This window comes from Microtus oregoni, unplaced genomic scaffold (genome assembly GCF_018167655.1).
Source record: "Microtus oregoni isolate MIOR12 unplaced genomic scaffold, Mior012 000010F_ref0000083, whole genome shotgun sequence".
In the NCBI taxonomy this organism is placed as follows: Eukaryota; Metazoa; Chordata; class Mammalia; order Rodentia; family Cricetidae; genus Microtus; species Microtus oregoni.
The window spans coordinates 33290892-33362980 of NW_024543069.1; the positions used below are offsets into that span (position 1 = coordinate 33290892).

The 72089-nt window shown below is 44.0% G+C and overlaps 1 protein-coding gene across 1 annotated transcript; it reads right to left on the minus strand.

Annotated features, from left to right (window-relative positions):
* Positions 1-27072: 27072 nt before the first annotated feature.
* On the minus strand, positions 27073-38623 carry LOC121452759 (la-related protein 1B-like). Its single transcript, XM_041659017.1, is given in 7 exon segments — positions 27073-27543; positions 29185-29312; positions 30241-30350; positions 31943-32087; positions 32460-32617; positions 37946-38052; positions 38456-38623. Coding segments are annotated over 7 exon segments (990 nt in total). The 3' UTR covers positions 27073-27369.
* Between the last annotated feature and the right edge of the window lie 33466 nt (positions 38624-72089).

The following is a 72089-nucleotide window of genomic DNA, read 5'->3' on the forward strand; positions in this document are numbered from 1 at the left end:
GTGGCCGGAATAGACTGGCAGCCCTCTACTTGGGAATATATACATTTCTCTGTTGAAAGCAGAGTCGAGTACTGTTCTGCTGAGATAAGATAATAGTTCTAATGCTTCTAAGGTGGAGTGTTCCGCCGGGGTTAGCTACTGACTGGGTAAATAATACTAATCAGACCGTGACCTATTTGGCTCTGGGGAAAAGGTCAGTAATGAACAGCCACTGTTAGTCTTTATGCAGAAAACATGATCTCCAGCCAGTGTCAGGAAGGCCACCTCTTCCCAGCTGAGATACTGAGGAATGTGGGGCTAGACACAGCTCTCCATCTATTCTGCCCTCATCCGAGAGCCACGTGTGGTGCTGTGAGCACAGGCTGGACCTGCAGAGCTATCATTCGCACACAGGGCCCAGCCCACCCCTCGGAAGTTTGCAGTCCGCAGCCTGATGACTATCTGCATGTACCTTTATTGTGCTCCTGTCCGTTCCCAGGTGAAAACAACTGCAGACTGCTCTGCATATAGTGGGTCCGAATTTGGTTAAAAGAACGAAACTTAGAAGACAAATTCAAAATGTGCTTTTGCTGGTTATAGAAATATGAATTGACCAAGAGTTGTAATTTAGCAGTTAACTGTAAAACCCTTTTCTTGCCAACATCCTCCATTGTGTTTGGAATTCTAGGGCACCCTCTTAATCCAAGACTGGAGATTCCCTAAACATCTCTGCCTAATTTCCTGGGACTTCATATGTTGGTTGACAGGTGGGCCCTACACACCTGGTACTCACTGTTGGAGAACTGTGGCCCACTCCCACCCAGCTTGTCTCACCAACTTCATTAACCGCCACATGCAGCTACTTCCAACTCAATTCTGCTTTCAGAGCGTACCCCTAGACACTACCTGCTCCATTTTTCAGTTCCTGGTCACACCCTTTCACGCCCTCCCTGGCTAACTGCCCTACTAGCTCCTTAGGGAAGAACCAGACTTGGTGCCTCCACACTAAGTACTAAGTGAACTTCATGGCAAGTACATGTGTAGCTTGACGTTACTATATATTTATCTGTTCTGGTAGTCCAGCGCCCAGATTGAGGCTGCCGTTTTAGGCCTAGTATTTTTTTCCTCAGCCATTACTACACTGCTAGCTTCATGAAACTAACTTTGAGAACTGAGAAAGTAAGCAATAAAAAAACAAAAAATAGGTCACCGAGGAAGCACCGAGGGGTTTCAGAGGGTGCCTAGGAGACACAGCTCAGCGTTTCTTAGCTCTGTTTATTGGGTTTGCAATTAAAACTGGTTGCTACAAGAAGAGGAAAGGGGTAGGGAAGAGAAGAGCTGAGACTGTTGATGAAGCCAAGAGTAGACTGTGAGTGTTTAAGATCGAATGGAGTTCTATTACAGCTGGTTGCTCGCCGACCCTCCAGCTGCGCAGCCTGGACCTGAGTGAGCCCATGTGACCAGGAAAATGTCCTGCCACCCTGCTCTAGGGAAGTCATTCTCACTGTCCCCCGCAACCAGCACTGCTTACAGGGCCTAGTTGATACCAATGGGAAATTAGAAAGCAAGGTAAGAAACACTTCAGTTTGATCTACAGGGGCTGGAGAGATAGCTCACTGGTTAAGAGCACGTACTGTTCTGGCAAGAGGACTCCAAGCTGCCATGTTGGATGGGTCACAACTGCCTGGAACTCCAGCTCCAGGGGATCTGATGCCCTCTGCTGAACTCCACAGGCACCTATATGTGTGTGTACATACATATAATTCTCAAATATTTTTTAAAGGGCCAAACTACAGTGTAATTAATGGAAACTGGCCTGGACCTGATGTGGAGAAACCTCACTCACCTGTGGGAAGAGACCTTTGCTCTTACAGCAGTGAGAAACAGGGAACAGGGAAAAGATAGGGTTAAGTCATGTGTCACAGAAGAAAGTTCTTGAAGGGAGCACTTTGCTTCTATCCATGTGTTGTGTAAGCGTCGAAAGTGCCTGGGCCTGGAATGAGGGGATTTCATTTCTTGAACCTTGAGCATCTTTAAATGGCGTACAATTTACTAATAAACGGAACCATCCTTTGGTAGCTAAGCTGCTAGTCCCAGTAGGAAAACCGTTCTCTACTTTGCCCTCAGTTCACCTGGTGGTAGTCAGTGATGATTGGTAATAACATCGGATGCTAAGTATTTCAACAAATAAGTCTGAGGCACGGTTTCCACATTAATATTCTCAGAGCTGGGATAGTGAAGAGCTCGGAAGACCTACGTCCGAACCCGGCAACCCATGTAACCAGCCAGCCTAGCCTACTGAGAAAGTTCCAGGCCAGTGAGAGGCCCTGATCAAGAAAGCGGATGCCACCCGAGGAACAACACCTGCAATAGTGTTGTCAGTTGACAGAATCTAGAGTCAACTGTGGAGGATTGTCTTGATTACATACATTATTTGATTTGGGACGAATCATCTTGACTGGGTGAGGCCATCCCCTTGGCACGGGATCCTGGTCTGTGTAAAGGGGAGAGGAAGTGAACCCAGCAGTGGTATGCATTCCCAGCTGTTTTCTGATTGTGATTGTGTGAGCAGCCGCTTCAAGCTCTCGTCGCCTTGACTTCCCCACCATGATGGACTGTATGTACCCTTGAGTTGTCAGCGGAAATCAATCATTTCTCCCCTTGAGTCGCTTTTGTCTGAGCATTCATCAGAACAAAAGGAGAAGACAGAAATCGTCCTCTGGCCCGCCACACGTTCGCCCTTCTCGCTTGTAATATATTTGGTGTCTGAACACTCACAGTTGGGATTTCTAAAATTGTGTGCATAATACTGAATCGAGTTGAGATACCAGAATTGGAACCGAGAAATTAAATTGTGCGGGGAGCTCGTGGTGGATGTCTTCACTGCAGAAGAGCCCACAGTGTGTGTTAACTAATTTTACCTAGCAGCAAAACCAAACCTGCTAGATGACAGCCGAGTCTGCGGCATTTCCTGCTTACCCTCCCGGATTTGTTTGCTTTGTCTCGGTTATCTTTCAGCTGCTATGAAATAACCCAGCATTACATCACAAACCGACTTGTGTTAAGCAAAATGAGTGCTTAGAAAGACTAAATATACCACACACGTGCTGCTCAGAGATTTCCCCAACACAACGACTGTGTCTCTAAAGCCAGTGAATACTTTATCAGGCCTGGCTAAAAGAAAATCATGGAATCAAGTATCACGCACTTGAACAGCCAGAATCTAGTTCATTTTGTATGCTAATTTGCCTGGGCTGCAATGCCCAGTTGTTTGAACAGATGTTGTAAAAGCATCTGTAGATGTGATTACAGTGCGCAGTCAGCAGATTGAACACATCACCGGCTGCATGTGGGCAGACCACTGTCAAGTCCAAGACCCCTAGAACAATTCCGTCTCGAGCATTCAGCGTAGACCCAGCCTGTGTCCCACTTCCTGTAAACCTTGTAGATTTTGGACTCAAAATTGCAACATCACCTCCTACCTGAATGTCACCCAGCCAGCTCTGCAGATGTCAGAGCTCTCAACAGTGTAAGCCAAGTCTAAATCTGCATATTCTCATTCTCTCTCTCTCTCTCTCTCTCTCTCTCTCTCTTCTCTATTTCTTTCTCTCTCTCTCCTGTCCTCCCCTCCCCTTCCCTCCCCTCTCCTTCCCTCCTCTCCTTCATGGTTTCTTTCTGTGGTTGCCCCAATATAGGGATACTCCTTAGTTACTCCTTTTCTAAATGTCTGCTTCATTTTTGTAATTAGGTGCTGGCTATGTTTATGTCAATTTGACACAAACTGCAGTCAGTCGAGGGAACCGCAGCTGAGAAGATGCCTTAAGGCACGGCTGTGGGCCAGCCTGTAGAGCATTTTCTTAATTAGTGATCCACAGGAGCGGACTCAGCCCATTGTGGGCTGTGGTGCTACCCCTGGGCTGGTGGTCCTAGGTTCTATAAGAAAACAGGCTGAACAAGCCATAGGGAGAAAGGAAGCAACTCTCCTCCATGGCCTCCACTTCAGCTCCTGCCTCCAGGTTCCTGCCCTGTGTGAGTTCCTGTCCTGACTTCTTTGGTGGTGAGCAGCAGTGTGGAAGTGTAAGCCAAAGAAACCCCAAATTTTGGTTATAGTGTTTCATTACAGTAGAACCCCTAACCAAGACAGGTAAGGAATTTCTTCTTGACTTAGTTCAATACTTGATCTGCTAGGACCACCTGGGCTTCCGTTTCTGAACTCTGAAGTACATCTCAGCCTTGAGATACTACATTTGCCAATACGCCTTCTGTTTTCCAGCAAAAGCAATCATTCTCTTTTCTTCTTTGAAAGAAGTAAGTCATGCAGTGTCCAGGAGTAAAGATGGAACTGTCCTTACCTCAGTGACAACAGAGTCATCTGATGTTAACGACGAAGAGCATCATCTAGGGACTCGGTTCTGAATCACTACATTGACCCCCAACATTGATTTTTTTAAAGGCATTTAGCAATTATTTATAGATACATTTAGCTTCGTAAGTAACTTGAAACCATTCTCTTTGGGGAAGAAAGCACAAGAAACTTCAAAATTGAACCTAACATCATTGGAATTGACTGCCCCAAGTTCAAGTCTTAGTTCTCGCCCAAGACAATGGTCATTTTCGGTTTATGTGAATATATCTGACTTTATTGTGCGAGTTTGTGCTTATATAACCCAAGCCATGCTCGCAGGGCAGAGTGTGGGATACACACTAACTGCTTGGCTTAGAGTCTGGCTCCACTATTTACTATCTGGCTTTGAGCAAGACACTTAACATCTCGACCTGACTAATTCACAGGACAGATTTTAGGGTCCCAAGAGCCTATTACGCAAAGCAGCCAGCACTGTCTGGCATATAGCAAGCACTATAAAGTCCTCGCTACGATTATTTCCCCTCCTCTTTTTTTCCTAACATCAATGGCATCCTACTGGGTGCTATTTTATGTGTAAGCCCATTGACTCCATTAATGGCCTGTAGGTATCACTCCATAGTATCACTCACTGATGAAGCCATCTCTTTCCAGCCTCGTCTCATTCTCCATAAAATTTCAGTCTTACCGAGAAGAAATACATTTATCTGAAAAGCTCACCTTTTTCTTTATGATTCAATGAACTAAATCATCTGGGAAAAGAAGGGTTTGGCAAATTAAATGGTGAGGCTGGGAGATCCGGTAGAGAGAAGTCAGTATGTGGAACTGGAGGGAGTTAGTATGGATATGGTCAAAACAATCATGTATAAGATTTGCCAATAATCGCCATTTAAACATTATGAAAACGTCTGTCTGCGAGTCTCCACTGAGCACAGGTGAGAAGCTTCTGATGTTATTTGGGGTGACCTCCTCCCTCTGTGGCCTCTGCTGGTCTTTGAGTCTCGCGTATCTGAGGACAGTGGCTCGCTGAGGAGGAAGAGCCTCCTGGCAAAGTTCTCTTGCCCCACAGCTGCCTCACCATGAAGAAAACCACAAGTGTGTTTAAAAGGCAAGCGTGTGGTGCGGTCAAAGGTTATGTTTATACTATGGATTTGCCCTCTGAGGTTTCCAGTGGAGGCGGTTCCTTCTTCCCGCCCACGAAGGATTAGAAAGTGTCGGTTCCTCTGGCTACTGCTGTTGGCATACAAACCTCTACCCACACTGAACCGGAAGTGGTCCAGAAGAGAGAAGTCACCGAAGAGCAAGGGAAAGATGCCTAGAGGGAAAGTTAACAGTATGCCCTTTCTGCAGAGGACCCCCATTAGGTGACTAGTACCCATGTCTGTTGGCTCACAGCCGCCCGTAACCCCAGCTCCAAGAAATCCAATGCCTCTAGTCAACACGGGCACCTGCACACACATACAGATAAATACAATTAAAACTAATAAAAATAAATCTTAGAAAGACAACCAAAAGAAGAATGATGTGGGAAAGGTTTTTGGTTGTTTTTTTTTTCTATTTTATTTTGTGGGTTTTGTTGTTTTCTTTCATTTCAGGTGTTGAGAGGTAGAATGCACCAGAAGGAAAAGGCCCAGGGAAGGAGAGGATTTGCTGGTGGACAGTGGTGCGGCCGGAAAACAGCATGAGTTCCCAGCAACCTTGTGCCTCCTGCCGCTTCTTATAGAGCCGAGTGCGGGATCTGAGCACAAACCTAACCTAGACAGTGCGGTGGGCCCTGGAAAGGAGGGCCCAGGCTGGTGAGAGTTGGCCTAGCCAGAACCCTTTCTCACGCAGGTCGAGTGCCCCTCCTTGTCCCTCACTCTTGGAAGAACTCTCAGCCCCCACGTCCAGCTGTGTTTGCTCTACTTCGTTTTTGCTTCTTCCTCCCCACCCTCACTACAGACCCGAGCCGCAGACCCTTGCACCACAAACCCGCACTACAGACCCTCACCACAGACCTGCGCTACAGACCCGCGCCTCAGACCCGCACTACAGACCCGCACCACCTCTTCTGCTCCCATCTCTGGTCCCAGCAGCTCCTTTCACCAATCCTCCAGGGCCTCCTCTTTCCTTGTCCGGTACACTCCTGGATAATGCTCCAGACTCTCGCCATGGAGGTCCTATGGCTAGCATGTCCTGAGCACCCTCTATTGGATGACCCACAGGCTCCCCCACTCTGTTGCCTCCCCCCACACACCTGCTCACATACCAGCAACTTTGTCCTCAGCCACCCATGCCAGAGCCTAACTACCCAACCCTGCTAAGTTCTCCATCCAAAAAGGCCCCTCTTTCTCCACCTCCCATTCACTCCGCAGAATCACATCTTAAGTATGGACATTCTCTTTACAGTTTAGGATCAGGTCATCGGGAGGTCTTTTGCTGCCCTTTGGAGGCAGGCAAGCCTAGGAAACAGCTTTGTTCCCTGGAATCCTATGTGGTTTGGGGCTATGCACATTCTCTCCCATGGTGATGTACTTGGTAGCCGTTCCTTCTCCTGCACGCACTATGCACACAAACGCCACTCTAAGCAATGTGCCCAGCAACCCTCCCTAGTACAGCCCAGTACACCCAGTCCACATACTGAGCTATCGTGGGCCCATCTCCAAACAATGATATGTCTCCCTGCCCCTGGGAACAATCAGATTTAGACAATGTCTATTCAAATGTAGTCCCAATGTATCCACGTATGAAGAACCAAAGGACCAATCAAGCCTGAACTCACTCTGGGTTCTTATACAATAAGTCAAAACTGTGTCCTGTAGTAACCTTTTAGGAAGACACCCCTGTTTATCATCTTATGCCTATGCATAATTATATATGCATGTGACTGAAACTAGATGCATTATGGGAAAGGACATGCACAATTAAGAAAAATAAATGCATACCAGCTGTGATGGTGTAGACCTTAATCCCAGCACTTAATCCACAAAGGCAGGTGGATCTCTGAGTCTGAGGCTGGCCTGGTCTAAGTAGAGAGTTTGAGAACAGGCAGGGCTACATAGAGAGACACCTGTCTCAGAAAACAAGAAAGGAAGGAAAGACAAAAGGTGAATATATGACCCTTTCTATCAATCAAAAAAGAGAACCACTCAGGGCTGGAGAGATGGCTCAGTGGTTAAGAGCATTGCCTGCTCTTCCAAAGGTTCTGAGTTCAATTCCCAGCAACCACATGGTGGCTCACAACCGTCTGTAATGAGGTTTGGCGCCCTTTTCTGGCCTGCAGGCATACAAGCAGACAGAACACTGTATAATAAATAAATAAATATTTTTTTTAAAAAAAGAGAGAAAGAGAACGACCCAAATGAAAGTCCTGAGTAAGTAAGTATGCCCTCTCCTGTGGACACTATTTTAAAAACAATATCTGTAGCCTGGGGCCTTGAATACGCATGTGGCCTGACCCTACCTCACGTTCCAGACCCGAGACTGTCCTCTGGGCCCTCAGCCTTCCTCTGCCTAGCTAACTACGATGGTTTTCTCTTCTACAAAGACTTTGTTAACAGGGCTCCGGCATACGAGTGCTCTCTCTGCGGTGCGCACCCCTGTGGCACTATGGCTTACCTTGGCCTGTACCACAACAGGGTAACATCCACACTGGTGTAGGCCAGCTGCCCCTCCCTCCCCTGGGACCTTCACCTCCCTGTAGTTCCTTTCAGGACATCAGCTGGATCTTTCCTGGCCTTGTGTGTGTGGTGGTCTGAATGTTTGTGTCCCTCTGGTTAGAGCCCACCAAGCCGTAAAGACTCTGCCCATGCGATTGGGTTAGTGCTCTATAGAAGGACTTGGGGGGCGGGGCACGTTTCTATTCTCACTCTAAGGATAAGCAGGCCTATCTGCCCTCTATGAGCAAACCCCTTCACAAGCCACCAACTCGCCAGCACTTGGCTGACAACTTCAAACCTCTCGAACGTAGAAAAATAAATTTCGCCCACGTATGAATTACACCATCGCTGACGTCTCGTTGGGGCCGCACAGCCATTATCTCTCGCTCCTCAGACTGTACGTGCTCCAGATAAATAACTGAACAGAGTTAGCTCTGTCCTGAAGCCACACTCGTACTTCAGATTAACCCAGGAGGGCAGCCGCCCCTGACATTGCCCCTCAGGACAAACAACCTAGGCTCAGACCCCTCTAGCCTATGCCGGAGCAGACCCACCTTTACACGACCATGTCAGAATGCACGGGTGTGGGTGTTTTAGAAATCAGGGGTGAGGCGGAACTGCCTGAGGCACCTGGGCATGGTGCCATCCACCCCGCAGGATCATTCTTACCAGATGGTCTTCAGGCTGGTATTTCTTCCCAGTCACACAGCTGAGCTGATGCAATTGTGTTCCAGAGGTTAGAAGAGAAAAGTTGCTGGCATTTGCTGGCACTCGTATCGGCAAGAGTCCGTGCCTTGTTTCTGTTTATGTGGCAAAGGTTTTCATAACAATCAGCCATCTCTGGGAGAATGCGCACGGCTTGTCTGACCAGTACAGCGGGAGACGGCACAGTCAGGCAGGGAGCAATGAGTTCTGAAGGATACCACCACACTCAGCACTCGGCTGGGACACTCAGACAACAGCCAGCGCCCTGGAAGAAAGAAGAACAGAAATCGGGGCCTGGCGAGAGTTTCCACAGGCATCCTAAGGTCAAATGAACGGGTTTTCTTCCTTCTACCACAGTAAAGGAATATGACAGACATCCCCAGGGGACCAGGCGGTCAGATGTGGGACCTTCTCATTGTGCGCAGGTTGAAAGCTAAATACGACCAGGACACTCGTATCCCTTGCTCTCACAGAATCCTGCTAATATTTGCTAACTTAGGTGCCAGAAAGGTCACCATCAGGCAAAGGACTCCAAGCCCTCTCCTAGACCAGATCCCAGAGACCCAGAGTCCTGGGAGAGGCGGGGGTGACCGGAACTGTTTACAAAGCAGAAAGTGGGGTGCTTCCAAAAGAAAGGAATCAAGAGATTTTTATTTTTTCTCATGAAAAAAAAAAATTGAGACAAGGTATCAGTTGCCCAGGCTGTCCTTGAACTTGGAATCCTCCTGCCTCAGCCTTTCAAGCAGCTAGGTTCACAGCCCTGCCCCAGCAGGCCAAGCGTCAAAAAGCCATTCTCAAATGAACTCTTCTGTCTCCGTCTTCACCCACAGAGCAAGGTTTCTCCTTCACTGGCTGCCACCACAGGGTTGCCGCTCAGAATTGCTGAGATTTCAAGGTCAGCATTCCTCCACGCTGCCTTGTTTCTGACTATTGATTAAACTATTGTACTTCCTCAGCAATTAAGTTCAGCTTAGGCCTTGAACGTGGACCCTGAAGTCCACGCTGAACAAAACTAAGAAGTGAGAAGGGAGGACATGACTGCTCCAAGGTCCGGTGGAGGAGAAAGTTTATTGTAGATAAAAGGGCCGCAGGCAGAGACATCCCGGAGAGTCCAGAGTACATATAACTAGACTGGGCGGAGGAGAGGGGGAAGGGAGGGGAGAAAACCAGGGGAGTAAAGGGTAGAAGAAACGGGCAGGTAGCCAAAATGGCTGGGTTTTACAGGGAAGGGGAGCCCAGCCACTAGGCTGGAGAAATTTAGGGGGGGGGGCAGGGTATGCCAGCCATACCCTGTACCAGGTAGGGACTTCGGGATGCTGGGAGAACCTAGAGGCAGGGTCTGCCTTAATATGTTAATAGGTACCTCAATTAGCCATTTGCCCTAGGTTTGAGACCTAACACAAAGAAATGTTCCCACTGAGGCCTTAGATAAAGTGAGGCCCTGCCTTAGTCTGCTCTCTATTGATGGGATAAAGACCGTGACCAAAAGCAACTTAACGAGAAAAGGATTTATTTGTGTTACTGTAGTGATGAGGTGAGCAGGCCTGCTTTTTGTCCCGCCTGGCTACCACACAGCTAGCTTAACACCTAAATAACAACACACAGATTGTATCCATTTAAACACTGCCTGGCCCATTATCTCCAGTCCCTTATTGGCTAACTATCACATATAGATCTAACCCATTTCTAATATCTAATTCATTTTTCTTATTGCCACTTGACTGTGGCTTACCGGCATGAGTCTAACCAGCGTCCGTCTTGGGTAGGAGAAGCATGGCATCTGCCTGACTCTGCTTTCCTCCTCCCAGAATTCTGTTGTCTTCCCCACCTACCTATGTTCTGACCTATCAGGCCAAGCAGTTTTCTTTATTAATTAACCAATGAAAGCAACAGATAGATCAAAGATCCTCCTACATCATGTTACACTTCCACATCCCAGTCTATCATCAAGGAAAGTAAGGGCAGGAACTCAAGCAGCGACCATGGGGGAAGGTTTTGTCCGGCTTGGTCATCAAGACTTTCTTCTACAACTCAGGACCACCTGCGCAGAAGCTCACTCCCACGGTGAGCTGGGCACTCCCACATCAATAATCATAAATCAAGAAAATGCCCTACAGACTCACTCACAGGTAACCTGATGGGGGAGAATCTCAATGAGATTCTTCTTCCCCTATGATCCGGGTTTGTGCCAAGTTGACAAAAACCTAACTGGGACAGGCCCTAACCTGTTCAAAAGTTGTTGTAGGAGCTGCGGGCCTGCTTTTCGTCCCGCCTGGCTCCCGCACGGCTAGCTTTACACCAGAAACAACAACACACAAACTGTATTCTTTTAAATACTGCTTGGCCCATTAACTCTAGCCCTTACAGGCTAATTCTCATATCCTGATAAACCCATCTCTAATAATCTGTGTAGCATCAGTCTTACCAGGAAAAATTCTAACCTGCGTCCGTCCTGGGTCTGAGCTTCATCACGTGTGCCCCTGAGAGCTGAGCTATGGCGTCTGTCTGAGGCGTCTTACCTCACTTCCTCTTCCTCCCAGCATTCTGTTCTGTTTACTCCTCCCACCTATGTTTTAACCTATGAGGCCAAGCAGTTTCTTTATTACTTAACCAATGAACTTCCTCCATCATTTCCCCTTTTCCTGTTTAAACAAAAAGGAAAGGCTTTAACTTTAACATAGCAAAATTACGTATAACAAAACAGTTATCAAGTAAAAGTTACAATATTTACATCTATTTTATCTTTTTTCATAACTAAGGAAAACTATAACTATCTATATATTCTTTAACTCCATCAAAGACTCCAGAAGGATATAATATTACCTAAGCAAACAAGAAATCCAAAACTCTAGAAATGACAGAGACATCTCGCTGCCTGGACAGTCACCCAAAGTTTCTCTGTACCATTGGGGCATCCATCTTCGGCCTACAGGCCCATAGTTTCCAACAGATATTTCCATGAAGCAGGAAATTTCAAAGGCAGCTCAGTCACTATCTGTTGTGTCCTGCAGAATGTCTCACAGACTCTTTCATGAATCAGGAACCCTGAAAGACCATCTTACCTTTAGGCAAGTTCAGCCTGACAGCCTGAGTTCTATCCTGGGAGTCGGTGGTAGGAGAGAACCCAGCCCGAGGAGCTGTTCTCTGAGCTCGTATGCAAGCCATGCATGAGTAATGCTCTCGCATGGGCACTGCCCCTCCTGGCCACCCCTGCACACCATACTCTGTCTTCTCAGGCAAAGCCCTGGAGCCTGGGACCTAAATTGGATTTCTAACTAGGCATCCAACAGCCTGTTGAGATAGCCGAGAAATGACTCCCCAGAGTCCCGACAGACACTGTGTGTGCCCTGAGAATCAAGTTCATCCAGGACCGATGACTTTGTTTACTGCATACTTGGCCTATCACGCAGGTACACAAACTGTGTCCGAGACAGAGAAAATGCCCCTTCCCTGTAATTAAACATGGCTTCTATTATGAGTCTCATTTCCCTTTCAGAGGGATTAAAATGGTCCCAGACACTCTTCCCATCAAGAGGTGAAATTTGTTTCCCACCCTTTGAGCCTGACTTGGCCCAGGGCCTACTCTGATTGGCCTGCGTGATGACGTAACAAAAGGTGCACATGTCTTCTGACCTTAAGAGACAGCAAAGCTTCTAGTTCTTGGAAAGTGTCTCTCACAGTGTGAAAGATTTACAGGGAAAGAGAAGCCCATCCCATCTCAGTCACTGAGCATATAACAAGCCCTGTCTGGGCAAGCCACATGAAGGAAGAAGAAAGGAACACTGTTCTTTGGTTTACTAACTCTGGGGGAGATTTACCATGCAACAACCAGGAACAGTATGCCTGGCATTTGAAAACATGATGTTAATCCCAGGAAGTGAGTTTGTTTTAAATTAGATCCATTTAAAATTACCCATTCAAACCTTCTCCCTACATGCTCAGGTTAGAGTTATAGGATTCTATATGCACACGGCATCAGAGATACTCCGCTCACCCTTCTGTGAGCACTGGGAAAGAGGAACTCTCACTTAGAGCTTGCTCACGGTTCTTTCCCCAAATTGTGTCCTCAGTCTGGGAGCTTGGACATTAGTCACCAGCCCTGCCCTTGTTCCTTTCCTACTGATGTGACGAGAGTCCCTTTAAAGCAACTTCAGAGAAGAATGTTTCATTCCAGCTCATAGTTCGGGGGTACAGTCCATCCTCTGGAGCTTGAAGCATACATCCCATTGACTGTCAAGGGCAGAGAGCTGAGGGCTGAGAGATGTCTCAGTGTCTTAGAGCACTGGCTGCTCTTCCAGAGAACTTGGGTTCAGTTCCTAGGATTCACGAAGTGGCCCCCAGCCCTCTGTAACTCCAGTTCCAGGAGTCCCGTTGGCCCTTCTGGTCTCTGCAGGCTGTGGTACGAAGGTGGTACACAGACAGAAACACAAGCGAAACGCTCATGCACAGAATTGTGATAAGTTAAAAAGAGCAGAGAGCGATGGATGAATGGGTGTGGGCTCGCTCCATAATTATGTGGTTCTGGATCTCACGCCCAGGGAAATGGTGCACTCAGAGTAGGCTGCTCCTCATGCAGCCATTAATTCTTGCAATAATTCCCCACAGATATTCTCAGAGGCCCTTCTCCCAGGTGATTCTCGATCTCCCGAGTTGTGAATGAACACTACATCACCTTTTTATTGCTGTACCTACCACAACCAAGGCAACTTTTAAATATTTATTTATTATAATATTCTGTCTGTATGTATGTCTGCAGGCCAGAAGAGGGCATCCGATCTCATTACAGATGGTTGTGAGCCACCATGTGGTTGTCGGGAATTGAACTCAGGACCTTTGGAAGAGCAGGCAATGCTCTTAACCACTGAGCCATCTCTCCAGTCCCCCAAGGCAACTTTTAAAAGAAAGTGTTTAATTTGGTTTAGGGTTTCAGAGGGTTTGAGTCCATGATGGCGGAGAAAATCATGGGGGCAGAAACAGGTTTTGTTTGTTTGTTTTTTAATTGCTGTTCTTGAGACAGGTTCTTACACAACCCAGTCTGGTTGCATACTCGCATTGTGTGTGACTCTGGCCTTGAAATATTTTTTAAATTTTTTACTTTATGTGTATGAGTGTTTTGCCTGTGTGTATGTCTGTGCAGCATATGTGTGTCTGGAGCCCGTGGAGTCCACAAGAGGGCAAAGGGTCCCACAGAGCTGGAGTTATAGGTGGTTGTGAGGCACCATATGCGTACAGGAATGGAACCAGGGTCCTCTGAAAGAGCAGTCAGTGCTCTTAACTACTAAGCCATCTCTCTAGCTCTTGGCCTTGAACTCTGGTCTGCCTGTTGGCACCTTCCTAGTGCCGGGGTCACAGGAGTACTCTCTAATGTCAAGCCCAGTCTCAAACAACTTGTCTTTAAAATTTCAGTTTAACATAAGGTTAAACTTCTTGTAAATCACCTTGATTCCTTTATGGGATAAAGCACACAATTTCAAATAAAAATACAAATGTTGCTATTTTAGGGGGGGTCCTTGAATTAAGCTATAATCATTCCAGAATGAATCAGCGTTATCTTCGACACTGGCGCGATGGAAGTGACAAGACCATGTTCGTTCTGTTAAGTGCTTGGCTGTTTTCAGGAAAGGACGACGACTGGGAGAGTGGTCAACACCTCCACACGGGCTGTTCTTGAGACCTTGTTAACCTAAAGGTTGGGGGGACCCGAGGGAAGCTGGGAAGGACAGGCTCCCCTAAGGATCCACACTTTCCCTCCCCTCTATTATGGAAGAGGCAGCATCTGGCTGCCTCAAACTCACACTCCTGCCCCCCAAGCAGGCGCCGCCACCCTTGGCTCTCCTCCTCCACGATCACCAGACTTAGGCACACACTAATTCCTTCTTCTCGGCGCCAGGATGCTCTTAATCTTATTGCAGATCAGATCATTTTGATAACCGCCCCCCTCTAATAGGAAATGAGTTACCAAGTCTGGTGAGAGTAAAAGACAAACGGAATTAATCCTTCTAGAGAGATGCAATGCCTCATTGGGATCCAAGCACTGTACGACCAGGAAGCCTTTTAAACAATGTACGCTTAGGGTTCGGTTGGGTCTTGCTGTTATTTTGTTTTTACGAGATGGCGAATCGTTATTTTGTCAGGCTGGCCTCCAAATTTGGGTTCCTGCCTCAGCCTCGGGGTACCTGTTATTCTTTCGGTCCCTGCCCTAGTCACGCCCACTCCTTTTAACTTCTGACCTCCGCAGGCCATCTCTCTCTCTCTCTGTGTGTTCTCTCCCGGTGTACACACGGGGCTTTGCCTCTCTCCTCCTCTCTCTCCCTCCTTCTCTTTCTCCTCTCTCTCTCTCTCTCTCTCTCTCTCTCTCTCTCTCTCTCTCTCTCCCTCTCTCTCTCCCCCCCCCTCTTTTTAATAAACATTTATGGCTATTTTCTGTGTTTATATGTCTGACCCGCCGCCTGCGTGCTCTCCCGCTGATGGGAGGCTGTAGCCGCTTGCTCGGGTGCCGGACCCTAGAGCGGGCGCCTGGCACTGCTGGGACCCGCCTGAGTTTGCTGCGGGGCGGGGGGGGGGGGGGGGGGGGGGGGGGGGGGGGGGGACCCAAGGTGCCAGAGGCAAAGACCTGTATTCTGAGGTCTGTATTTTGTTTATAGCCATATTAAGTTCACAAGTTAAGATATTCACCTTTGCAGGGCAAGTTCGGGACCTAGGAAATTAACCTAGTGAGACCTGCAGTCCCCAGGCTTTAGAAGCAATTAGCATTTCCTTTGTTAGTTTACAGTCACAGACCCTCAGTGTTTCCTTATCGGCTAGAGATGTCTCCAGACCTGAATTCCAGCAGACCTGACACCCTCCCCTGCCCCACGCCTGTTTGCTATGTAACTGCTCCCGAGGGATAATAAAGTGACAATGATCAGAAAGCCAGACTTGCTGTCATTTCTCGTGTCTCTTGTCTCCTTCATTCCTCTTCCTCCTCCAGGTTTATCAGGGACTCCCATTCGTGTCCCGCTGGCTAGGACACTTAGGTACAGGCCTATGTTATCCAGCAATGCCATGCTTGGTTTTGTTGTTGGTTCTGGTTTTCAAGATGGGATCTCTCTGTCCCTGACCTGGCCCTCAGCCTCCCGGATACTGGGATTATAGGCATGAGCCATGCGTGGCTTTGCTTTGTCTTTAAACAAGTGTGAATTTGAGATTTTCTTCACTACTTTAATAAGCAAACAAACAAAGGAAAACAGGTGAACACAATCTTCCAGGCGAATTTTAGTGTCTCCTCCTGGCTTCCTTGCCCTAAATATTGAATCTCATTCCTTTCCTCTGATTACTGAGCAAATCAGAGTCCTATAGAAGCCCTTGACACAGCACAGCTGTATTTGTAGATATGGGATCTGGGGGAAATGAGTGAAGGATTGGATGGAGAAAGGCTGGCGAACCCGAGGGCCCTCTGTATCTGCCCCTGGACTGCTGGGATTACAAGCGCGCACCAACAAGCCCAGCTTCCCTTTCCCCTTAAATACACTCCAGGATTTCATCACAGTTCTGGTTTGCATGTTCCTAATGTACAAATCTTTGGAGAAATGTCTGTTGAAATCCTTTGTCTATATTAGAGCTGTCTCTGCTGTTATGGAATTACAGCTCTATACTCTGGATATTTACTTCTTATCAGATGTGGGATTTGGGATTTGAAAATGTTTTCTACCTATGGGTTGTTTTTTTTTTTTCTTTTCATTTTCTTTATGGTGTCCTCTGCTACTCTGATGTTTGAATCTGGTGTCCCCACAGGTTGGCATGTCTGAGCAATTCTTCCCCAGATAGTGGCATTATTTTGGAAGATTGTGGATCCTTAGAAGGTAGGCATGCACGCTTTTAATCCCAGCATTCAGGAGGCAGAGGCAGGCAGATCTCTAAGAATTTGAGGCCAGCCTGGTCTACAGAGTGAATTCTAGGACAACCAGGGCAACACAGAGAAACCCTATCTCAAACAACAACAACAACAACAACAAAAAGAATGTAGGGTTTGGTGGGCAGAATCAGATCACCGGGGAAGGAACTTTGAAGGTTATGTAAGACTTTAAGACAATTCTGAAGCCATTTCTGACAATTTTGAATCCTCTCAGCCTCTGTGCCATAGTGCTTCTCCTCCTCCCCTGGGAACCAAGGACCTAACAGCTACACATGCATGTACTCAGTTCCTAAACAATTACCCATATGTATGTTTTGATTCAGTCCCCTGGGAAACAGGGTCAAAATGACCTCTTACCTCATCTGATCTGGCAACAGCTCTCCAGCCAATTATTGATAATAGCCCTTTTAAATAAGCCAATCACAACCACCCTTGCTTCTGTGACCTTCTCCTTTAAAAGTAGCCTGCACCAGCTATTCAAGGTCTCTCGGCTTCCCGAATGCTGAGGGACCCTGTCATGACAGAATTAATAAATCCTCATGCTTTTGCATCAGCTGTGGTGTGTGGGGTGGTCTCTGGGGGCGACTCCTCCTCGGTGTTTTTGAATGCTAGAGTCTAACAGTTACATCCGGCCCTGACTTTGGACTTCACTTTGCTTACTGGTCCTCTGGGGTGTGAACTGAACAGCCTCCCCTGCACACTCCTGCAGCCGGGAACTGAGCTGTTCTGCCATGTCTTCGCAACCACGATGAACTGAAACTCTGAATGGGAAGCCAAAGCCATCCTTTCTTCCACTAGATTGCTCGCTTCAGGTATTAGATACAGCACAGTGGCCAACACACGAGTCACAGTTTGGGTGGAGTCCAATTTACCTATTCCCCTTTCTGTTGCCTTTGCTTTTTTTAAGATACTATTGTCAGCCAGGCGGTGGTGGTACACGCCTTTAATCTCAGCACTCAGAAGGCAGAGGCAGAGGGATCTCTGTGAGCCTGAGGTCAGCCTGGTCTACAAGAGCTAGTTCCAGGACAGGCACCAAAGCTACAGAGAAATTCTGTCTCAAATTAAAAAAAAAAAAAAAAAAAAAAAAGGTGCTATTGTCAAACCTAAGGTCATACAGAGTTTCCTTATGCTTCATACCAAGAGGTTTATTATAGTGTTGGTTCTTAGGTCTTCAGTCCATTTGCAGTACATGATGTCAGATAATGCCAGGTGGCCAACCTCTTTTTTTTTTTTTTTTTTTTTTTTTTTGGTTTTTCAAGACAGGGTTTTTCTGCGTATCTTTGGCTATCCTGGAACTCACTTGTGGATCAGGCTGGCCTCGAACTTGAACTCACAGAGCTCCACCTGCTTCTGCCTCCCAAATGCTGGGATTAAAGGCTTGCACCACCACATCCAGCTCAGCCTCATTCTTTTGCAGGTAGATCAGCTCTCCCAGTGCCATTTGTTGACCTGGTAGTTGTTTCCCTATTGGATAGTCTTGGTACTGTTAGAATTCATCAGACGTGTGGATGTTTACTTCTGGTTGTCTGTGCCTATCTGTATGTATGTCGGGCCCACCGTTTCAGTTACTGTACCTTTAAAAGTTTTAGACTTAAGGATGAGAGTCAACTTTGCTCATTTTCCATATTGTTTTGGTTGCTTTTATGCAGCTAGACTTGAGAGTGTGGTGAACACACACTAAAGGGGGAAGCTCCAAAGTCATGCTCTCTTGTAGCTCTCCAACTTGAACTTTGTATTTATTTACTTTGTGTTTTATCTGTATGTATGGTTGTGAGTTGCCATGTCTGTCCTAGGAATCGAACCCAGGTCCTCTGGCAGAGCAGCAAGTGATCATAACCACTGAGCCGTCTCTCCGGTCCTGAGCTCTACCTTTTGAAGGAGCCAATGACTGTTTTCAGTGAAAGACCCTCGACGAGGACCTTTTTCGGGAGGAGACATCCCCAACGCCAAGGAACAGGCCGAGACAGCACGGATGCAAATCACAAGAGGTTTATTGAGTAGACACAGGTACCTGCGGGCGGCAAGATCTCTCGGAAGACTTGCGCACCTGCCAACTGGAGGGCGGGCTTCTTATAGGGGAGAGCAAAAGCAAGCTTACAGAAGCAAAAGCGTGGTTATCGGTCGACCGGAATGAGGCGGGGGCACGAATGGTTTCCTCTCTCAGCATGGATGCTTGGCAACAGTCATCCTGTTCCTATCTAATAGCTAACCTGCTTTGTTGATGTCCTATCTTACTGACATCTTGCCTTGCAGTCTTCCTATCTCTATCTCATAGATATCCTGCTCTCTCAAGCACATGGGATGTTCTTACGGGAGCAGGCTGGCTGCTGATCCGGAGAATTTTTTTAAAAGCAAACAGGACGTTCCCCCGGGAGCATGCTAGCTGCGGGTTTTGAGGAGGGGGCCTGTAGGGTCTTTCATCAGAGTGGGTCACACTGTACTGGACAAGTACGGCACCTGTACTTAGTCACACTATGGACAAATGGACGTGGCACAAGGAACCTGGGCAAACCCACTGTAGTTTTATAAAGGGAGCTGCACGCAAAGCAAACACTAGAGTCCTAGCTAGCCGTGGCACAGCTTGCCGGTCAACCCAGCACTTAGGGAGCTAAGGTAGGAGGATTGAAAAAAAATCTCAAACCAGAAAATGAGGACAAGCCCCAATTCTGCACTAAAAAGCAACAGGCTCAGAGCTGGAGAGAGGCCCATCCGGTAAAGACACCACTGCTAACGCACCCAGATCTGAGTTTAGGATCCCCGCAACCCATAAAAAGCAGGCCCAGCAGCACGTGTCTGCAACCCCAGCTCTGGGGAGGTGACAGTGTGAGGATCCCTGGAGCTTGCTGGCTAGCTGTTGTTCCAGGCAATGAGAGGGACAGAGGATGACATCCAACAGCCCCTCCATGTGCACAGTCACGTGTGTGCATGCACACACCCCTGAGTGTGCACAGTTAAACAGGTGCATACACAAATGCATGAGTATACAAGCACACACACACACACACACACACACACAGTAGTGTTAGCTCTCCGAAGCTCTTCCCTTGTTCTTTTATTTTCATTGATACGTCCGTGGGGGTTACATTACCTGACCTGCCAGTCTCTCAGAGATACTCTGAGGCCTGAGTGACAGAAGCATGAGACAGTCCTTGCAATACTGAGAAGTTTGCTAACTCAGAAGCTGTTACCGTGCGCATGGCTATTGATCTTCCATCTCTCCAGAGTCATGAAGCATAAGATCTTGGTCAGGCCCTTGACAACCATTAAGTAGGATTTTCTGGTCATGAAAGTTTATAGATCCTCCAAGGTTCATTGCTAAGAGTTTCAGCTGACAGCTTCTTACCCGATCAGCTCAGGGGACAACCAAGGAGCCACACTGTCACACAGTCAAGGAAAGACTCTGGAGAAGCTGGGAAGCCAGAGGGAGAGGGGACTCCGAGCATCTGCCGGAAGCTCCCGTTCCCTTCCTGACCATATGTGAGGGAGAGTTCGGGTTGCATCTCCAGGCTGCCCTGTGCTGGCTGGGGAACAGGAGGACCTGCCCCAACAGGAGGTCTTACAAAGACACAAGCAGTCCAAACAGCCAACACTGGCCCTTTGACTGTTGGCCTCAGAGCCATTGCCAGGGCTCCTGACAAGTCACTCTGGGCTCCTTGATAGGACTCCCGCCACCCACAGAAGTACAGAGAAATCTCTTCATCCCTGCATGTTAACTAAGGAGGACAGATGGCCCTGTGATTATTCAGCCATATGTAGGTCAAGACTAAATGAATTAATAAGCAACTTAATTCTTAGCCGCCTCCATGAGCTTACGGGGGATCCAGAAACAATTGCTGTCATAGCCTGGGAAACCGGCATGGTGGGGAGAGGAAATGCATCTTCCCCTAGCACACCAAGTCCCCTGACCCAGGAAGGGACATCTTTGCCTCTCTACCCCATGTTGCCTGTTACATAACATTTGGGACACTAAAGGGAGCCAACAGTTACACGTTTTAGGCGTCCACTAACTATAACTGCAGCTGGTAGGGGAGAGTCTCCGTCTCCCTCTCTCCCCTTCCTCGGGGTGTCTTTACTGTCTTTATATTAAGCTTCCTGTAACTGGTCACTTTAGGGCTAAAAACAACAGAAGTCAAGTTCCAGAGTCATCTAAAAACAAACAAACAAACAAACAAACAAAACAAACTCCAGCAAACAAAACAAAGACTACCAAAAGGCAGAGCCAAGGAAGGTGAGACAAATCCTACCAATCGTCAGGGAAACAGGAAGCTGTCACGGCTGGGACTGCTGAAGACAGAAAACAGAGCCAGGACTGCAAGGTCCTTTCGGAACAGGGTCAGAATTAACTCGAGTTTTGTTTGGATTTTAGGCAGGTCCTGGGAGATAGCGAGGCTGGCTCACGACTTTGAAGGCGGAAGGCAGAAGGTTGTGCCAGACACACGAGGGGCAGGAATGGAACTCCTGCTATCACCGCTACCCCCCCCCCCCCCCCCCCCCCCCCCCCGCCACTTGATTCTGTCCTGTCCACATCTGCTCTTTTGTCACTCCGTGCTGCTTAAAATACTTCACACATTCGCCGCCAACAGCTTAAGAATTTCTACAAACGATGGCGGTGTGTGTGACAGACGGATTTCAGGTGTCCGCCTCCTTCCTGTCTTTCCCGCGTGCTTCCTGGAAAAAAGAGTCGTGGCCAGAGACAGCATTTCAGGCCCTTATTGCAGTTAAACCATCAACTATGAGAGATGCCAAGTTTTGCCTGGACCATAACTTCCCTGATACTTCTTCCTCAAAATACCCTTGTTGTGACTCCCTGAGCTTGAACTGTGTCGGCTCAGTATGAGTTAAGTCATTAATAATTCAAACACAGCCACGATGAAAAAACAAAAATTTCAGGAACAGCCGTTAAAATTGGTGTTTCTGGGAAACTGATTCTTGAGAGTGACGATCTGCCGCTGCCACAGAGCACAACAAGGCTGCATCTTCTGTGCTCTGGAAACTCTGAGAAGACGAGAAAACTGTCCCTACTGAACCAGGTGTGGGGATGCCTGCCTGTTGTAAAACCAATTTACAGAGGATAAAAGATAACGCACGTGCTGGGAATCGGCTATTGTTAAAGTTGTTATAAAAGTTTTAAAATTTAGAAGAATTCCTAGGGCAAATTCTCATTTGGAGTCAGGTGGTGGTGGCGCACGCCTTTAATCCCAGCACTCGGGAGGCAGAAACAGACGGATCTCTGTGAGTTCGAGACCAGCCTGGTCTGCAAAGCTAGTTCCAGGACAGGCTCCAGAGCTACAGAGAAACCCTGTCTCAACCCCCTCGCCAGTGGTTTCTGAAGAGCTGAAGTCCAAGCCAGAAAGTGTGCCATACAGAGGGGACTCAGCTGGTGGGCAAGGCCGTGGCGGGCAGTCCCGTCTGCCTCGGCATCTGAAGGCTCATAACAGCTCCCAGGCATGGAGAGGGGGTCAGCGGTTCAGACCCACAGAAACTGCCCTGTGGTCAGCTGCTGTGTTCAGTCCAGTAACGGTGGCTGAACCTCCTGCTTCTGACAGGCAAGTGACCCTGACGCAAACAAGGCAGGGAAAACAGCCCTAACTTATCCGTAGGCCAGTGCAATGAACTGGAGCTTTAAGTACATTGATTTCACAGAACATTTAAAGCAGTGGTTCTCAACCTGGGGGTCATGACCCTTGGATCGCACAGCAGATATCCTATATTATCAGTTACCGTCTTACAGTTCATAACAGTAGCAAAATTATAGCTATGGAGTAGCAATGCAATAACTTTATGGGTGGGGGTCACCACAACATGAGGAACTGTATTAAATGATCACAGCAATAGGAAGGTTGAGAGCCGCCCATTAAAGGGGACGTCAGAAACTTCCCAGAGGACATGAGCCATGCGCAGTAAGTGTCTAGTCTTGGCAGGTGTTTACATGGGGCTCCCCATCTACGTCCAGTGCTCTGCTTGGGTTCTGACCGCCCCACTCCCAAGATAAACAGAACTTTGTGGATGGAGGACAGGAACTTAGCACAAGGAGCCTGGACTCCACAGACAAGCCAAGCAGTTCCCAGCAGCTGTTAACTTCCCACTGTACAATCTCAGGAGTTTGATAAGTCATATGCACTGTTCTCTCAAAGAACCTCCAGGCCTGTGGGCTTCCAGGACCTTCTAAGCCCACGCCTTAGATTATACAGGAAACCAATCTGGACATTAGACATCAGAGGACTGAGACAGCTATGCTATAATAAAAACCAAATACCTTAAAAACTGTGGGAGTGGTGGTGTACACCTGAGTGTGTGGGTGTGTGTGTGCGCGTGAGAGAGAGAGAGAGAGAAGAGAGAGAGAGCGCGGGGGTATGCTAAGGCAGAAATTGGTTAAATTCAAGTGCAGTTTATACTATGTAGTGAGGCCTGGGTCGCAAACCAACAAAACACCCACCTTGAAAACTGAGTTTGTAAACTCAGAACCACCTGGAAAATAAGAAAGCAATGGCACATTCTGGCTTAAATTTCACTGCAGTAATATGGGCTGTTAGCATTCTATTAGGAAGTCTTTCTTCACTGGACAAGAGAAAAGACAGACTCACTGGACGCAAGCCGGGGATGAATCTACAGGTGGAGTATTTGCCTAGAAAGAGTGGCCCTGGCTCGGTCCTTGGCGCCATATTGTTAAAAAATTATTAAAACGTCAAACTGGCAAGCAGTAGAAAACTATAGAAAGTTCCTTTAAAGCAGAATCTTATTCTTTTATTCTTTTCTTTCCTCTTTTGGTTTTTAAAGACAGGGTTTCTCTGCAGCTTTGGAGCCTGTCCTGGAACTAGCTCTTGTAGACCAGGCTGGCCTCAAACTCATTGAGAACCGCCTGCCTCTGCCTCCTGAGTGCTGGGATTAAAGGCATGCACCCCCACTACCAAGCCAGAATCTTATTCTTTTTTTAAAAAATATTTATTTATTTATTATGTATACAACATTCTGCCTCAATGTATGCCCGCACGCCAGAGCAGGGCGCCAGATCTCAGTACAGATGGTTGTGAGCCACCATGTGGTTGCTGGGAATTGAACTCAGGACCTCTGGAAGAGCAGCCAGTACTCTTAACCTCTGAGCCATCTCTCCAGCCCCAGAATCTTATTCTTATTACTGTGCATGTGTGCAGGTAACCACAGAAGACAGAAGAAGGTGCTGAATACCCCAGGGCTGGAGGTTCCAGCACTCAGGAGAAGCCGGATGTGGGCTCTGTTCACCTGTAAAGCTAGCTCCTACTCCATCACTGCAGCCTGAGACGGCTCTTCTTCTTCACCTCGGAACACAAGTTCTTCATACCTTAAGACCAAAAAAATAGTACTTCTGAGTACTCTGGGATCCTTAGTCGCCAATAACACTGGAATAAAAACAGTCATTTTTGGTTCGTATTTTACCTTCTCCACTTCTGGAAAAATCAGGATTCTATTTTTTTTCTAACCATTATATTCCCCGAGAGGACTTATCCAAATACCAGACAAGTCTCTGCCACCAAACACTAAACACAAAAAAAATAAAATCTTACCCATGAGCACCCAGTCTTGACTTCTGACTTGCAGCTGCGACACACGCTGCTGTTAGGCTCCCGTTGATGAAGGGACATCAGGCCACAGCCTATAGCTTGTGCTTCAGAGCCCCAGCCCTAGGCTGGCCATTTGCCTGGCTAGGTTCCTCACATTCCAGGCAGGACCTACTTACCAATGATTTAATTACATGGTTTATGCTGGCCAGACATTTAAATGCATTGATCCGATAATCTTCTCCCTCTGTTTCCATTCCAAGAGAGTTAATCATAAACTCTCAAGTGGAAGGACACAATACCAAAGCAAAAATTTTATCTGTTTTCTCTATCAATAACGAAATAGCTCAGAATAATTTACTAATAACAGGGAAATATGTATTAATATTAGGAATTCAAGTCATGGATAATTCTGTATCACCACAAGATGGAGTAAGAGTTCAACACATACACACCCACACACCCACACACCACACTCCCATATTATAGTAAGTCACAGCGCTGACTTACTCTACTCCGCCATCTAGTGGTTATACGATCGGGCATTATTCTACTGGATCTGTCTCCCACGCAAGTATAAAACACAAGGCATTGGTTGAGAGAAAAGACTGAGCACATAGAGGAACGTGGTAACATCACAGCATAGCAGCAAGATGCTAAGAAAAGGCCAGGCTGGAATTTCAGCTGCCAAAACAAGCTCAGAAAAATCAAAATAGAATCTACACCAGACGTGATCCCAGTACTTTGAGGAGGAAGGTCAGGATTTCAAGGTCATCCTTAGCTACACCTCGCTGGGACGGCTGGCTCGGGCCTCCCGCACGTCGCAGGGAAGGAAAAAGATAGGATCTCAAGCGACTTGAACTGTGAATCTGATCACTTAGATTTATAGCCAGTTTATAGGATTTTCTTTTCATCGAGCGCCACTGCCTTTAAATTAAGGGGACATAATTTTAACTTTTGTCAAAAACTGTACTCCTTGGTAAGTAAGATGTCAGATAAATTAATCAAGGAAGATAATCATTCCCTGAAGAAAAAAGAGAAGGACATGATCAAGCAATCACGTAATAACAGAATCCACAGGCAATGCAACTTCTCATTCAGACTGCAAGGTGTCCGCTGACCTCCGCATGTTACCGTGCATGGTCCCCCCAAATCATAAAGTGTCTTAATCAACAATCCATCTTTTCCTTAGTTTAATGAGGGGAAAATGTGTTGGTGATGCTTACAAACACAGAAGGAGTAACACCAATTTTGGTTTTTGCTTTTTTAAAAAGGTGTTTTATTTTCTTTGAGTGTTTCTGAATTTCTCAAAGTACATGTATACACAAAATAATATCATAAAATACGCATTACAAGCTGACCACACTTTTACAGATAATACATCATTTCCTGAACAAAGTGACTGGCTAAGAACCGCCCCCTGCAGAACAGACCGGCACCCTCTTAAGTCTACGCGAGCCCAGCTTGGTTTGTGCCCTCCCTACAGCACAGGTGAGGAAAAAAACTCTGAGTGCTCACAGTTGCTTTCTAAGGTTGAAACTTGAAAACTGCCTTTGCAGTAAACACAAATCCGTGTTGTTATCTACGCACGACAACCTAATGAGAAGGCATTTATGAATCAACACTCCTGTCCTTTCTTCCTTTTTCATTTCTCTCCCAGCCTTCTCTTTCTTCCCTTGTTTTCTGTTAGGGGTGCAGTCCATGCCTCACAGTGCTAGCGAGCATCTGATCCCAGCTGCAGCACCACCTCTGTCTACCGTAGATTTCTTCCCCCCAGTGGTGAGGATTGAACTCACGGCCGTGGGAATGCTTGGGAAGAGCCACTAAGTCACGGCCCCAGAAGTATGTTAATATGTAACTTATGAGAACAAGATAAGATAGCCAGTCTGCTGAGAAAGAAAATAATAAGTGTAGTGCGTTGAACCCAGCTGTTTCTGCCAGTGCGAATCAGTCCTCACGAATCATACTGTGTTCAGCACAAACAAACCTGAGAACTTCACAGCTGGAACGTCCTTAATAAAACATGATGACAATTGATGCTAGTAGAACTTGAACACTACAGCTTTGTAAATATAGCATAAATGAAATTTAGAAGTCAATTCAAATATTTCAAAATAATTTATTTTTTAAATTCCACAAAATAAAACTATTATTTACATCGGTTGCAATAGCACTAAGAATTAGAAATAAATTTGTTTCAACTCTTGAAAACAGTTATGAGCATAAGACAAAATTAAAAAAAAAAACAAAAAGAAAAAACTAAGTGCTTCTCTTAGGTGAATGGTCATGTGACTGCTGACATGCCCACTGGCAGATATAAACAGCAGACACCTTCAAAACAAATTAATTTATTTACACAAGCATTCCAACAGAGCCCAGTTGTTTTCAGTTACATGTGCAAGATTTTGTAGAATCACAAAAGTCAAACTGTCTGAATCTACATACCCAACTTATGCCAGTTCAGAAAGCTCCACATCAACACAGCACTGCGAAATCAGCCACATCCCAAAGCCCACAGGCCTAGCGACAATTACAGTCAGCTGTGCGTTGTTTTGTTAAAAAAAGAAAGAAAACAAAAAAAAAATCCTTCAAACTGTGTATATACAGAAAAATATGCATCTTTCATATACATTTCTGAACTTAAAACCTATATACAAAATCCTTCCTTGCTTTTGATATGTTCAGATCTGGACTGACAGTGACGGTTTGACCCTAGAGTTCCATAGAAGAGACGAATACAGCGTACTGGATCTTCTTTTTCTTTTTTTTTTTTTTTTTTCTTTTTTTTTTTTTTTGGTTTTTCGAGACAGGGTTTCTCTGTAGCTTTGGTGCCGGTCCCGGAACTAGCTCTTGTAGACCAGGCTGGCCTCGAACTCACAGAGATCCGCCTGCCTCTGCCTCCCGAGTGCTGGGATTAAAGGCGTGCGCCACCACCGCCCGGCGCGTACTGGATCTTCTGTAAGGAGGAGCTGGACTGTCAGCTGGTCCTTGTGCGTGCCTGAAATGTACTAAAGGGATTTTGTAAACAATGGCCTTCCAGAAGACAGGAGGCCAAGGTGCAGGACTACAGGATCTCCTAAGGTCAATCAGACCTTGTTTGTGGAATTCATCTTGCCAGAAAAACAGACAACCATTTTTCTTCCTTTTTGTTTTCTGATTATCACAATTAAACATCAGGAGATGCTAATGCTGATTTCAAGGACACGCGGCTTTTGTGTGAGGTCTACTCCCCCCACGGAGGCCGAGGCCGCGCTGTCACGGTGAGTTGTCCCTGGAAGCCAGAGGTTTCTCTGGCAGGTCACCGGCAGAGGCAGGCAGAGCAGCAGGTGGTGGCGGTGTGGCGGAGAGCGCCGGAAGTCTGTGCCGAGTACTCTCTTCCCCAGGAGTAGATGAATGTCTTTTTCTTCCAAATTCCTCACTAATGGGGGGCTGCAAAGCAGGAAAGACAACAGAGTAGACACTTTCACTACCCCCCCGCAGAGTCTAAGGCCAGGCTTTCCAGCCAGGACTCCCATGCTGCTTTGCAGCACACAATGAATTCTCACAGCAACTCCAGGGTTAAATTGACGTTTCCTTGGCAGGCTGGGATTAGCTGTTCAGTCTACGTAAACTTGAGCCGTTTCTCTCACGTTTGAGGGAATAAGCACAGAGAGGGGTTCGTCCCTGCAAGAAAACGCTCGGCTGCGTTGCGGTTCTATCCCCTTCCTTACCCAGAGCTCCTGTTCCGGACGCTCCGGTGTCTAATGGTTAACAGCTGAATGGGACCAGAAAGCGGAGAAAGGTGCCAAGCCAAACAGCCTCAAGCCGGTTTGACATTTCACCCAGGATCCCCGTGCTAGAGGACTAAACAGTATTATTGTGGATACGAAATCCAAACACCTTCAACCCCTTTAGACTGCAAGCAGTACTCCGTGCTGCGGGGTCTTTCTTCAGCTATAGATCCAACTGTATGAATACCATTAGGCTAATAGTGTTGAATCTGAAAAACAAGTTAAAAGGGTCATCTTCTCCTGCCTTCTGTTGTCCATGTGGCTTACACTGAGGCAGGAATGACGTCTTTTCTACTTTTCAGCCCCACCCCCACACCATTCCCTCCTTTGCAGTTATTTTCTTGGTTTAACCTTTTTTTCCCATTTGAAATCAAACCAATTAAAACACCTACCAATTAACATTCTTGCATTAATTTGCCAGGGATCTATCCTACAAGCACACTAGGATCAACCCTTACACTAATTTTATTATGAAGAAACTATAAATGCATATCAGCACACGTTATAAAAATTATATGGACAAGAGCACATTACAAAGTAGAAAGTTTCTGCCAGGGAGTGATGACCCACACCTTCAGTCCTAGCACTCAGGAGGCAGAGGCAGGTGGTTCTCTGAGTTCCAGGACTGCCTGGTTGACAGAGCAAGTCCCAGGACAGCCAGGGCTACACGGGGGAAACCCCGTCTGGAACACTCCCCAACCCTACCACAGGTAGAAAGCTGGGGCTGGAGAGATGACTCAGCAGTTAAGAGCACTGGCTGTTCTGACAGAGGATCAGAGTTGAGATTCCCAGCGGCCACATCAGGCAACTCAGCCTCTTGTAGCTCCAGCTCCAGGGGATCCAAAGCTCTCTCCTGGTTCTGCGGATTGTCTCCATACGCGTAGAAAAACCAGGGGCATCACCTTGGTTAGGGGCCATCTAAGTATGGTTGCACATCCAAATTCAAATGCACGACAACTGTACCATTGCTTAAGACGTTTGCATTTGGTAAATTGCGTGTGTGCTTGCTCACTCCGTGTCCTCAGCTTTCACACAGATACTGGGGAATCTGATACGGGCTTAGCAAGTACTTTACCAACTGAGTCATCTCCCCAGCCATTTCCCAACTCTCGGAAATCTAAATGAAGAAAATATGTTTTTTTTTTTAAATCTATTTTTGTACCTGCTTTCAAAGTTTGATGTCAAAAGTGAAAAGTTAAAATTTTAAAATTAAAAACCAAAAGATTTAAGATCAAGATTATAAAAATGTGTTAAGTTATAAAGCTGATAAAAACAATCGGGGAAAGAAATTAAAACTTACATCAACACGGAAGTCTTCTAACTTCTTAAAACTACAGAGGTACTCCTGAAGTTTTGGGTCGACAGACTGTGTCTTAGATTGAGAATACTTCAAATAGGCCCAAAATTTTTCCAGTCCATATAGCTGGCCTTAAAAACCAAAGAATATATGTCACATGGAACTAACAACTATGATCCCACCAGCAGTGCACCGCTTACGGTCCATTAAGACATACACTAAGTCAGCAAAGGTGGCAGCTAAGAGTCACTCTTCATTTGTTATATAACAGGCACAATTTCAGTTTATCTGACCCCCACATAACCGGACTGGTGAGGTGGTTCCTTATCTCTGCATTACAGATGGGAACCCATGAGCTGGCAAGGTGGAAGAGCCAGCCTAAGTCACGTGGCTACCAAGCAAGGGGAAGGGACTCAGAGCCTACACTCTGCACAGTAGAATTTTGCCTTGACAAGCACACCTAGCTATGCTCCCGAGAAGGAGCACCAGTGAGCAGCCATGCTTATCAAGAAGTTAGTGTTGACATAGACCTCCAGAAGGTAGAGAACCTCACAGGCTGGGTGGTGGTGATACACACCTTGAGTCCCAGCACTCGGGAGGCAGAGGCAGGAGGATCTCTGTGAGTCTGAGGCCAGCCTGGTCTACAGAGCAAGTTCCAGGACAGCCAGAGCTGCTATATAGAGAAACCCTGTCTAGAGAGAAAAAAAAAAAATCTCGCAGAAGGAGCTGTCTCACTATATGGTGTCGTACCTTTATCAAGAACTGTAACAGTGGGCAGGGTCTTAAGTGATTTGTCCTGAAGATAAAAATCTTCAAGTTCTTTTCTAAAACTACGTGTGTGTGTGTGTGTGTGTGTGTGTGTGTGTGTGTGTGTGTGTGAATGCCTGTGTGCACACATGTAGGTTTGGGCCAAGACGCTTGTTAGGGCAGATTCTCTCCCTTCACTACAGGGCTACAGGTTTGGTGGCAGTGCCTTTACCCAGGGTCATCTTGTCAGCCTTCCTTTCCATTTACTGACAGTTCAGGTCTACAGTTTCCAAAGACAGTGTTTGCTTTTACCAGATTCGTAGTCTTTTTTGGTTTCCTCTTGAAAATCTTTAAAAATTTCTTGTCTGAATTTTTTTTCCAGTCCATAACTATAAAACCTGAAAAGACACTCTAACCCATACCTGTGGGAAAGGAAGAAAAAGGCATAAAACTGTGGCTTTGCTAAAATAATGCAAGCACCTCATAGTGGCATTTCCTACCTGGCACGACCCTTAGCTGAGGCCGTTCAGTAGTATTTCTTATTTTTGTTCTCTGAGCCAGTGTCTCACTCTGTACTCAAGACTACCCTAGAACTCACCACATAGCTGTAGCTGGCCCTGAACCTGCCAGCCTCCTGCCTCAGCACAAATTGATAAAGTGCAGGAGTGCTATTTCCTAAGAGCTGGTCAAAAGACTCTGTGACTCTGGAAATGTTCTAGATTTTTCTCTTGAATATAATTCTTTGTCTGGAATGGTTCACAGTTTTCATCTCTTCAACTATAATGGGCTAAGCTTAATTATAGAGCTCTGGATGTTATAAAGTATATTCACAGCAGATCTATAACATCACTTAACAAATCAGAAGGACACTTTATCCTGTTTCTTCTTTCATAACTACCTAGGGAATCTGGGACAAGTACTGAGTCTTCTGCCTTGGTAGCTCCCTTCTCTTAGATCAGCGCTCTGTGAGTAGCTACTGTAATTGTCTGCTCTGTCCCTTTAAGAGACAAGCCATGCCCACTCCCTTCCCATCCACTGAAGCATGCTGATCTTCAGCTTCCAGCCTGAGTTCCTTCCTTTTCATTCGAAGAGGTAGCTTCTGTCTCTCCCTTCTCCCCACTTCTCCCCTTCCCCCTTCTGTTTCTCTCCCTCCCCCCCTCTCTCTTTCTCTCTCTGCTCTTCTCCCCTTCTCCCCTTTCCCTTCTATAACCCACTAAATAAATATCCAACCTCACTCTGCATGGTGTGCCTATCCATGTCTCTGTCTCTCATCGACCCACATGGCTCCCTGCCCAGGACCAGCCGCCTTTGGAGACCTGCGATGTGGTCTCGTGGTGTGCCCATCTGTCTGTTTTTCCTCGTGGGACTGGCTGTTCCATCAAGGTCTCTCAGCCACCATGCAGCTCTCTGCCTGGGACTCACTGCCCCTTGTGGCTCACTATGGCTACTTAGGGAACTGCGGCCATTCCTGCCAGGGACTGGCTGCTCTTGGGACCTGCAGCCCGCTGCCTGCTGCCACTTTGGGGACCTGTGGTGTGGTCTCGGGACCCGCTGCTCACTGCCCGCTGCCTATCATCACTTTGGAGGAGCTGTGGCGTGTCTCATGGACCCGCTGCCTGCTGCAGCCACTCGGGGATCCGCAGTATTTTACTTAATCCATTACAGCTATGCTAAAGAATACTCTGTGAGGCAGCTGTGGCTAGGAAATGATGCCCTGGCCAACAGCCAAGGGAAGGAGCCCAGGAAAACACTGCAGAGATGCCAACCCTGGAAACAGCCTGCATGGAACTCTTTGAGGGACCTGGGTTGGAGCTACCTGGCCAGTTGGGTTTATAAACTTGCCCTTAGGCGTTACTAAGGGTTTGCTCTAATATGAGTTTAGTGTTATTTTCTGCACAGCAACATACAACAAATATAACCCATATTCCATTTATGCTGTGGTTATTTTCAGTCAGACTACTTGAAATGATGTTTTTTAAAAGAATATTAGAAACGGCATTAGGAAACATTTAACCTGTAATTCTCTTTTGCGTCTTCCCAAGCAAGTTGTCTAAATTCCTCGTACATTTTCCTGTTGAAGTGGTCTCTGAGGAAGAAGGACCAGAAACGAAAGAGGGTGTTCATTTCCTGTGACTGTCCAATGCCTAGGCGTTTTCTCTCTGGAAAGAGAGAATACCTCAAAATGAAAAAACAAAACATGAAATAACTCCGAAACAGCATCTGAGATTCTGCTAAATCGAGGACCAACAGTAAATCTATGACACACTACTCAAGTTATGAATACTTGTCAACAATACAGCAAGAATGTACTAAATTCATTTACTAATGTGTTTAAGCTATAAAAAAAAACAAGAAAATATAAACTAAAGGTACTTATTTAGGACAAAATAAAAGGCTATCTTAGTAAGATATAAAGTGACAGTTTAAGTTTTAGAATCTCCTGCACATCAGTGCAGCTAGACAAAGGCAGGCACCGTGTCATTTAGACTGAGTTCCCTACCATGTCAACACAGCTAGACGAAGCATCTTACCACTTAAACACCTTCGGCGATACTTGTGGTACATTTGCTGGGTGAAACCGTTTTCCTTCAGCAGTTCATGAGAAGGATGCTGGAACTTTGGGAACGAGTGAGGCGTGCAGCTGCAGCCTCCTGGGAGTGGTGCACCTTCCGAAGGTGAAGCATTGGAGCTGCTGTTTGAGGACAGGAAAAACTATCAGTGGCTTACCCAAAACAAGGGGACTGGATTCTCGTCACCAGAACTCACGTGGATGCTAGGTGGGCGCGGCAGCCGCCTGCACTTCCAGATTCAGAAGGCGGAGCCAGGAGATCCCTGGAGCAATTGCCTAGAAATATTAGCCAAGTCAGTGACTCTTTTCTGGGCTTGACTAAAAACACCCGCTTCAATGAGTAAGGTAGAGAGGACATCAGCTTCCATCCTCCAAGTGCCTGCGTACACATACCCACACGCACAAAGGAGGAACAGAAAACTCCCCAAACATAAAGCAATGTGTGCTTCTATTTCTCCATTATTGACTGCCTGAGCAGTGTCTAGCCATGCTTAACTCTGTACACATCTGGAGGCCCAAAAATGAGCCTAGTTCCACCTTGTCTGAAGGTCAGAGAGGTCAGAGAGTTTGAGGCTGCTCAAAATTGTTGACAACTCCTAGGATTATGCATCCTGACCGAGGTGTGGTTACTTGGTCCTTTTGACAGTAAGATGGTCCATACAGGTAGATCCACTTCACCCTGACTAATATTCAAGAATACTTCTGCTCCTTCTTCTAAAATAGGAGGTTTGACCTTGGCAGTGGTGGCCTTCCGGAGACTTAGTCCACAGTGGGTTCACTACCTAAACAACAGAATGCTTTGTCAAGAATTAATGACTTGATGGCTCAAGTATTGAAGCAAGTCACTGTTGTCCTTTGTACTATGTTAATGTCGTCTTTTGTATTGGGGTATAAAAGTGTCTGGAAAATAAACACGGGTGAATCCAGCATTTAGTATATGCTGAGGGGCCCTCCTGGCTACTGTCTTACATCTTAGTGATTCTTTCTTATCTCTGTTCCTCCTACTTTACATTTTTCTAATCCTCGCGCCCCTACCCTGCTAAGTGGCATACTGTGGAAGCATGGTCTCGGACACAGAAGGTCCAAAACAGCATCACTCAGAACAATGCCACAAATTCACTAAAACTCTAAAATGAAGAAAAAGAAAAGGAAAAAAAGGAAATTTAACAGCTCATTTACTCTTCCAGGTTGTTAATTTATTTGAGAATAGTTTTGTTGTTGTCAACATTACAGTACTAGAGAAAACCTCAACTAGATTAAGATGAATGATGGAGATGAGAGATAAACTCAGACAGGGTAAGGCTAACAATCTCACTGTCACACCTGCATGTGCCTACATTAGTCTCCCTCCGAAGGACCGGCCGCTGTGGGCTTTCTTCTATATGACCCTGTAATTCAAGTGTAGGTCATCCTCTGCCTCCACCTGGATTCACTATTCTTCATTTACCTTGCCACCAAGATCCTCCTAAGACAGCAAGCAACCTATGTGAGCAATTTTCAAAGTGCAGACAGCCCCTGAGGGTACAGGAGAACCTTCCCAAAGCCGGCAAACCCAAACTGTTTCCATACAACACTAAGACACGGCCAGCTCTTTCGAGTGTGCTGGAGTCCACCCTAACAGGTCAAAAGAAATGGTGTGGGCATAAGCCGGGGCTGCAGCCAAAGTTTATTCATGACTATAGTCTTCCCTACTGTGTGCCTGCAGTGATTTCATGACTATAGTCTTCCCTACTGTGTGCCTTGGTGATTTCATGACTATAGTCTTCCCTACTATGTGCCTGCAGTGATTTCATGACTACAGTCTTCCCTACTATGTGCCTGCAGTGATTTCATGACTACAGTCTTCCCTACTATGTGCCTGCAGTGATTTCATGACTACAGTCTTCCCTACTATGTGCCTGCAGTGATTTCATGACTACAATCTTTCCTATTATGTGCCTGCAGTGAGAAACAATAGCTTCACTTTTGGATGAATTACCTTTATGACATCACAGCCTGAGGGCTCGTCTTTTCTGAGTGACAAAAGCCTGGCAGCGTCAGCTTTGTGTGGTGGAAATGCTCTGAAAACCTCATCAGCCGCACACTTAAAGGCAGGGTGGAGCTGGAAGGATGGCTAGGTAGTCAAGTGCACAATCTACCACCCCCACACCTCAGGTCTGTGAAGCCAGGCAAATCCTGGGTGCTCGCTGACCAGAATGTGGCCAAAACGGAGAGCTCCAGGTTCGGTGGAAGCCATCTCAAGACGACAATGTTCATCTCTGTCCTCTACACCTAAATGCTTGGAGACACATACCTATACACATGCATAGCTGAGACAGGAATTTTCGAGTTTTTTTCTGTATTTGTTAACCACAATTTAAAGGTATGCGACAGAAACACAATGCTACGTGGTCTGTTAAGGAACAGACGTCCCGTGCTAAAGCGCTCATTGAGTACTGGTTTTTTTAAAAATACTTATTTATTCATGTGTGTGCACGTCCACGTGCTTGCCTCAGTGCACAGGCGAGGCCAGAGGACAACTCACAGAAGTCTCTTCACTATGTGGGGCTTGGGATAGACTCAGATCCCCAGGGCTAGCGGCAAGTGCCTTCATCTGCTGAGCTATCTCACCTGCCACAACACTGTCTGGATTAGAGCCACCAGTGATTACATTCTCCAGGCTTCCTTATTTGTGAGATGTTGCCTTGACTTGGTCTTTAACATCAAGAAAAATTACTGAGTATTTTCAATGATAAAACTTGAGTTTTTCAGCCGGGCGGTGGTGGCGCACGCCCTTAATCCCAGCACTTGGGAGGCAGAGGCAGGTGGATCCCTGTGAGTTTGAGGCCAGCCTGGTCTACAGGAGCTAGTTCCAGGACAGGCTCCAAAGCTACAGAGAACACTGTCTTGAAAAACAACAACAAAAAAAGAAAGAAAGAAAGAAAGAAAGGAAGAAAGAAAAGAAAAGAAAAAGAAAAAAAGAATGTAAAAACCATAGAGAAAATCAAGAAAAAAAAACGCCCGGTTTTTGTTTTTATATTTTTATATTTTATATTGTTGCCATTCTTTACTCTCTTATTTCTTTTTATCTTTGGGATTAGCTTGGTGTTTTTTTAGTGATAAAACATATATTTTCATCAACACTTTGAGAAGTCCATACAATGTATTTTGATTATATACACCCTCCACTTCAGCAAGGGGGGGCAGGGTAGAGCAAATAGAACGGCGAAAGGAGCCGGGACTGGGACTCAGTTGACAGCGCTTGCCTAGCGAGTGCACAGGGCCCTGGGTTCAGTCCCTAGCACACACCTGCAATCCCAGAACACAGGAAGTAGAGGCATGAAGTCAGAAGCTCAGGGCTAGTTACTCTCAGCTATGTGTTGAATTTGAGGCCAGCCTGATTACATAAGACCTTGTCTTTAAAAAAAAAATTCAGCAAAGAAAATTGAGTTTACATAGTTTGAAACATTGCAAGATGGATACCAAAAAGCAAAAACAAACAGAAGTCAGCAGTAACTATCTTGTGTTCAGTCAAAATTACCTAATGGTAATGCAATAGCGAGAGCCAGAGCCAAGCTCAGGGTCACAGTTGGCACCACCACGAAATGGACTTTAAAATGATTGTCTGTCATTAAAGACTGAGGATCTGGCCGGGTGGTGGTGGAACATGCCTTTAATTCCAGCACTCGGGAGGCAGAGGCAGGCGGATCTCTGTGAGTTCGAGACCAGCCTGGTCTACAGAGCTAGTGCCAGGACAGGCTCCAAAGCTACAGAGAAACCCTGTCTTGAAAAACTAAAAAAAAAAAAAAAAAAAAAAGAAGAGAAAAAAACTCATTCACCTGGCGGCACATACCTATAATCCCAAAACTCAAAGGCAGAGGCAGGCAAATCTATGTGAATCCCAGGGCATCTGGCTTACAAAATGAATTTCAGCACAGCCAGATCTACACGGAGAAACTTTGTTATGATTTCAGCCACAGTAAGGCTGACGCTTCTGGGTTCTAGGGCCATGCATGGGCGGACAAGCCCTCAGGCAGAAGGGCCTAATGGCCCCAGGGATGTTAAAGCCCCCTCCACGTGACCCACATGTAGTGTGGCAGCTTTTAAAAGCTGGACTTCCCAGGCCTGCACACACCCCTCTAAGCTCCTAAGTGGGTTTGTTGTTCCATGTTTCCATCTCACCCCCACCAGACACAGAAACCACATTCTACTGAAACTGCCCTTTTCCTACTGATCTCTAACCACAGTAAAGCAAAGCAACCCACACAAAGCCAAAACAAACAAAACACCCAACCCACTCATGGATTACAGTCCTTCAAAAGCAGTGTGCTGAACAACACGCACACACTCCATCTGGTAAGGACAAAGTATTTAAGGAGAGCCGTGTTAAAAGCACTCTACATAGGTATTCAGAAACGTAGGCTTCAAGACCGAATTGAAGATGAAATCCCTAGCACTTGTTTGAGAAAGTTAATCACTCCTGGGGCCTGTCAAATGTCTGAGCAGAATTTAAAGTGAAGAAAATGATCAGACAGTAATTCTGAAACTCTACTATAAACATGAACCAGGCTTTAATTTCTTATATTCATTGTGTGTCCAGGTACACCTACACAGACGATACTAGAAGACAGGTAAAGAGGACCTGGCTGCGTTCTGGGGGCTAACCTTGGGTTGTCAGACTTCGCAGCAGGCACGTTTACCTGGGGGCCATCTCAGGGGCCCATGGGTAGGGTTGAAATAAACAGCACAGTTAAACGGTAATGCGGTTACATGGTAATAAGGTAATGGCTTATAGCTTCACCTGTCATTGTGGTAAATAACGGTCTTTGTTGTTGTTGTTGCTTTTTTGAGACAGGTTTTCTCTGTTTAATAGCTGTGGCTGCCCTAGAACTTGCTTCATAGACCAGGCTGGCCTCAAACTCTCAGAGATCCGCCTGCCTCTGCCTCCCAAGGGCTGGGATTAAAGGCGTGCGCCACCACGGCCTGGCAAATAATGGTCTTTTTAAAGTTAAAACTAAAAGGAAGAAAATATATCCTGCTAATAGATTATCTGTTTCTTTTCTAGAGGAAAACAAAATTCAAAATATCTGTTTCTATATTTTTAAATACAGTTTGAGTAGACCGTTTAACACAAAAATTCTCTTAGCACCTTCCATGAATCTACTGACTATTATGAAGAATCTAGGCTCCTTCTAAGGAAACTTGCCAACACTCACACCACTTGGGGGGAAGAACTGAAATGAAAAACAGGCTGTGCCCGGGTCTTCTCTCTGCACGCCCGCCCCCAGAACCATCTTGAAGTCTCTCCTCCAAGTGCTCCCTGAAGAGCGTTGCTCCTCCCACCCTCCAGGGTTGCTCGGCTGTAGAATTCTCTACATGTTAATTTTCAAATCCTTCCAAACAGCAACTTGGGACCCTTCTCCAGGAACTTGAAATGAGAGCACAAGACGGTGTGTGACAATCAGGTACCTGACAGAGGGTGGTCTTGGCCCATGGTTCCGGGAATCCATCACCCACCCAACGTGACACTCTAGAGGGGGGCTGTTGCTGCGGCTCGTCTTCCTCTTTCATGGACTCTCAAGGGAAGGAAGTCAAACATGGCAATCTCTTTTGGTAGTATGAACTTCACAAGGAAATGAAAAGCCTCTGCTGTCGACCAGCTCACACATTCACACTGCAGGTGGCACATTGTGAAATCACATGAAGTCACAAACCCCAAACATCTTGCACACAAGTTACAGAGCTTAACAAGAAGGACCCTGACTCGGGAAGGGTACACGGCTAAAGGAAATCAACACAGAGTAATTCACTATGCTCTGACTTTTATCACGTGAGCCTGCATGAGGAGGTCCTGCTCAGTCTGAGAAAAGGTCACTATGGTAAGGAGCATTTTGAAGGGACTTGCTGCAGTTTGGAGAGGCCTCCCCTCGCACTGCTGGAGGCACGCAAAGCAGGCCTCATATTTCTGGTCGTTTGTACCTTTCCATCGATGGCTCTTGGTTCTTTGACAACAGGATAAAATCTCGGTGTTCTGCTGGGACCTTGCAGCTGAGGCCTTCGATGTGCTTTGGAAGTCCATGCAGGATGAGTCCTGGGAGATGCAGGAACTGCAGAGGGCATTGCATCAGTCTCTGCGGCCGAAGCCATTTCTGCAAGATCAAACAGCTTCTAAGCTCATTTGTCAGTCAAATCTGCAAAGTAGCTCTTGAAATTATTTAGATGCTAAAAAGAAGATTTTACTTTGGCAGCAAAGACAAATCTGCAATTGTCTAGGCACAAGAGATTTTTCACCAAAACATTTCAAATCTCTTAAAAAGAATAATAAAAAAAAAATACTTGGTAACTGTTACCTGGTTTTACAACGCAGTGAGCAGGCGAGATGGTTGGCTTTCTACCAAGGCTGATGACCTGAGTTCTGCTGCACAGTGCATACGGTCCAGGAGAGGACAGAGGAACGCAAGCTGTCCTCTCCGTATGCATGCTGTGGGGGTGTGCACCCACACACATGCACAAACACATAAATAACACAACTTAAAGGAAGGCTCAATCCCTATCGTCATGTAGACTTCAATTTCCTTCTTGCTTACCCCCCACCCCCGAGATAACTAAACTCTAAAACACACACACACACACACACACACACACACACACACACACACATATATATATACACATATAATTATTTTCCCAATTGACTTTTTTTAATATTTATTTATTATGTATACAAAGTTCTGTCTGTGTGTATGCCTGCAGGCCAGAAGAGGGCACCAGACCTCATTACAGATGGTTGTAAGTCACCATGTGGTTGCCGGGAATTGAACTCAGGACCTTTGGAAGAGCAGGCAATGCTCTTAACCTCTGAGCCATCTCTCCAGCGCCCCCCCCCATTGACTTTGTATATAGGACATTAAACTTTGTTTCATCTTCTAAGGTGAACATGTCTGTTTCTCCAGGGTTTATATGAACTGAAAGCAGGTCTTGGGACTGTCCCCAGGCTGACCACCTCACCACTGTCTACAGTGGCTCACCAGCAAGCAGCACAGCAGACTTTTGCCAGTCTCACCCCCAAGTCAAAGCCAGTTTTTCTTCAGACAAGCACTTTCCCATCACAGGATCGGAATGTTATTTGCATTTCCTGGTAGGAATAGTGACCTTGAGGGTTTTAGCCCAGATCTAATGTCAGATTCCCCTTCCGTGAGCTTATCACTAACTATCCGTTGGCTATTTTTCTATTGCATTATTTGCCTTGGTGATTTATGGTAAGACAAGTGAGCAAGAAGATGGATTGAGTACCAGTGGCCAACATGCAGACTCTCTCTATCTCTGTGATAGAGATCCATGCCCATTTCTTCTTTTAGCCCACAAATACTATCAAGCACTTACTATCTGCATATACTCTGCAAGTTTGTCGAGTCAAAACTGAATTTACCTTCATGCCACTATTCCTAAGATTTCTCTCATGTTGTTCTGAAGAGCCATGAGCCCTGCCTCCACTCAGAACCCATCTTTCCTGATTTGCTCCATCTATTCCCATTCTCTGCTTCAATTAGGGTTTCCCAAACAGCTGTCCTGCTTGCTTGATGCATAGTTTTCCCTTCTCTCTGAAAGTCCTGTTCTTCATCTTGAGTACAGCCAGTTGACTCTGTTTCTTTCAGTGCCCAGCACAGATCTGGGTGTGTGAGACACTGCTTGGGCACCCCTTGCCAGTAGAGTAGATACTCTGTGTCCCCCTGCACTTTATCCAGATGTTGCCCTGTTACAGCTTGGATCTGGAATATCTCCCAGAAGTCCAGGCGTAAATGGCGTGGTACTCAGATGGACACTGGTGAAAACTACCACAGACGTAGAGCTTCCTGGAGAGTTGCGTCCCACAGAGGTGTGCCTCTGTCCCTCCCCTTTCTGGGCCTCCCATGCCCCACGAGGTGGAAAGGCCCTTTGCTCCCAAACTCCCACCACAGGTCCAAAGGCAACAGGGCCAAGTGACCATGGATTGAATTATTGAAACTCTATGCCAAAATTAAATGCTCCTTCTTCTAAGTTTCTCAAATATTTTGTCATAGCGTTAGAAAGCTGAGCCACAGCTTCAGGTTAGCCCACTGACGTATACCCCTAGCTGTCATCTCAGGAGACCCCTGGAAACAGACTCACTGAGCACCAGCGAGAAGGAACGGTAAACGTAATTCAGCTGTGTTTATGCTGTTTTACTTCTGCCAGAATATCGCACAATCATGAAAATGAGAATGAGCTTATACTAGAACAATGTCAAATCAAGCACCGAGGTGAAAGAAATGCCAGATCTTTAGGATCAACAACATCCTGCAACAAACAAGCTCCCTGGGGCCGTATATGACCTCTGAGAGAGTCCCAACCACCAGCTGGGTCTGCCCGAGGAAGTAAGGACTCAAGTGAAGCGCAACACAAGCCTTGGGAATCCTGAGCCTCGAACCCAATACCACTAAATTATTAGAAACACACATACGAAGGGAATGAGAACGGCCAAAGGACAGGGACAAACTAGGAATCCCACCAATCATCAGCATGTAGCAGCTAAGCCATGGCTGCGGCAGGCTCTAAGGAAGCAGGACACCAGTTCGGCAAGTCCACCACGAAATGGTGAGGCTCAGGTATACTCGAAGGTGGCTGGGATTCCAACTCTATATTCTGAAAACTGACAAACTGAACCAGAGCAAGGGTTTGTCACTTATTTTCCTACAAAAATTTAGTTTACTTATCATTCTGCAACGTGTGAAGAAGTATTTCCAGGACAATGTGACTAGGAGAGTATGAGGTACCAGAAACAGACGGTGAAGGCTAGTCAGGATGAAGAAAGAACACCAAACCACCAACACTGATGGGCATCAGGTCAGACTGGCACCTCACAGGCTATCTTCACCATTTCATCTGTATCTGAATATTTCAAAAATCTGAATATTCAAAGATAAAGTCTTTTTTCATTTATCAACTTGATTCTCGACTAATATCAATTTGATATGCCAATAAGAATAGATATAGCAATTTAATGAAGACTAAGATCTATGTTTTTATTTTAAATTTGTGCAGCCCATTATTTATAATGATATAAAATTATCACTAGTTCATTTTAAATAAAATATTTATGGCAGGCACTAAAATACCATTAAAAATTTGCATGTATAAGGATTGGAGGGATGGCTCAGTAGTTAAGAGCACTGACTACTTCTAGAGGACCCAGGTTCAATTCCTAGTGTCCACGTGGCAGTTTGCAATTACCTGTAGCTCCAGTCCCAGAAGATCTGTCACCCTGTTCTGGCCTCCATGGGCAGCAAGTACATATATGGTACATAGACATACATGCAGATCAAACACACATACAGATAAAGAAATCATTTAAAATATGCATAAAGGGGCTGGAGAGATGGCTCAGAGGTTAAGAGCACTGACTGCTCTTCCAAAGGTCCTGAGTTCAATTCCCAGCAACCACATGGTGGCTCACAACCATCTGTAATGAGATCTGGTGCCCTCTTCTGGCCTGCAGGCATACATGCAAACAGAATACTGACAATACTGTATACATAATAAATAAATAAATATTAAAAAATAAAATAAAATATTCATAAATAAAAGAGAACAAGCACATGCTAATGCTCACCGAGTGCAAGCCTGGCAGAACAGAGCAGCAGGAAGCGGGTTCTCAACACAGCGGCACTGTCGTGCACAGAGGCGTTGCTGATGTGCAACACAGCATTTACTGAAATTCAGATGCCTTCAAGTAGATACATTTTTTTAAAATATTTTTATGGTTTATTTAACTTTATTTTATGTGCATTGGTGAGAAAGTGTCAGATCCCCTGGAACTGGATCTTCTGACAATTATGAGCTGCCATGTGGGTGCTGGGAATTGAACCCGGGTCCTCTGGAAGAGCAGCCAGCGCTCTTAACCACTGAGCCATCTCTCCAGCCCCTCAAGTAGATACATTTTTTTAAAAGATTTATTTATTTTAGGTCTATGATGAATACTCTATCTGCATGTAAAACTTTATGTCAGAAGAGGGCATCAGATCCCACTCTAGATGGTTGGGAGCCACCATGTGGTTGCTGGGAATAGAACTCAGGACCTCTGGAAGAGCAGCCAGTGCTCTTAACCACTGAGCCATCTCTCCAGCCCAAAGCAATTGAATTTTAGTAATAGGTAAATTATACTTCAAAAGAGCTATAAAAACAAATCAGGCCACCTGCTCTTCAGAACACCACATTACAAGCCATCTACCATCCATCCGGATTTTGCTAAAAGCTCAGGAAGGAATATCTCGTAAGCTAAATAGTGGCTAGCAAAAACGTGGTCCTAAACAACACCCTGAGATGGGAATTTGTCAGCCATGTGCATCTGGATTTGGCCTATAACTCACTGGACCAGGAATTTGATGTGGAGCCCCATTTTAACTAGTTTCCCAGTGAATAACAGAATGCTTGCTAAATCTAAGGGCCACTGAGCCTACTCTCCTACAAGGTGAGAAATTCCAAAATTCACCCCCACCAAATCGAAGTACAGCTCAGTGCATTCCCTTCCCACACTGTTTGCTGTTGCCCACAGGAGCTGTCCTGTACAACAGCAACACCATATTCACGGGAGACAGAGACTTCAAAGGTTTTCTCTTTGTCAGTTTGTTTTTAAATCAATAAAGGTGTCACGAAAGCCAAGTTCAGCAAGTGCCAGAGTGTAAATCCTTTTGGCTTTCGGTCAGGAGACCTCTGTGAAGACAGCTCAGCTTTGCCTCTGTGTCATGAGACTAGTCCTTAGTCCTAATAATGGAAGGTTATGACCAACTACCATAGGTCAGAATATACTGACCACGAGCTGAACTAGAACAGCCAGTCACACTGGGCTTGTTTTCTTCTTACATCCCAACAAAAGTCCCATATCTTCCACCACCACCACCACCACTCGCCACCCCCATCCTCTCTTCCCTCATCCAATCCTCCACTGTTTCTCTTCAGATTCAGGTGGGCATCCCTTGGATATCAACCAGCCATTGTATATCAAGTTGCAATAAGAATAGGCACCTTGCCGGGTGATGGTGGCACATGCCTTTAATCCCAGCACTCGGGAGGCAGAGGCAGGCGGATCTCTGTGAGTTCGAGACCAGCCTGGTCTACAGAGCTAGTTCCAGGACAGGCTCCAAAGCCACAGAAAAACCCTGTCTCGAAAAACCAAAAAAAAAAAAAAAAAAAAGAATAGGCACCTCCCCTCCTATTAAGTCTGGATGAGGCAACCCAGTAGGAGGGAAGGGTCACAAAAACAAACAACAGAGTCAGAGAAAGGCCCTGCCTTCACTGTTTTGCGTCCCACAAGAGGACCAAGTTACACAATTGTAACATATGTGCAGAGTGCCTACGTCAGTCCCTTCCAGGCTCTCTGGTTGTGGGTTCAGTCTCTGTAAGCCCCTATGAGTGTCCAGGTTAGTTGGTGCTGTGGGTTATCTTGTGGTGCCCTTGACACCACTGGGTCCTGCAATCCTTCCTCCCCCTCTTCTGCAAGATTACACAAACTCTGCCTAATGTTTGTCTGTGGGTCTCTGCATGTTTCCATCAGTGGCTGGGTGAAGCTTTTCTGATGACAGTTGGGATAAGCACTGATCTATGAGTATAGCAGAACATCATTAGGGATCATTCATTTAATTGACTTTTTTCCCATTAGTGTTTGGTTCTGTCCTAGAGCAATGGAAACTCCCAAGAATCTATGAGGTGACTCTAGGTAAGACTACTAGCAATAGAGGTTATGGAGCCTGAACCAGCCTCTCCTGAAACCAGGCCAGACTTTCAGTGGAGGGTCTGGAACCCCAACCCATCCACAAACCCTTTAACCTGTCCTGCCTACAAGATGTACTGGGGTAGAGATGGAGCAGAAATTGGCAGAGCTGGAAACTCATACCCAGAGAGGTAGCTCCCCATGAGGGCCGGAACTCAGTAGCAGGGTACCCCAGAGACCTAGGATGGACTTTACTTAAATAACAACAACAAAAAATTTGTCCAGTGGTGGTGCACGCCTTTAATCCCAGCACTCTGGAGGCAGAGGCAGCAAAATCTCTGTGAGTTTAAGGTCAGCTTGGTCTACAGAACTAGTTCTAGAACAGGCTCCAAAGCTACAGAAAGAGAAAGCCAAAAACCAAAAAAAAAAAAAAGTTATGACTATACTGTATTTATTCAATAAAGTACAGGGTAGCATGAGGATCCAGTCAAACTTTTAGAATAGAAAACCACAACCGCTGAGATTAAAAATATCAAGCAATGCTCTAAAGAAGAAAGGACTGGCAGCTGGGCAGTGGTGGCGCGCGCCTTTAATCCCAGCACTCGGAAGGCAGAGGCAGGTGGATCTCTGTGAGTTCGAGGCCAGTCTGGTCTACAAGAGCTAGTTCCAGGACAGCCAGGGCTGTTTTTACACAGAAAAACTCTATAGAAAAACTAAATGAAAGGAAGGAAGGAAGGAAGGAAGGAAGGAAGGAAGGAAGGAAGGACGGACAGACTGGAGAGTGTCAAGACAGGGATGATAAAAGGAGAGGACGACTGGGAGCTGGGTGCAGAGTATCAGTGATAGAACAGCTGGCTCAAGTCAACCTAACTCACACAAAATTGGAGTCTGCAAAGAAAGGAACAGGAAAAAACTGCTAAAATTTTAGTTTTTTGGTTTTTTTTTGTTTTTGTTTTTGTTTTTTATTTGAGACATGGTCTTATTTTGCAGCCCACGCTAGTCTAAAACTGAGACCATCCTGCATTAGCCTCCTGAGGGCTGGGACGACAGGATGCCTATCACCCAGGTTAATTTAATGTTTTAGCTTAAAGTAATGGAAGTCTCACAAAATTTATTAAAATTATATAATTACAATTATGTAAAAAGAATTCAATGGCCAGCACTTGGGAAACAGAAGCAGGCAAATCTCTGTAGAATGGTTGACATAGCAAGTTCCAGGCCTGGTTCAAAAAGAAAAAGTATAAAAACAACAAAAGGAAAACTATGACAATTATACTTAAATGTCTTTAAATGGGTGATAAATTATTTAAAAAGGCAGTCACATTGAACAGAAATTGTCCACCTCAACAGAGGAAAACAGTGGAAGATGTTGTAGGATATGTGTTATGCCAGGCAAAGATGGGCTACATTTGTTTACGCTGCAGACTATTACTTTAACTGTGTAAAGGTAGCTACATTTGTTTAACCTGCAATTGTCCAATTATGTAAAGATGTGCTGCACATGTTTCTTCTTGCCTGCCTAAGGCACCTGATTGGTCTAATAAATAGCTGACCGACAATAGCTAGGCAGAGAGAATAAAATAGGAGGAGAAGTCTGGGCTCAACAGGAAGATTTAACAAAAACAAGAGGAGAGCATGAGAGACATACCTGGAGCAAGAAGCCAGGCAGATGCCAGCCAGCCAGACACAGAGAAACAGTGAAAGTAAGGCATACAGAAGTAAGAAAGGTTAATATGCTCTGAGACAAAGGTAAAGAGAAACAGGTTAAGTTAAAAGAGCTAATTTGTAAAGATGTGTTGCATTTGTATTAATTAAATAAAGTTAACTTGGACTCAGAGAGGCGGGGTTAGCAACTGGTTGACAGGAAGTACCAGGGAGGAGTTTAGCATGGGATTTTTTAGTTGGGACAGGGTGAAAGGGAGTAGCTTCCGGAATGCCAGCAAGGGAAAGTTAGTCAGTTGCTAGTCTAACTCTCACAGGTTTTTAACCACAACCTTTGACTCTCCATAGAAGTTTAGCTAGAACTACCTTTTGTGGCAGCAACAGAGCCATTGTCTGGTGGAACAGAAATCCCCCCAGGATGCAGCCTTAGCAGTGGGGCCGCTTGTAGTTTAAAGCACAGCCACTGTAACAGAGGCGAAACAACACAAACACACTCGCAGCACTCGGGTCATTCCCAAGAAGCCAGACTGGTGACAGTGACACTCTCACTGGGTGTGACTGGTAGGACACGCCTGTCATCCTACCACTGAAGAGGCTGAAACATAAGGATCGCCCTAAGGATAGCCTGGGTTTCAGAGGCAGCTGCCGCCTTGAAAGAAAAGGAAAGCTAGAAAGAATAATGTCTGTACTGAACTAAATTTCTGTATCCCAGATGATGGAAGCCAGAAAGAGGTAGCACAGTGATTTAAAGAAAGAACTGCCAACCCAGAATTCTACATCAGTGTAACAGAAGGAAGAGTTAGCAGATAAGGGAGAATTAAGAGAAATCACCAAATGCACTGAATTGCTACAGAATGGAATAAATTGCTAAAGAATGGACTTTAGTAATAAGTAAGGCATGATACCAGAAGGAGACTTAGACCACCAAAAATGGAGGGAGAACAAGAGTAATGTGTGGACTGAAATAATGGTCTGTGCTCTGTTTTAAGTTCTTAAAAACATGTTTAATAGTTAAAAAGTAAAACATGCATATGGACTGGCAGTGGTGGTGCACACTTTTAATCCCAGCACTCGGGAGGCAGAGACAGGTGGATCTCTGTCAGTTCAAGGACAGCCTGGTCAACAAGAACTACTTTCAGAATCGGCTCCAAAGCTATAGAGAAACCCCATCTTGAAAAACAAAACAAAACAAAAATTATACAGCCCAATGGGCTTTTAATTATGTGAAGACATAAAGAGGAAAACTATTGAGTAAAGAAATGGGAGGGGCCTGGAGAGATAGCTCAGATAAGGGCACTTGCTGCTCTTGAGAAGACCTGGTTCAAGTCTCAACACCTACGTGGTGTTCCCAAAAGATTTGATGCTCTCTTTGCCCACAACAGGGAAAACACTCTCTCTCTCTCTCTCTCTCTCTCTCTCTCTCTCTCTCTCTCTCTCTCACACACACACACACACACACACACACACAAAATTCTTTTAAAGAAACAAATCTTTTACAAAAGAAATAGTTGGGGATACAGTGAGATGGCTCAATGTGTAAAAGTATTGGCTGTTAAAACCTGACAACCCAAGTTCAATCTCTAGAACCCATGTAAAAACAAAAACAAAATCCAAGAGGAGGTAGAGACCACAGAAGGGCCTAGAAGATGGTGGGTCAGCTAGTACATAGGATGGCAGAATCAAGAGATACTTGGTCTCAAAGGCAAGGGGAAAAGAGAACCCATTCCCAAAAGTTGTCCTCTGACAAACCTTCCCTTATGTGTGCATGAGGCTATACACACAATCACACACACACACACGTGCATGAGGCTACACATGTGCATGAGGCTATACACACAATCACACACACACACACACGTGTGCATGCACACAGAGGGAGGAAACGGAACAGTACAGAAAGCTTATACACAATTTTATTGCAATAGTAAAGTATTTATTGTCCAAAATCTATGAATAGTTACGTTTCACAAATCCTAGAACAACCACTAAAACCATTAAACATACACGTAGACATATTTCTAAGTTCAAAATAAACAAAAAGACATCAAAAAATTATAAACAACCAACAGAATGCAGGAGAAAGAAAAAACAACAACTCAGGGAATAGAAACAAAGAAATAAAAATGTAAGCCTAATATTAAGCAGAAAGAGAGTTCAAGTACTTGATATGCCGTATTTGATTGTTATCCATGGAGGAATGGATGAGGATGTGGAGGCAGAGAGAAGGTGGGGAGAGAGACTGGGTGGAGAAGAGGGAGGGGAAACTGTGGTCAGGATGTAAAATAGTAATAATAATAAAAATCATTAAGAGAGAGAATGCATTTATGTATACACTTGAACATGGGAGGAAAGGTGGAATTGGGAGAGGAGAGAAATTGAAGGCAAAGAATAGGGGATGGATTGGATCTAAGCATGTTGTATACATATATGAATATTAAATAGTAAATAAAAAGTATAACCCTAGATCCCAACATATTTATTACATTAAAAGTAGTAAGTATTCCAGGCCAGTTGGCACATGACTTTAATCCTAGAACTTGGAAGGTATAAGGAGGATCTCTCTTGAGTTTGAGGCCAGCCTCGTCTACATAGTGGGTTCCAGGATATCCAGGGCTATGTTGAGATATCTTATTTCAAAAACAAACAAACAAACAAACAAAGATGAATGAAAAGTAAGTACTCTAAATATACCAACTAAAAGGTTGAAAATGAACATTATCCAGTTATATAACATAGAAACTTTACTTTAAGTATAATAATAAGGAGGTAAAAGGATAGAAAATGATATATCACACATATACACAAAAAATAATCAATAAAAGCATGGAGTAAAATCGACAAATTCCAGAACAAAGAGAACTATTAAAAGACAACACGGATCAATAGGAGGGTCAATTTGCCAGTCAGCCACAATAAGTCATGTATTCAGTGCATTCAACAGAAGAGCTCCAAAGTAAAAGCAGCAGAAACACTAATAAAATGAGAAGAGATTTCAACTTATCAGAAATAAATATAACAAGCAGACAGAAAGTGAATTCATCGATACCAGCAATCAACTGGATCAAATAGAGATCATAGAGCAGTCCACTAAACAATAGCATATAACTCCATGGTGGAGTGATCTCATAGCTTGTGAGGGGGCGTGGATTTAACCCCAGGAAAACATATGCATGCACACAAGACAGACTGCCATAGCCACGAAATCGCTGAAATAATGTAGAATATGTTCTTCATAATAAAATAACAAATACAAAATAAGATTGTCATAAAAAAGAAAGATTTCCAATTGCTTGGAAATCAAATAACACATTCCCAAATAAAAATGAAAGTCAAAAATCTTAAAATATTATAGAAATCATTACAAATGAAAATAAATACACTATTATCAATGTTTGATGGACTGCAGATACTTTATTATTGGGAAGAAAATAACAAATGTTTTCATTAGAAAAAATATTCTACATTCAGTATTTTAAACTTCTCCCTCAAAAAAAAAATCTGAAAATGCTCAAACTAAGAAATTAAAAAAAATTGAAATATTTGATAGGTCAAAACATTTTTAATTACAAAAATATTAGGAACTGAATGAAAATGAAAGTATATCCTTTTAAAATTTGTGAAATTCATTTTGCTTAAAAAGAAATTTGCAGCATTCACTGGGTGATCTCAGCATCAAACTCCGTCCTCCATACACTCTGACACATGACAAGGTGAGGAGCGAGACAAACCCCACCGGCAGAGAGAAGGGAGTAAGACCAGAAACTAATAGGACCACAAGAGCGAGCAAAATAAATCAAGAAAAACTAAAAAGTGGAGATTAACAAATAACAGGGATTCAAAGGAGACACCCTGTCTCCTGGGACAGGAGCTGGGGCACAGCTGGACAGAGGATAGGCTTCCTGTTCAACGCCCCAGCCCCATGCTGCACACCCAAAGTCAGGAATGTCTTCACCAGCACAGAGCTGCATAGCTGAATCTCAGATTCTCAGTGGGCTAAAGAAGGCGAACTGCTCATGCAGAAGAGGTCAAGGTGAGCTTGACTAGGCAGTGAGAATCCCACGTCACAGTAAGAGTCAACACCTCCTTGTGTGTGGAAGAGCTTTAGTGCCAAGCCCATCGTCCCTCTATATCAAACCTGTGGGAACAGAAAACAAGTTCAATGTGACTACAGCGATCCAGCTTGTAAAATCCAGAAGGTGGTCTGTGACCCAGCTGCAGCTGGGGTCTGCACTGAACTCGGTGGCACAGATTGTCACTAGCGCCCATACAGAGGTCCTGGATCTGGGCTTGAGCCTGCGGCTTGCTTGGAGTCTGGGGGACATGTCACAGCAGGGGCCATACAGACATGGGTGGTCTGTGTTGCCATCCAGGGACGTGATGTCATTTGGCCCTAGGCTGCTTCTGAGGGCCATGTCTGGGTCTGTGGCCCTATAGTAGCCAGGGATCAGACATGTATGCGGCTCCTGTTGCCACCAAGTGCCACAAGGATGCTCAGAATCAGATCGGCCACCTGAGTCCAGGTTGATATCTGAAGGCCAGGATACATCCAGATCTGAGTGGTCTGAGATGATACTCAATGTCATGGTGACATCTGGGTCAGAGCTGCAGCTGAGGGTCATATCAAGGTTTGTGGCTCTACTATAGCCATAGGACCTGCTGGAGATAGTGAAGGGACTGGTCTGGTAGAATGATATCAGAAAAATCTCCAAGACTTGGGTTGGCCACAGGATATACCAGAGGAGGTCTGGTGAGGATCCAGTGAGGATGGTAGACCAGAAACCAGAGGCCTTGAGCCAGACCAGTAAAGCTGACGGAACAAAGGGTGTACTATATGGCACATTTATTAGCATTCAGGCACCTGCACTGCCTGCCCTTGGGGACCTGGTAGGAATGAGCATGTGCTTGCCAGTACTCAGGCAGTACTCTGGCCTACTAAGGGTCCTGGACTACTTGATTTATCTCTGTGTGCACGTGCTACACCTACATCTAAGAGACAAGTTCAGCCTGCCACCTCTCTCTCTTTCTCTCTCTCCAATGCTCCTATATTCAGAGGCCAGTCTCTGCCTCCCCTCCCTCTTTTCTCATCCCTTCCCCCAATAAAAAAAACCTTCCATGTGAGCCCTGTTGCATGATGGCATCTGCTGTCACTCTTTCTGAGGCAGCACTTTAAAGCATAACATTGGTGCCATGACCTTGGCAAGCTATCCCAAGCTATCCTATCTCCTGCCCACCTGGACCTTGGAAACTGGTCCACATATGACAGGCTCGCTTCTCCAACTAACAGACTGCTGGGCCAATTCGCCCAACATCGAGATGATTGTTGAGCCACCCTTTTCTGGCCATTCCCGACGACTGAGGATTCATCTCTCGGCCATGATTTCTTGCCTCCTGAACAAACCCTGGTACCAGGCAACCACATGTCTCTCTCTTGGGGCTCAGCACACCATGGCTTGTGGCTCCTCAATTTCTTTTCTCTCTGAATTCCTAGGACACTAGGAATTACAGGCCCTTGGATATTATTTTTTCTATCTCACTTGTATGAACTGTGTCTTCTGCTATACCTCCAAGAGCTTCTAAACTCATCTGCCTTAGCAGTAAGATCTGGCCCAAATAACCCTTAGATATTAATCCAAATGGCTGCTTCCTAGCACCCTTTATTCCAGCATTTTATGGGACATTTACAATATTCTGCCAGTAACCTGAGAGATGGAAGGGGGTGCCCTATTTTCAACCTTTATCTTATCTCTCTAAGCCCTCTCTCTGTTCTTTCTCTTATTGAGCTACATACCCCTTTCATTAAGCAAACTCAAATAGAAAAAAAAAACATAGGGTCTTATCACTCTGGCTCTGCTTCTTTTATTAAAGAATTCCAATGTTAGTTTCTGGAGCAACAGCCTGCCTCTGCCACAAAGGCAGTTACATGTCGCCAGATCCCTTTCCACCATCAGCTAGCTATGTGACAGGTGCACACTTTAAAAGTGCCCGTCGGGCAAAGCTCCTTCTGTCTGTCTCCTGCCTTTTACTCCTTTGTCTCTAATTTCCTCTTTCACCAACTCTGTTGCATGTTTGTTTAATGGCATGCCTTGGAGGAGCCTGCCAAAGGCACCCACTTAACTAGAATACCCACCTGTTCCACCTGCAACAAATCTGCTTCTCATCCACTGGAAGTTTCACCTTCCACTCAAGACTGGCGATTGGGTGTCTGCCTCTGACCATTCCCCTGGATGGGAAGCTTCATTTCTCAAGCACAGTCCTCTCCTTGCCTTCTGGCTTTTCTCAAAGTCCTGGTGCCAGGCGACTGTGTCTGTCTCAGGCTCAGATCCCTTGGCTGCTATTCTTGCATGATGATGTATTGAACAACTTGTGCCCATTCAAAATGATACTCCCTGGATCTGTCTGGGCAACTGTGAGGCAAACAATTCCTTAGTGTCCTGTTGCCCATAGTCTGCAGAGGGTCTCTCTCTCTCGGCTGCTGGATTCAGTTCCTGTTCCCCACTCGTGCAGAGGACTATGATCTATGAGTCTACCCCTAAATAAAGAATCTTTGATTATACTCAATTCTGAGCTAGTGTGGGAACTTCACAGTGTCCATCTATAGCATACCCCCACCCACAAGCCCCCTTTCTCCTGTTCTCACTTCACCCTGTGATCTTTCCCTTGTCAATTTTCCTTGCCTTTTCAGGAGCCAGCCTTAACAGTTTGGTACAAACTTTTTCTGTTTTTACCCATGGAATGGCTATTTTGGTTTCTTTTCTGAGCCCATTATGATAAAAATGTTTTATTTTGATAATAGTAGAGCTACAATTAAAAATCATTATTTTCAAAGCTAAACCTGATAGGAAAGTAATGTAAAGTCCTAGTCTTCTGGTAGCTGCTAACTTATTGTAGACTGCTAACGAACACAAATTAATAGCCAGTCATTCTTATAAATGATCAAATTCTTTAATTGCAGTCATGCTAAGTACTGATGAATTAAGTACAGGGATAAGCCTTATTTAGTCCTCCATACATATTTTCAGGGTTGGAGCTTAAAACAAGTAACTAGAAACAAAGTTTATCTACTTAGATATAACTAATAGACAGTCCTCAAATGCTCAGAGATCTGTAGAATATGGCATTTAAAACATTTAATTAAAAAGCTTTACATGATAGAGAGACATGCCAGCTCCTGGCAGCACCCCTATCTCCTCCAAAGAAGATAGATGGGCACAGGAAGTTCCACCTGGAACTTACTTCAAATTTGGCAATTTCAGCCACCGAGCAAAAACTGTCTTTCACCTCAACTGCTGTCAAGACCCTCTGCAGACCATGGGCAACAGGACACTGGGGAACTGATTGCCTCACAGTTGCCCAGACAAAGGTTGGCTGGTCCTCCTCAAGTTCCACCTCCACAGGAAGTCTAGTAGATATTCTGGGGCCTGGTAGGCCTAGACCTGTGAGCCAAAGACAGGTCCTGTTGCCCTGAGACCTCTGCCCTCAATGACTACCAAGGACCCTGGGATGGCTGTCATTTTAATCACTAACTCAGGTACAATTATCCTTCTCAGAGATCTGATGCTGTCTGATGACTAGGCTAGAGGTAGTTTTGTCAATTTAGCAGCAGCAACCAAGGCTTCAGCTGGCTTCTCGGTTCTCTGTGTAAAATTCAGGTCGCAGGCCTCACTCTCCTAGAGCTAATAGTAAGTCTAGACACAGTTCACCTTGTTACCGGACTCAAAACAGAGATAAAGTCACAAAACAGATTTGAGTGTAACTTCTTCCCATTCCTTTGTCAAAGGAACTTGCTTTGTAGCGACTGCCCTCAGTGGTCTGCCACCGGCATCTCCTGGAGAGTTAGACAGAAGGGGCTTTAAGGCTTGTTTACGTGAAGATAGGAAGGTTGAAGTGGTCATGAGGAGACAGTGATCCGAGATGTATAAGAGAATAAAAGGGTTCAGGTTTCTTCCCCTCACTATGCTACGGTTATATTAAGACTCCAAAGTTCATAGTGTCAGCAACAATAATCAAAGGAATTCTAACAAGCTATTAATGTAGCTCTGGCAGAGTACTAAATACGATACTATGCGATCATAGCTACAGGATGAAGATTTTAAATTTCCTTTATTGTTTTCTAAGTATAGACTTAAAAGGTGTTTTTCATTGTGCCAAAAACATCTGTCAGCCAGACGGTGGTGGCGCACACCTTTAATCCCAGCAACTTGGGAGGCAGAGGCAGGAGGAGCTCCGTGAGTTCGAGGCCAGTCTGTTCTACAAGAACTAGTTCCAGGACAGCTACAACTGTTAGACAGAGAAACCATCTCAAAAAAAAAAAAAAAAAATCTGTCACAGTTTTCTAGATAGAAGAAAAAATGTTAATGCTCTCAACCAAAATCATTTCTGGCATGAGTATACTGCCAATTTTACAACATGAATTTCAGTATAGGTTATAAACAGTGGAAATGTTAACGTGTCTAAAACATATCTTCATAAACTAAAGCATTCTTTTTTTGATTAGTTAAAAAAAATACCAATCCAAGTTCCCATTCCCTTCTCTCCTCCCATTCCTTCTACATACCCCCACCCCACCCCCATCTAATCCTCAGAGAGGGGAAGGCACATTGCCTTGTGGAAGGTCCAAGGCCCTCCCTACTATAACTAGGCTGAGCAAGGTATCCATCCAAAGAGAATAGGATCCCAAAAAGTCAGTACATGCAGTATGGATAAATCTCCAACCCCCAAGTGGGTCTATATGTTTTCTTTGGGTTCACCTTATTACTTAGCTTCTCTAGGATCATGAACTATAGGTGTAATGTCCTTTGTTTATAGCTAGTATCCATTTATGAGTGAGTACGTACCATATTCATCTTTTTGGTCTGCATTACCTCACTCAGGATAGTGTCTCACTCAGGATAGTGTTTTCTAATCCCATCCATTTGCATGCAAAATTCAAGATGTCATTTTTTTTTTTTTTTTTTTTTTTTTTTACTGCTGAGTAGTACTTTAATGTGTAAATGTGCCACATTTTCTTTATCCATTCTTCCGTTGAGGGGCATCTAGATTGTTTCTAGGGTCTAGCTATTACAAATAATGCTGCTATAAACATAGTTGAACAAATGCTTTTGTAGTATGATTGAGCATCTTTTGGGCATATGCCCAAGAGTGGTATTGCTGGATCCTGAGGTAGGTTGATTCCCAATTTTCTGAGAAACCTCCATACTGATTTCCAAAGTGGTTGTTTGCATTCTCACCAGCAATGTATGAAGGTCCCCCTTATTCCAATACTCTCCAGCATAAGCTATCATCGGTGTTTTTTATCTTAGCCATTCTGACAGGTGTAAGATGGTATCTCAGAGTTGTTTTTATTTGCATTTCCCTAATGGCTAAGGATGTTTAACATTTCCTTAAGTATCTTTTGGCCATTTAAGATTCTTCTGGTGAGAATTCTGTTTAGTTCTGTACCCCATTTTTAAATTGGGTTATTTAGAATTTAATATCTAATTATTTTAGTTATTTATATGTTTTGGAGATCACTCCTTTGATGTGGGGTTGATGAAGATCTTTTCCCATTCAGTAGGCTGCCTTTTTGTCTTATTGACTGTGTCCTTTGTTTTACAGAAGCTTCTCAGTTTCAGGGGTCACTTATGTATACTATCATATCATCTGCAAATAATGAAAGTTTGACTTCTTGCTTTCCAATTTGAATTCCCATGATCCCCTTTTGTTTTATTTTTATTGCTAAAACTTCAAGAACTATGTTGAAGAGATATGGAGAATTTTAGTAGAAACTCAAAGTTTCTCTCCATTTAATTTGATGTTGATTGTCAGCTTGCTGTATATTGCTTTTATTATATTTAGATATGTTCCTTGTATCTCTGATCTCTCCAAGACCTTTCTCATGAAGGGGTGTTGGATTTTGTCAAATGATTTTTCAGCATCTAATGAAATGATCATATGGTTTTTTTCTTTCAGTTTGTTTATATGATGGATTAAATTGATAGATTTTCATATGTTGAACCAGCCCTGCATCTCTGGAATGAAACCGACTTGATTGATCATGATTTTCTTGATGTGTTCTTGGATTTAGATTGCCAGTATTTTATTGAGTATTTTTGCATCCATGTTCATGAGTATAATTCTCTTTCTTGGTTGAGTCTTTGTGTGGTTTTGATATCAGGGTAACTGTGGCCTCATAAAAAAGAGTTTGGCAATGTCCCTTCTGTTTCTATTATGTGGAACACTTTGAAGAGTATAGGTATTAGCTCTTCTTGGAAGTTCCAGTAGAATTCTACACTAAAACCATCTGGCCCTGGGCTTTTATTGGATGGGAGGTTTTTGATAGCAGCTTCTATTTCCTTGCATTTAGTAGGTCTATTCAAATTTCTCACCTGGTCTTGATTTTAGTATATGGTATCTATCTAAAAAATTGTCCATTTCTTTTAAATTTTATTTGTGGAGTACAGGTTTTTGTGGTAAGACCTAATGATTCTCTGAATTTCCTCGGTGTCATTTTTAATGTCCCCCCTTTCATTTTTGATACTGTTAATTTGGATGCTCTCTCTCTGCTTTTTGATGAAACAGCTCTTTGTTGCATTGATTCTTTGCATTGTTTCTATTTTGTTGATTTCAGCGCTCAATTTGATTATTTCCTGTCTTCTCCTCTTCCTGGGGTAGTCTGCTTCTTTTTGTTCTAGAGCTTTCAGGTGTGCTGTTAAGGTGAGCTTTCTCTGTTTTCTTTATGTGGGCACTCAGTGCTATAAACTTTCTTCTTAGCACTGCTTTAATAGTATCCCATCGGTTTTGATATGTTGTGCCTTCATTTTCATTGAATTCAAGGAAGTCTTTAATTTCTTTATTTCTTCCTTATCCCAGGGGTGGATCAGTAGTTCACTGTTCAATTTCCATGAATTTGTAGGCTTTCTGAGAGTAGTATTGTTAAATTCTAACTTTAGTCCCTGGTGATCCAATAAGACACAGGGGTTTTTGTATCTGTGGAGGTTTACTTTGTTTTGTTTTGTTTTTCAAGACAAGGTTTCTCTGTGGTTTTGGAGCCTGTCCTGGAACTAGCTCTGTAGACCAGGCTGGTCTCGAACTCACAGAGATCCGCCTGCCTCTGCCTCGCAAGTGCTGGGATTAAAGGCGTGCGCCACCACCGCCCGGCTGGAGGTTTACTTTGTTACTGAGTATGTGATCAATTTTAGAGAAGGTTCCATGAGGTGCTGAGAAAGTATATTCATTTGTGTTTGGGTGGTATGTTCTATAAATGTCTTTTAAACCCATTCGAATCATAACTGCTGTTAAGTTTCTCTGTTATGTTTATGTCTGGCAGTTCTATCCAGTGGTGAGAGTGGGGTGTTGAAGTCTTCCGCTATTAGTGTGTGGGGTTTGATGTGTGATTTAAGCTTTAGTAATGTTTCTTTTACAAATGTGGGTGCCCTTGTATTTAGGGCATAGGTGTTCAGAATTGAGATTTGATCTTGATAGATTTTTGCTGTGATGTATATGAAATGCCCTTCTTCATCTTTTTTGATTACTTTTAATTTGAAGTCTATTTTTTTAGACATTAGGATAGCTTCATCAGCTTGTTTCTTAGGTCCATTTGATTGGAAAATCTTTTCCCAACCCTTTACTCTCAGGTAATGTCTGTCTTTGAAGTTGAGGTGTGTTTCTTGTATGTAGCAGAAGGATGGATGATAAATGGAATGAGAAAGAAATCAGAGAAACATCACCCTTCACAATAGCCACAAACAATATAAAATATCTTGAGGGTAACTAACCAAACAAGTGAAAGACCTTCATGACAAGAACTTCATGTGTTTGAAGAAATTGAAGAAGATATCAGAAAATGGAAAGGGGAAATAGACAAGATCTCCTAAGTAAATTGGGAGCATGGGGGGAAGGGTGGGTGGGGGAAGAGGAGTAGGGTCAGGAATGTCGAACAAGGAAAAGAGCTGTCGTGATAGAGGAGCCATTACGGGCTTAGTGAGAAACCTGAAACTATGGAAATTCCCAGGAATCCACAGAGAATTCTAAGCAATAGTGGAGAGGTTGCTTTAACTGCCCTTCCCCTGTAATCAGACTGATGACTGCCTTGTCATCATAGAACCTAACAATAAGTGATGGAAGCAGATGCAGAGATCCACAGCAAAACAATGGGCCCTGGAGTCCAGCTGGAGAGAGGGAGGAGCAATAATAAGCAAAGGGGTCAAGACCATGATGGGGAAACCCACAGAAACAGCTGACTGAGCAAGTGGAAGCTCACTGACTCTGGGCTGACTGCTGGGGAACTTGTATAGGACCAAACTAGGCCCTCTGAATGTGGGTGACAGTTGTGTGGCTTGGGCAGTTTGTGGGACCACTAGAAGTGTAACCAGTTTTTATCCCTAGTGCATGAGCTGGCTTTTTGGAGTCCATTCCCTATGGGGGAATACCTTCCTTGGCTTAGATACAGGGAGGAGGGCCTTGGTCCTGTCTTAAGTGATGTGGCAGGCTTTGTTGATTCCCCATGGGAGGCCTCACTCTCTGATGAATGGATGGGAGTGGGATGAGAAGGTGGGGGTAGTGGGAGTAGAAGAGAGAAAGGGAACTGGGATTGCCATGTAAAATAAGATTGTTTTAAAAAGAAAAATTATTTTTATTATTATGTATTAATTTATTATGTGTGTGACGTGTTTAGGTGTGCATGGTAAACAAGGGCCAGAAAACAATGTTATGGATTTGATTCTCTCCCCACCTCTGTGTGGGTGGGTTCTGGGGGTCTAACTCAGTTTGTCAGGCTGGTGTACAAGCACTTTATCCACTCAGCCATCTCACCAGGAAGTCTTTTTACCTGAAAAATTTGCTCCTCTCTGTTCAGTTTCTTTAGCTGTGCAGAGGAGACATGATCTGGGAACACAGGATGCCCGCAGAATTGGAGATCTCGACCAGCTATACTCCAGACAGGGCTGATATCCAGAATTTACAAAGAACTTCAGAAAGTAAATACAGAGGTAATAAAACCACCAGCCAATAATCTGGGCTAACAAATTAAACAGGCAGTTTTCAAAAGAAGAAACATAAACAGCCAAAACCTATTTAGTAAGGGTTCAACATCTGTAGTCAGCAGGAACATGTAAATTAAGATCACTTTTGAGATACTGGAGTGGTTGTCAGGAAGCAAACAAACAAATAATCAAGAGGATGTAAGAAAAGAGCTTGTTCACTGCTGGGGGGAGTGCAAATCAAAACATGTTATGGAAATGAGATTGGAGTGTCCTCAGAAAGTTAAAGCCAGAACTACCCTATTAAAGAGAACTGCCCAGTTCTCCCAATTCTGGGAGCATACCCTGAGAACTTTACATCTGGCCAGAGAGATATCAACATATCCATGTTTACTGGTGCTCTGTGTACAGCAAGAAATGGAACCAGCCTAGATGAGTGTCAACAGAGAAGCAGATGATGAAATCTGGCCCATATGTAATTACAAAATCTGCTGGAGTAGATGGAATCGGCAATGCACAGAATTATGTGAGGGAACCCAAACTCAGGGAAAAGAACACGTCTCCTTCCTCTGTGGCCTAACTTACGATGTATACAGGTACATCATAAGAGACAGCTGTAGGGTAGGACAATATTTGGTGATAAGGAAGGCAAAAAAAAAACGAGCTGTGAAATAGGATATAAAGCTAATTTTCTCCTAGCTTCAACTCATCATAACTTTTTCTTTGTGGCTGAAGAATACATGTAACAGTCATAACTGAAATAGTTCACTGACGTGTTCATGGTTTGGGACTATGTTTTTGTTAGAGTGGCTAACTTAGCTATGTGCTATTCTCGTTTGTGAGTTCACTAAAATGTGATGCCTTGGGAACTCATTCACTCCACAACTGTTTGGGCACCGGGCCCATCACGGCATGGCATTACATGTGGACTGACAAGCACAGACAGGAAGCATGTTCCCTCTCTTTGCTAGTTGTCTGAGTTTCTGTGTGCTCGACAGAGCAAAGAACCGAGGTGGCTATATGACTGTGAGTGTTCTCCAAATAAACAGTCGTTCTCCTTTATTCTGGGCTCTCATGGACAGCCTTAATCACGTCTACAGTGACTTAAGTCTCCTTTGGCTATCAGCAGCAGCACTGGCTTTCTCGTGTTTAGTACAGTACACACTTATTTCCTCTTCTCACAAAAAAACAAAATCATGTTCTCGGGTTTTGTACAAATCTTTGTCTAAAAGCAAGCACTATGTCAAGAACTTAGCAGTACATTAACTTATTTTCTAGGCTGAAAAGGGAAACTAGAACACAAGAGAGCAAGAGAACCTATGGGGAAAATGCTGAGAAGATTCATGGCGGTGGGATGAATGAGTGCGAAGAACCTATGGGGAAAATGCTGAGAAGATTCATGGCGGTGGGATGAATGAGTGCGAAGAACCTATGGGGAAAATGCTGAGAAGATTCATGGCGGTGGGATGCACAGAAGGACCAGCATCTAAAGCTGCAGGCCAGAGTCCATGGGGTTTCCTAAGGCACCCAAACAAAACAAAAAGACAGGAAACAGGATGGGGTAGATTTTCCTTTTCATGGTATATACAACAAAGTGAGATGCTTCCAAAATGGTAAATACAATACATGAGATCCTCACAAAATACAAGGCACAGCCAGGCGGTGGTGGCATCCCAGCAGTTGGAATGCAGACAGGCACATCTCTGAGTTCGAGGCCAGCCTGGCATACAGAGATTTCCAGGATAGGTTCCAAAGCTACACAGAGAAATCCTGTCTTGAAAAACCAACCAACCAAACAAATAAACAAAAAGCCAAAAACTCACAAGGCACATACTTCAAAACTTAACACGCTACTGGTTATATACTTGGAGAGTCCCAAAGAGACACTGGGGACTTATTTGTATAAACTAAGTTAGTAAATCAATAAGAGAAGCAAGGTAAGGATAGGATCCAGAAAGGCAACATTTAAAAGCAAGCAGTGGCTATCAAGATGGCTCAGTGAGTAGAGATGCTTTGGTGCAGGTCTGACAACCTAAGTTCAGTTTCCCTTATCCTTTAAGACAAGGGGAGAGGAGGACTCTGAGAGCACTCCTCTCATCTCCATACAGTAAAGTGGCGCACGCGCGCACACACGCACACACACACACACCCCACACACCACACACACTCCCAAACTGTTTAAATTAGTCCTTTTAAACTGGCTGTAGGTTGGTGATATGGTACTAGGGGTCTATGTGCTTGCAACTAGGTCTGATGATTGCAGTTCTATATCCCCAAGACCCACATGGTGCAAGGAAAGAACTGACTCTCACAAGTGTGCACTGTGAGATACATGTGTTATGTACACATACACAAAAAATAGATACACTAGTGAAATGTTAACACTTTAAATTAAGTAAGCTTTTTGACAAGCAGAAAACTGAAGAACACACACAGAGAAACAGGCAAGCACAGTCCCTTGTTGTACCTTTAAGTATATAGGTACTATACAGGAATGTGCCAGTGTATACAGAAGCCACCTTAAAAGGACTCTTGACAAGAAGTGAGATATTTTGAACATCAGAATGAACAGAATGTGAGAATTCATTCTAGAGCCATTCAGACAAGGGTGCAGATAGATTATAAACATTTGAAAATAGAATAGAAAGTTTAGTACAGAAGAATGCTGTCTAGTTAATTTGTAAAGTAAATTTCTAAAGTAAGTGTAAGATGAGCCAGGCAGTGGTGGCGCACATCTCTAATCCCAGCACTCAGGAGGTAGAGACAGGCTGATCTCTGTGAGTTTGAGGCCAGCCTGGTCTACAGAGAGTAGAAATGTAACGCATGATTCCTGGCTACAACCATTTTTTAAAATTCTGAGATAATTTTGAAAATATGAGACTACATACCCAATAACACAGTCCACGTGTCAATGTTAAATTTCCTACTTTATTACTAACATTGTGTAGGAAACTGCACTGCCTTTGAGTGGATAAGGGCTAAGTGACAATCCCTATCACCAACTTTCAAATATTTCAGGAAAAAAGTGCATATATGGTATATATTTGTAATATGCTATGAGGACAAAAAGAATGTGATAAGATATTAATTAACAACTGAGCTGTTGGAGCTCAGTGATCAGTTCAGGTAATTTGTTATATTATTGCAACCTTTTTGGAAGGCATAAAACAAGTGTATTGTTAGTGTGGAAAGAGGGTGGTAAGATCAGTAGAATCTCTTATTCTGAAGTTCATGGTGTAACAAACAGGAGAGAAACTGAAGTCATGACTTTTTTTAAAAAACTTTCTGTGCTTTCAACTTTCTCTATTCTGCAATGTGAGCTAGAGCCTGGTAGGAGGCATACAGAGGCCAATAGAAAGGGACCAGCATGACCTTAAGAGAAGCCAACAGAAGGAAAAAGTAAGGCCATAAAGCAACAAGTGAGACCCCTATATAGGTTATGATCTCAGAAAACATTTCCTTTGGCTTCTTCAGTTAAACTGTATATAATCACAGCTATTTTCTCTCAGAATGAGGGCACAGAAGGTCAGCTGATTTCTGTTCTGAAAAGCCAAATCATTTCTTCAGCTTTCTTTCTTGCTATTAATTATATTCCAAAGTATATGTTTGGACAATCTTATCATCACTGGAACTTGGTGATAAAAGCTACTTGATATGGATACACAAGACATTAATCTAAACTTTCCAAATCCAAAATCAGCATTGCTATACTGATCAAAAACAACTCTGAGGTTTATTTGGCTTATAGCATCCTGTTACAGTCCATCACTCTCAGGAAGTCACAGAGGCAGGGGCTTAGGGAGGTGGTCACATCACATCCATAGTCAAGAGAAACAAATACATCAATGCCGCCTATGTACTCACTCTCACTGTCAGGGCCCACGTGCCTATGGAATGGGATCGCCCACAGGGTGTGAGCCTTTTTTTACATCAACTATCAATTAAGACATTCTTCCATGAGCCAACTTGATCAGATAATTGCTCATTAAGGCTCACAAATTATTTGTACCAATTTTAATCCATTGTGCTTTTGATGTCAACTTAAGAAAACTTTTTCCATTCATGAGGCCCCAAGTCCCAATATGCAGGCATGCATGCATATTTGCTTGCATGTATGGGCATGTGCAAGCCACACACACCTGTTTCCTTTAAGGTTCTTACAGTTTTGTCTTTCCTTGGGACAAATCAAAGTGACAATAAGCACAGGCCTGCAAAACTCACTTCACTTTCAGCATTATGTTGAAAACTTGCCTGAAATTTGACTGTCACTAAGAAAATTTGCCTCTATGGTGATGTGGCCACTCCACTACTCCCCTGTGGCAACAACACATGTTCAAATTACGTTGCCCCACCTTTAGGATATGCTAGAATGTCTGTTCCTTATACATCCATGTCAAGTTTGTACACATGTCAGAATCATAAAAGAAAAAAAGAAAATCAAACTTGAACTGATTTTTAAATCAGTTTGATGAACATTCTTTTTAGTGCATTATCTATCAAAACATGAACTCTGGTACTTTCTGTCTTACTGTCTATGAACTATTATAATACACAATACTCTCTTTAAAGGTTTGGTACAAGTTTTTAAAAATTTACTCCCTTGTAGACAGAGAAAGCCCATCAAACAAGCCCAGGTCCTCTAATCCCTTTAATGGAATGTTTCAAATGTAATTAAGACTAATAATAATTAGGGTCTGAAGAGTTGACTCAGTTAAGAGCACTTGTTGCTCTTTCAGAGGACCCAGGTGGATTCTCAGCATCCACATGGTATCATAGCCATCTCTAGTCCCAGTCCCAAGGTGTCTTAGTCACTCTTCTATTTGCTGTGACAAAATACCATGACCCAGGGCAACTTATAAAAGAGTTTAAGTGGGTTTATGGTTTCAGAAGGCGAGGGTTCATGATGGTGAGCAAAACCATGGCAGCAGGAATAGCTGAGAGCTCATATCTGAATCTACAAACAGGAGGCTCATGGGAATGGCCTGAGTCTTTTGAAAACTCAGTCTGCTGACAGTGACATGCCTCCTCCAACAAGTCCTCCTCCTAATCTTTCCCAAACACATCCACCAATAGTCAAACACATGAGCCTGTGGGGGGTCATTCTCATTCAAATCATCACAGGGAGTCTGATGCCCTTTTCTTGCCTTGATGGGCCCGAGACAAGCATGGGGCGCATATATATATACATATATATACATATGCACATATTTATATACATACCATTATATATTATACTTATATAGCATACATATAAATATATAAATTATAAATAATACAAATATTAAAAAACTTTTAAAAGAGATTACTATTAACCATACAATAACTGTGAACTGGGGATACAGTTGACAAGGTACTTACTTAGCATCCAGACTCAACCCCCACCTCTGTATAGGGCAGGCATGGCAACACAAGCCTCTCCATCACTGAGGAAGTGAAGGTAGAATATGCAGCTACATAGTGAGTTCCAGAACACCCTTGAGGCACTGTCTCAAAAACAGCAGCAGCAGCAGCAAAAAAACAAAACAAAACAAAACAAAAAAACCAAATCCCAAAAAACCCACCACATCGAAAAATACAAGCAGTTTATTGTGGATTGAGAAGAGCGTTTTCTTTCATATAAAGACCCCCAGATTGTACACACATGCATTACACCTGGTATGGAAGTAGACGGGACTATTTGGGAATAGGAACAGGGCTAGTAATAGGAGACAGGAGAGTGTATGGGGATAGAATAAAGTTGAAGCATATGGTATGCTTGAACAAAAGTGTCATTTGAAACCCATCAACTTGTATAATGGATATATGCTAACTAATAATTTTTGAAATGTTAAAACTTCACAGGATGGATTTAGAGCTATACTAATTTGATTCACTTGAGTGTTGCATTGTCGGATTGCAGGTTACCGCATTCCCGATTCGATTCACACTGACTACATTCCAGAAGTACTTACCACAAGGTCTGATTGCAAGGGCAGCAGGAGGCTCCTTTAGGCAATTTAGTTCAGTCTCACTCTCTAGTTGACTGTTTTAGCATATAAATCACGCCTTGGGTAAACGTTCCCCCTACCAAATCTGCTGACCTGACTATAATCAAGGGAACAAGCTCCAGCAAGCTGTCAGATCTCCACAAGCAGGCACGTGTGTATGCGTGTATGGCTGTGCACGCTCACATGTGGTTTATCAGCAAATTCATGAGAAAACAATGATGGAAGTAACTCTTAATACAAGTTGCAAATTCCAACACCTTGTTGAGCCTTTAAGAATGAGCAGATACCAGCCGGGCGGTGGTGGCGCACGCCTTTAATCCCAGCACTCGGGAGGCAGAGGCAGGCGGATCTCTGTGAGTTCGAGACCAGCCTGGTCTACAGAGCTAGTTCCAGGACAGGCTCCAAAGCCACAGAGAAACCCTATCTCGAAAAATACCAAAAAAAAAAAAAAAAAAAAAAAATAAGAATGAGCAGATACCAGGCTAGTTCACTTGGATATAAATTTGCTTTGTTTCAGCCATTCAATTTTTTTTTTTGAGTGGTTATGGACATAAGAAACAGGTTCTTCATGATTTTCAAACTAAAACAACTAAGTTACTCTTAATAACTGCTTAGAAAAATAAACTTGAAAGAGATAACATATCCTTTCCAAGACACTATTTTCTCCTTATATCACATTTTCCTTCCTATATACACTGACCTCTATATGTAATTTCTGCATTTACTCCAGGAACTCTGGAAGAGGAGCCAGTGTCCTTAAACACTAAGCCATCTCTTCAGCCCCTTGAGTTTGTCTTGCACAACAATTACTACTCAATTGTGTTTGAAACATGTTGGAAAGTTCTGCTAGTTTTCTCCAATTTTCCTAAGGTTTTACACAGTGCAGATTTTTTTCTCTATTTCCTTGATAGCAATATTACCTCAGTCCTTGCCATGGTTACTTACTGCCTCTTCTCCATGGCTAAGGTTAGGCTATCTTCCTGTTGTCATATGGATTTTGGGAACATGCATCACCAAGCCCACAAACTTGGTGCCAGTAAAGTCGAAAATATCAAATACAGCACACTAAGGCAACAGCTCGGATATAACTGTAAGACATGGCTTTGTCTTCTAGAGAGTCTCCTAGTGGCTGAAGCAGTCTACATCTTTCCTATCTCACAATCAAAATCAGCTGACGTGAACAAGTTTTGTTTGAAGCCCTTGAGAATTGGATGCATTCATTCATAGATTTATTTTTCCAAACAAGACACTGCTCCAAAACCTACACTGGACTTGAATGCTCTCCTTGCCTCGGCTTTGTTATTGCTAGGATTACAGATGCATAGCACCCCATCTATCCGGGGGAAAATTGAGTCAAGGATTGTGCTGGAGACTGGCTTGTCTTTATTTGCTGCATCTCTTAACTTCAGTGTGAATGTCCACTTAATCCTTCCCTGAGATGGTATTGTTTAAAAATAATGTTTTCAAGCAGGACTAATCAATACCTTTCCTTTTGTTTCTAATCATTTTAATTCCTAATTAAAACTTGCTTTAAAGTCCACTATAGGTCAAGAAGCCATGGATGGGACCGGACAGATGGCTCAGTGGTTAGCAGTGAAACCTGCTCCTACAAAGGATCCAAGTTTGATTCCCTGAACTCACCTTGGGCAACTCAAAACATAAACATAGCTATATACACACTCATACTTTGGAAAAAATAAAGTCTCAGGCACAAAACCGTTTCTATACTATTTTTATTGCATGATTATCCAATATATACTTATAGAATTAATCACTTTGACAATGGATTTGTTCTGTGAACTTTTTCATTTATCCAAAACATTTTTATTAAATATAATGAATTATGTTACATCTCTTTTGATGAATTTCAACTTAAATTTACACTAATGGGGATTGAACAAAAGGCCTGGAACACACCAGGCAGGTAAGTAAGTGCACGGCCACCAAGCTTGTCCCCGGCCCTAACTTGCCCTCTGCCACTGCAACAGGGTATTTCCAGCACAAGTAATGCTTTGTGTCTCCAAGTTACTTCTGAGTACATTCTGATTCATCTTAAATTTTCTTTTGGTGATATTTGTGAAGTGGCTTTTACATTTTAATTTGAAAACCATGTAAAGTTTACCATCTTAACTATTTGTGTGCACTTTATTACTGTTAAGAATAGAGACATTGTTATAACATTTCTAATATTCTCATCTAACAAAACTGATATCATATATTCACTTAATAGCAATTTATAATTCTCTTCTCTCAGCTTTAACAGATGTCCATCTCTAGCTACATGCTCCACATTAATGGAATTATGCAGTATTCTCTTTTGTCGATGAGTATTTCTCATAGCATGCAGTCTTTAGGTTCATCTATCTTTTATCTTGTAGCTAACTGAATAGAGCACTCTCTCATGGGTTTATTTACATTTATATGCTTGATGAAAATGCTGAACAGATTGTATAGGAAGTTATCTATACAAGTCCTTTGACCATTTTGAAAATTAAATTATACTCTAGAGTTGTAGGTGTTCTTTATATATACAAGACAATTCCTTATGTTTTATACATGTGATATATAAGAAACTACTGATTAGTGGAATGTCAGAAAGCTCTTCACTTACGGGTGGCCTTCTTCAAAATTAGCACCGTCTTGATGCTGTGCCCCTTAAATACTGTTCCTCATGTTGTGGTGAACCCAACCATAAAATCATTTTATGTAATAAAATGTAACTGTAATTACATAGCTGTAATTTTGTAATGCTATAAATCATAAATTGTCTGATATGCAGAATATCTAATATTCGACTCCTGTGAAAGGGCTGCTCAACCCCCCACCCCCAAGTGCTGCAACACACAGTCTAAGAACTGCTTTCCTAAGTGTTCTATAGTTATGGGTGTTATATTTAAGCATTTCATCCAATTTCAACTTTTTAAAAAATATAGTGTATTGTTTTTACATTTGGATTCATAGTTTTTTCAATACCATTTGAGGAGATTTTATCTCCATTGACTGTCCTTGGTACACAAAAAAATCATTTGAGGTCCAGCAAGATGGTTCAGTGGAGGAAAGGCACTTGTTTATGCCTGACGTCTATTCAACCTTTGAAACCCAGCCGGTTAAGTGAGAAAATGGACTCCTGCACATTTTCCTCATGTCATAAGCTGTCACAGAAGTATTCAGCACAACACCTAACATCAACCTCTGGCTACCATGCATGCACGTGCACACACACACACATGCATGCACGTACACATACATGTACACATTCACACACAGGATTCTTTAAAATCATTTGGTACATCCATGGAGGTCTCTTTCAAAGCTCTCCCCAGAATTTTGTAGCACATTTGGAGTGTCCTTCTTTCTCCACCATTAATGGTTGGGTTTTTAAGTGTGAGTGCCTGCAAGTATGTCTAAGCACTGAGTGCATGCCTAGGGCTCAGAGCCCAGAAAACGGTCATGGATACACAGGGAGGGGGTTGTGAGCTGCCAAGCACAGGTGCTGGGAATGAACTCAGGTCCTCTGCAAGACCAGGCTGCACTCCCAACTGCTGAGTCATCTCACTAATCTCCCCTCCCTTTTAGACCATTCTCACTAGCAGCCTCACTTTCTCCTTGCTCAGTCTCAGTGCTGGTGTTACAAGCTTGTGCCACATTCAGTTATTTCAACTTTATTCTTTTTTGAGAATGTTTTACAGAGGGCAGTAAGTTTTTGGTCAAATATTTCAATGTCTGAAAGAAAAAAGTGCTGTCAAGATTTTGACAGGGACTGGAGATTCTAGATTAATTTAAATAATACTGATATGCTAACAGGATTTCATCATCCATCGACATGAATGTTGGATTTGTTGACACTCTGACTGAGACAAGGTCTTGCCATGTGTATGCTGCTGAGGTTGGCCTCAAACAATCCTGATGTAAACTGGGACTACAGGCACATGCCACTCCACCCCCTCTGCTATCATTTAACATGTGTAATTCACATAGACAATTCAATCAGTTTTACACACTTAGCTCTTGGATTCCCAAAGATGGCCAGCACTCATCAGCATTCACTCCACATTTCTTTCTTTCTTTTTTTTTTTATTGAGAAAAGGAAGAAAAAAAAAAGTTTCCACCTCCTCCCAGCCTCCCATTTCCCTCCCCCTCCTCCCATCCTTCTCTCCCTCCTCCCCCTCTTCTCCCCCTCCCTCTCCAGTCCAAAGAGCAGTCAGGGTTCCCTGCCCTGTGGTAAGTCCTAGGTCCTCCCCCCTCTGTCCATATCTAGGAAGGTGAACATCCAAACTGGCTAGGCTCCCACAAAATTGGGATCTTGGGGGTGGGGTGGGATGAGGGTAAGGGGAGATGGGGAGAGAAAAGGGAGAAGGGGAGGATGGGGGGAACTTGGGGAAAAAGGAGGATTGGGATAAAGGAAGGTTGGATAGGGGAGCACGGAAGCACAATTCTTAGTTAAGGGAGCCACCTTAGGGTTGGCAAGAGACTTGAACCTAGAGTGGCTCCCAGGAGCCCAAGCTGAGGTCCCTAGTTAGTTCCTTGGGCAGCTGAGGATAGGGAACCGGAAATGACCCTAGCCTATAGCAATACTGACGAATATCTTGCATATCATCATAGAACCTTCATCTGGTGATGGATGGAGATAGAGACAGAGACCCACACTGGAGCACTGGACTGAGCTCCCAAGGTCCCAATGAGGAGCAGAAGGAGGGAGAACATGAGCAAAGAAGTTGGGACCACGAGGGGTGCACCCACCCATTGAGACAGTGGAGCTGATCTACTGGGAGCTCACCAAGGCCAGCTGGACTGTGACTGAAAAAGCTTGGGTTAAAACTGGACTCTCTGAACATGGCGAGCAATGAGGGCTGATGAGAAGCCAAGGACAATGGCATGGGGTTTTGATCCTACGCAATGTGCTGGCTTTGTGGGAGTCACTCCACATTTCTTACATGCCCCCACAACCTGCATCCAAGGAAACTGTAAAGTACACTCTATCCATGGATATCCTGTATAAAGAGGCTCAAAACCTATATTTTCATAATCTTTCGTGCTGTACCCCTCACAACGATTACTAAATGTTCTACTTTAGGTATACAACACATCTATTAGCTGCAGAGACTTGAGTTTTTGCTTTTAACATGTTATAATGAATATTTGTGCTCAAGTATTTTTGTCTTGGTTCACACATGTAGGAATGGGATTGCTGGGTCATGTGATTACCAAACTGTCTTCCAAACTGGGTGTTCTATTTTATATACCGGGGGCAGGGGGAGAGACTTTAATTCTTCCCCATCCTCAATGGCACTTCAGTATCTATCTTCTGTAAATAGTAACTAATAGTCATGTTATTGGTATGAAGACATGGATTTTTTTTCACTCTCCTGATCCTACATCTTCTTTGGAAAAATGCTTAAATTCGGCTTCAGTTTTAGGTGGGTTGTTTGACTTGTCTTTACATAATCTAAACACAATTCCTTTAGGAGATACACCTTTAGTACAAAAGTACCTTTAGTACTTTTTGTACACCTCATTTGTGTACAATAGGCCTTTGTATTTAGAGTAGTTTTAGGAACAGAGCAGAGCTGGGCACACATCACTGCACTCATGCAAGCACGCCCTTCCCACTGTCAGTGAGCAGTCCAGAATGGCACACTGCTTAAAACTGACAAACTGACATCAACATCAAAGTTCACAGTTCGTTCATAAAGGAGCACATTCTACATACTGACAAACTAATGATCAGCTAGCTACACTGCCCTAAGAGTCGTCTGCTGTCTTCTCGACCCTTCCCACGTCTCTGGCAAGCTCTTTTTACCATCTCCAGTTGGTTTTCCAGAATGCCACAGCTGGAATCACATACATTGAGCAGCCTTTTCAGATTGGTTTCACTCAGAAACATGATCTTAAGACTTACCTCTGTATTTCCTCAACTTGATTGTTCAATTACATAAAGCAATAAATAAGAATTCATTGACTGAATGCACCATGGCTTATTTACTGACCTCCTTTGAGTTATCTTGATTATATCCAAGTTTAGGCAATACGGCTAAAGCTGCTAATATCCAGGTACATGTATGGTTATAAACTCCAATTTGTGTGGTAAATTTGCTTGCTTTATTTTTGTAAAAGTTATTACAATTTATAAGAAACAGTTGAAATAATTTTCAAAGGTGACCATGCTTGTTATTTTGCACCCCCCACAAGCTACCCACTTCCAGCCATTGCATTTGGTATGCTCACTGAATTGGTGTTTGATGATCTTAATGGGATGTTATAGCACCCTGTGTTCTGACTGTAACTCCCCAAGTGGAACATCTTTTCATAGTCTCCCTTGCTACCTCTTTTTCTTTGGCTTTTGGGACAGTTTTGTCTTGCACACAGAATCTCATACAGTCCCAGGTTAGTGTCAAATCTGTTACATAGTAGAGGATGACCTTAAGCTCTTGATCCTCTTACCTCTCCTTCCAAGTGCTGGCACTTCAGGAGTATGCGCCTGTGCCCAGCATTTTTGACTACCCTTAAACCAGTTTGATTTCTTATTTTAAATGGCCTTTGTACATATTTTTGGTCAGGGTGCTTTGTCAAACTATTTTTTTTTTTTGACAACTATTTCCTCCTAGTCTGGTTGTTTTTCCTATCTCTTAGCAGTTCCTTTCATACTGCATATGTTAAGCTTAATGAAGTCTAGTGTTCAGACATTATTTCCCTAGATAAAACTTTGCTATCATACAAAAAACATACAATCCCAAGGACATTCAGATTTTCTCATATAATCTGAATTTTCATAAGTTTTACTTTACATTTATGTATAAAACCCACTAAGTTAATTTCCACCAAGAATGTGAGTTTGCATGTAGATTATTCTGTATGCTAATCTCAAATTCTTTATTACATTTCCTTCTCAGCTTTGTGAAGAGTGTCAGTGTCCATTCACAGCACAACAAAACAACGCCAACAGAAAATGTGTTTCGTGCCTTTTGCACTAACATTTACTCTTCTTTTTTTGGGTTTTTTTTTTTTTTTTTTTTTTTTGGTTTTTCGAGACAGGGTTTCTCTGTGGTTTTGGAGCCTGTCCTGGAACTAGCTCTTGTAGACCAGGCTGGTTTCGAACTCACAGAGATCCGCCTGCCTCTGCCTCCCGAGTGCTGGGATTAAAGGCATGCGCCACCACCGCCCGGCTAACATTTACTCTTCTAATCCTAGTTAGTAATCATTTGTTTTGTTTGTTTGTTTTCTTGAGATATGGTCTCATTTGATTAAGATGGCCTCAAATTTACTGTGGATAGCTGAAGATCACC